Source organism: Harpia harpyja, chromosome 6 (assembly GCF_026419915.1).
Source record: "Harpia harpyja isolate bHarHar1 chromosome 6, bHarHar1 primary haplotype, whole genome shotgun sequence".
NCBI classification, from domain to species: domain Eukaryota; kingdom Metazoa; phylum Chordata; class Aves; order Accipitriformes; family Accipitridae; genus Harpia; species Harpia harpyja.
In genome coordinates this window covers 35,579,102-35,650,873 of record NC_068945.1, presented here as the reverse complement: position 1 = coordinate 35,650,873, position 71,772 = coordinate 35,579,102, and the positions used below count along the sequence as shown (strand labels likewise).

Genomic DNA, 71,772 nt, shown 5'->3' with positions numbered 1-71,772 from the left:
ATATTCCTTCTTGTGATTTGGCTGCCACTTGTCTTTGGATGCATGTGAATTTTTCTACTTGCTTTTACTGGAGTGTCTTCATGCCAGCCAGTACTAGTATATGGTGTATCAAGTCTGCATACCTTAGCAGAGATGATCTAACACTTCAGGGCAAGCAGTTAGCTCCATATGTACTGATTCCTGTGCATTGTCATAGGAAGACCTGGATTTTTATGAATATGCTTGTTATTTTGTTAGTTCTGGATGGTTTTAGTCAGATGCTGGATTTCTCACAAACTGTTTCACGTCACTTGTTTCAGCCCCAAGTGACCAGTAATTCACGCAATATATGGTGCATTGGCTGTCTCCATCTCATGGGATTGCGCCTGCTCTCTCATTGGCAAGCTGAAACTTTTCACACAGGCTCGAATGAGTCCCTCGGGGCTTGGACCTTTGTGCAAACATATATTAGTGTGAGTGTTGCTACAGCGATGTGTGTTTGTGTATTATTCATCACAGATTACATGTCTCCCCAAAGCAGCAGCAATCACTCTGGTGAATTCATTTGCACATTGGTGCTCCCGAGGTCACCTCCTTGCACAAGAAACGTCATGAGCGAAGTATTTTTGTGTTCAGGAATGAGGAGAGCAGAGCACAAGGCCAAGTGTCAGGTCCTGCACTTCGGTCACGGCAACCCCATGCAGCGCTACAGGCTTGGGGAAGAGTGGCTGGAAAGCTGCCCGGCAGAGAAAGACCTGGGGGTGCTGGTTGACAGCCGGCTGAATATGAGCCAGCAGTGTGCCCAGGTGGCCAAGAAGGCCAACAGCATCCTGGCCTGTATCAGGAACAGTGTGGCCAGCAGGAACAGGGAGGTGGTTGTTCCCCTGTACTTAGCACTGGTGAGGCCGCACCTCGAGTCCTGTGTTCAGTTTTGGGCCCCTCACTGCAGGAAAGACATTGAGGTGCTGGAGCGTGTCCAGAGAAGGGCAACCAAGTTGGTGAGGGGCCTGGAGCACAAGTCTTATGAGGAGCGGCTGAGGGATCTGGGGTTGTTCAGTCTAGAAAAGAGGAGGCTGAGGGGAGACCTTATCGCTCTCTACAACTACCTGAAAGGGGGTTGTAGTGAGGTGGGTGTTGGTCTCTTCTGTCAGGTGTCTGGAGATAGGACAAGAGGAAATGGCCTCAAGTTGAGGCAAGGGAGATTTAGGTTAGATATTAGGAAAAATTTTTTTACTGAGAGGGTTGTCAGACATTGGAATAGGCTGCCCAGGGAAGTGGTTGAGTCACCATCCCTGGAGGTATTCAAAAAGCGAGTGGACAGAGTACTTCAGGACATGGTTTAGTGGGCATGGTTAATGGTTGGACTCGATGATCCTGAAGGTCTTTTCCAACCGAAATGATTCTATGATTCTATATTTAAGCAGATATTGGAGAAAAGTTAGTATTTTCCTAGTTCCCCACTTTCTGCACTCCAGCTGAAAGAAAGAGGTTTTTGTATCTCCCATCCAAAGTGAGGGTCAGATGGTGGAACCTGTCATTCTGGTGAACGTTTGTCCCTTCTCTTCTGTTCGCCACCTTCAACATGGGTATATACCAACGTGAATGTGCTGGTAAATTTACCAGAGCGAATGAAAAAGTTTTTCTTTGTTGTTCCTTAAAGGGACAGATATAACTAGTGATTTTTTTAGTCCCTGGTGATTTTTACAAGAGATGGTAAAATACAATGTTTAGATAGCTGTAGCAACCAGCATAGACTTCCAGTGTGGACACTAGCAAATATCAAAGGATGAAGACAGACAGAATATAAGAATCAAAGATGATGGAGTAGTTTCTAGCACACAGGTGAAATCTCAGCACATGGGAGCGGGGAGCACAAACACCACAGGTGGTCTTCACACGTGCTGAATGTTGTCTTGCAGAGGCTAAAAGTGCCTGTCTTCCCTCTCCTCCCTAGTCACTCAGTGATAATGTTGAAAAACTCAGAAGTTCTCTCCATTTCACTGTCCTTTGCTGTTTTGCTCCCCAAGCAGGTTTGCAGGAAAGCGATTTTTAGGTTTTGGGAAGGGAATTGGGACTACGATGGGCAATTTTTAGTTGGAGCTCCCAGAGAGAGAAAGCTGATCCCGGGAGCTGCCGCAGGGGCTGGAGCGCGTGGCACAGGCAGGGTGGGCTTGGACATTCGGGGTGACCTGCTACTGTTTTCAAATGCTTGCTCGTTGGTTTTTGCGTCCAACAGGGCAAAAAACGGTGCCTGTCTCACTGGTTGCTGATTAAAGAAGAGAAAATGCTGTGTCTGGCTCCATGGTGCCAGAAGGCAATGCTCAGCATGCCCTGCAGGCCCACTTCTCCTGGGATTCACATTTTATTGCTAGTACCCACACACTGCTTAGTTTGTATTATTCACTGATTGTGGGGCATATAATGAATAGAAAAACCGAAAGCGAAACTGAAAAAAAATAAAAAAATCTCTGGCATGGAAACAATCCAGTTTGACTGTAGGACACTTTTCTTACTCTCATTCTACTAGTTTGCTTCCTGGTGTTTACCATGTAAACCAATCAAAATATTCTATCAGGCTGTACTAAGTATTGTAAAAAACTTCTTCACACGTGCACACAGCTGTGAGGTCTTTCTCTGATTTGGCATTCAATATGGAAGATGCTGGCTAAGGACTTTGGCACTTAGTTGACTCCAGTGTTTTAACAAAATGTCCCCTCTGCTGAATAAGTAACCTGGCCCTCATGGTAGCTGTTGGGCTTCAAAGCGGCTGCAGCACAGATTAAGCTGGTATTAATTGCACGCTCCCAACTTCTGAAGTTAAGGATGTGATCCCTTTGCCGCTGGTGGCACGGTGTCTATGGGAGGGAAATGGTTTTGGTCCCATCCAGAGGATGCTGGTGATGCCCTCTTTTTTTACAGAAATATTGAGCTTTTCCCTGTTTTCTTTTGTACCTGAAGCCAGGTAAAATATTCCCATTTAACCAAAATGTCTATTCATGGCTCTGGCAGTGTGTAGGAGTCCATAAGAAAATGAGTTATTCCTGACTAGGTTGCCTGACTCACTCCACAATGAATGCTGTTGGACTGAATGCAATTTGATGTATTTCACGTAGTACTATGAGATCTTGGGCATTGGAGACAATTTCAGGGAACTTGCTTTCTGGGTAATCGTGTTGATTTCCCAATAGCTTCTAGGAACATAGTTGCTTTAATTGCCTACTGTTGCTTTAGCTACAAGTTGTGCTGATGTTTGCACAGCTCACTACGGGTGAGGTTAGCAGCAATATTCGGTGTCTTGCAGACTCTTAATGAGCAATATAAGGAACCACATTCCCTGCAACAGCCTAGGGTTTGACATAAGATTTTCTGGAGAAAACAATGGGGAATATGATTTCCTATTCAGCTTGTACCTGCCCAGTTACTCACAGGTGTAAAAGCAGGGGTAATTAAAATGTTTGTTTTCTTTGAGGCTGGATTAAAAAAAGGTCTGAATGGCATTTTGCAGCAGGTTTATAAAATGAACTGTGGAGTGCAAAAGCATTGTTAAGAGCAAAGGGGTATATTAAGACAGCCCGGGCCCCATCGGAAGATTTATGTCAGTTCATTGCAGTTTTCAGATATATGTAACTTATATCACTCTGTAGCTGAAGGAGGGAAACAGGTGGCTCCTAACCCCTGCAACGAGGCTTTGAGGACATAAATAGGGCACCTATCTCTGTCCACTAGTGATATTTTAGGATGAAGTGCCTCTGAATGGTGAGGAGGTGTTGCAAGCCAAGGGGAGACCAGCAAGCAACCTGTAGGAAACAGTAAATAACGTGGGGTATGTGAGAAGCTGTCTGCCTCAGCAGCTGCTTCTTCCAGGGGAAGTTCAGAAATGTTTTGTGCTAAGCCCTCTACGTTTGCTCAGGATGGACCAAGTTAAAGGTGGGGATTCAAAGGAGAAATGTCAGTCTTAGCGTGAGCACTTGTATTAACTCATGCACGTGAAGCTGTTTGTCGGGTTAGTTTGACCGCGGCAATCTGGAAACTGGGTCAATGGCTTGAGCTGCTTGTGTAAAAGCTAAACCCAGCCATCTCAGAAAGAAACGGTGGGAAGGGTCGGATGCTCTGTGGTGGGAAAAGCAGACATTTCACCTCAGTCAGAGAGGGAAAAGGAGGCTGACGTTGATGGCACGCAGCCATTGCTTCATGCCATCAGCGAGCTTCCCCCGAGAGGAGGTACAGACCCTCCTTTTGGGAATAAACAGCTAGGTAATAATTTGTGGGTAGACAATCTGTTACTCAGGACAGGGTAACTTTCCCAAGCCTTAAGATAAACGTGCCAGGAGAGGCGCATGCTGTATGTAAAGATGAATAAATTCTGTGAACACTTTCCATTTGAGCATGTGGAACTTGAAACATCCACTTCAAAGTGTCCCAGAGAGCTGTGGCCAAGCGAGTGTCCTTTTATGTTTAATTTTGCTTCTGCTGGGTGATAAACACCTTCTGCTTCATTGTTAGTAATGGAACAAGGTCTCCATCTCATTTTATGTAGCAAAATTAGGACAGCGTATTGATTTCCAAAGCTATTTATCGTTATACGATGATGCATTGGGTTTAGAACTTGGCTCACCAGGCGGGCAGGGGGATTTAGGCTCCACCTGACATAACCCCTTTCAGCTTTGCTTTGCTGATGAAGGCGGCAGCTCTGCAGCACTGCGAATTGCCCCCCAGCACCTCCGTGTCCAGAGGGTATGGAGGTATCAGTGGTGTCTCCTGTGTAGCTGGAAAGAGCAGCTCTTCACAGGCTTTAGTGGTTGGGAGAGCAGTTAGCACAGCAATATTTTTTTTTTTACCCTGGATTTTACTAAATGTCTGAAATGAGCAGCTGGAGCCAATGTTGCTGCCTGCAAACACTAGCCTAAGACTGTTATCTAACCCAGGTGTGGAACAGGAGGTTACTTGAGATCGCTTCCAGCTTCGTATCTCCCACGCTCTCCTGAAAACCATCTTTATCACCCAGGTTCAGCACAAGCTTTCACGCGTTCGCAGTCAGTGATGATTTAATTAACTAAAACCATTCTCCAGGTGGTTTTTTGGGTGTTTTTTTCTTTTTTTCAGGATGCTACTGCACAGCACAATATACCATGGAAATATTGACAGGATTGCTACCAGAGCACTGAGACCAAACGCCATGGGAGGAAACCGCGACCCTGAGCTCACCCTGGAGGCCCAGCCAAAATACCTGGGCTGGGTGTCAGCGGGCTGGCCCTATAGCAGGTCCCCTTCCTGGGGGACCAAGCTGCTGGGGGGGTGTGTGGAAACCAGGAGCTGTAACCCCCGGGAGCCCTCAGCACCTTGCAGGCATGTTAATGGAAAACCAAGCAGGTTTCCACTCAGGTGTGCCTGGGCTCTGCCAGAATTTTGTTGCGATAGCACGTTTTCAGAAAAACTTTCATTGAAATTTAAAGTCAAATAAATGGAAATTTTCCACCTATAGCACCAACTAGACCTCTCAGTGAGTAATTGCTGACTAGCTCTAATTACTATTATGTCAGCCATTGAGAACTAGCCAAGCATGCCAGGGTTTACTGAAAATTAACACCAGAGCCAGCTGCTTTGTGGCTTATCTAGGCCTGCTGCCCTTCTTTCAGATGGATGTTGTTTAACATCATCTTTGATTATTTATGGACTAGAGAGAACTTTGCCCTCTAATGAGTGTCCCTTGTTCTGCCTCCTTCCAAATCCAGGCTGAAATATTTATTCATTACTTTTGTATTTTTCTATATCACTTCTGGCATTCTTGTCACATCCATTTAATGACACACCTCTGTGAGCGCTAAAACTTCTAACACATTTTCATTGCTTTCTTTTTTGTCCTTGAACACATACCTTTTCCTTTTCTTTAACTCCCCTCATTCACTTGCCACAATTTTAATTGTTTAATTAAAACAAGCTTCTGCCACAAAAAAGTTATAGCTCAAGAACCATCGAGACAGAGCAAAGGAGATGCTGCAGGGAATTAAGGATACCTAACCACAAGGGGAAGGAGAAAATCAGGGAGGATGTTCGTGTTGAGCAAGCGTGTGCATCTGCAGTGTCTCCCTAATTAGCGGGCAGGTGGCAAACGCTGGCTGGCCACGTGTGCGAGCGTGGTTCTCACATGAGCTCATCGGTGCTGGAGCGGTGCGAAGACCAGTATATTTTGGGCTACGATTATACACCAGACAAATATGTAACAGCAGGAAAACCTACAGCTGCAACGATAGGAAGTATTTATACAGAGCGGTACCATCTGGCGCGTGCTCCTAATAGTGACTATACTTAGCTGCTATACTGTGTATCCCAGCTAATCCCATGCTCCAAAGAACGACGCATTCAGTATCTCGCAGACAACCCCACTTTTAATGCCAGCCATTCTCTACCCAGTGATGTCTATGCAGCTCCATGCATAGATAGAAAACAGGATATGCAAAAGGGTTGTTATATGAAGGGGCTGCCATGTTGCTCATCTGCAGATACATGGATACACAAATTTCTCTCTTAAAAGGGAATGCAGTTTTAGTGATGCTTGCGCTAAGGCTACCAGTTTGACTCCCCTTGATTTTCAAAAAAATTCCTTCTCCTGCTAGCCTAAAACAGAAGAAAAAAAGATCTACGGTCTTTGAAAAATTCATTTATTATACATCCATGGATGGTTTTGTAATAAAAATCCTCACAAGGCCTATTGTCAACGTTACAAAACGAACAAGAAACTCCAACATCCACCATTCCCAGCAGTGCCAATAAGTTAGTGTGTAATACTACCCCTGCTCCCAGTATGCGCAGCAGCTGCATATCGCTGTGACCAACATATTTTAACTTGAAAAACTGACATTTTACAGACTCTCTACCTCTATTTGGACACCAACAGTTTTGTGCTGTGAAAAGGCAATGAGTTATGCCATTGTTCCATAGTTTTTCTGTTACTTCCCTTGAGGTCATCCATATTTTAGGTGGGCTACATGAATTCCTGAGTCTCTACAGGTAGCTGCAGTCTCTATATGTGCTTTTGCTCTGAAGCAAAGATGTGGTTACAGTTCAGTTCTTCCATACATGTAACTCTCCGTAACGGTAACAGGAAAAGAGGTGTGTGGGTATGTTACTATTAACTCTAGTCGACGTTAAAGGCCTCTTCAGTAATAATGCAACATTATTTGTATTAGTCTGCTTAAAATAGAGCAAAAGTTTATTCTCACCTTTTTCTTAAAAAACTGCAAAGCCAGAATTAGCATTTGCGAGGAAGCGTGGCCCAGTATATTAAGGATACAGTACTGAAGTGAGCATAAAAGACTGCTCAGGAAGATAGCAGTTGGCATGGAATATGTATTTGATATGCTTTTCCAGTTAACCTGTAAGTATACACACATTTATCCACACACACACACACACAGAATTTTGTGCGAAGCTGAGGAGTGAGCAGAGACAACTTTTGTGTGCTTTATGGCTTTCTGAGTTCACAGGTGCGTACTCAACAGATTTCTAAGTTGGAAAATGAAAACTCCAATTACATGAGCCTGGATTTGTGTAAGCATGTTAAAACCAACAGTTGCACCTTCCCACTCATTCCCTCTGCTTTGGAGTTAACATGACTTCTCTGACTGTTTTTTCTTGGTGTGTACAGAGAGCATATGTAGTGGGTACTCCACAGCAAAGCCAAAATCACAAGCTGGAGGGTACTGGGTGTTAATTAAGCATCCATATAACACGGAACTTAACCTTTTTTTTTTCTGTCTTGCACAGCTGCATAGCATGATACGCTTGAGATCATCAGTAATGTTTTTTCCTTTGCATACCTTAATTAGGTATGTTGTTGAATGCTAGCATTCGCATAGACAAGGTAAGGTACAGTAATTGAGCAAGTTCTACCCAAATTTGTGGTGTGCAATGGTAATACAGAACTTTGAGGCATGTATTAAAAATTCTCAAGAGGAAAACATCTTGCAATTTATTGTAACCTAAGTAGTAAACATCTGAATGTGTTTTTACACAGGTAACAGTTAGGGCTTGCTACAGGTATATTTCAAACACCGCTGAATAAAAATGAACCTTTTACAAACACACCGATCCAATATGTTTTCTTCAAAACAATATTAAGTGTGTGGCTATGAAAACAGAGTGACACATAAAAAAATTTTCAAAAATCATTTACCACAGGGTAACATTTTTGTAACTAGAGGAAAACAAAAAATTATGTACATAAATACATATATTTTTATATATAGCAAATTACAGTTTCCTGCACTGAACATTTATCAAATACACAAGTACTGAACAATACTGGACAGGGTGCTTTGCCACACCTTGTTGTCTCCTTAAATTCCCATGAGAATGGAAGACAAGTTTCTATGGAGGATATAACTTGTTCAGTGATGCAAGCTCACACAAGAATTAAAAAAGTAAAGAAAACCAAAAAAACCCACAGCAGAAGTGCCTGACGTTTCCAGCACAGGCATCTTTAACAACAAAGCGCGAATGCTCAACTGTTCTTCAAGCACACGCCCCAGCACAGGGTCTGGGCCAGAGAGCTTTATTCGGTATGACAGCCGTCACCTGCCAAGGGCTATGAATTTGGGCAACAAATCTGACGCTCAGCTTTGTCCACTGGCTTGTCAAAGCCATCATCTTTCTGATGATGGACAGGTTGGTAGGGAGCAGTCACCTTTCAGATCCCCTACAGAAACTGTACCTTTTCTCTTGGACCTGGGCAGCCACTCCCATGAGCTTCAGATAGAAAACAAGGTACTAGCTGGTTTTCTGGCCATTAGCTTCCCAGGGCTCTGGGAACTGTGGTTATTAGTATAGTGGGAGAGTCTGAAAAGGGTGACACCAAGCTATTTTTGAGGACTATGTACACAGTTGTTTTGGTTTTGAAAATAGAAAGCATCCACACCACACATTTCATTTCACCTGGCCAGAAATGCTAAGCTCAGGTTCCTAATGGATAGATAATGATCCTTAGTGAAAAGGATGACGTAGACTCCACTGAGTTCTAGTGACCTTACCAGAAACTGTCTTCAAAATACTGCAGTTACTAGCTAGGAATAACAGTCCCGTTTAGGTGTCCTTCAGAGCACAAAATGCAAATGTTTATGGTATAAAAAGCACTCGCTTGTCTCCACAGGTTAGTGATGTCTGGAACTTGGGGGATTGTAAATCCAGTCCATTACAATAAGAGTCATACTCACAATCATGAAGATTATGCCAAGTATGAGAAAAATTAGAGCCTGCAATTGGAAAATGAGATTTTGTTAATAAAGCAAGCGACTGAACAGACTGTAGTTCACAGACTGTCCCACTGGAACCACATTTATCTAACACCCAGGGCCTGAGTTTGAGTCATTCTCTGTGAGCTACGTGAATCAAAGTTAGTCCTGTGTGAATTTCAGTCAAAGCAAGCCACGCTTTACAAGACTAGAGCTGAAAAAACCCCAGTTTGTTACTATGAAAAATAATACAAAATATAGCAAAGGAACAGTTTTTTCCTTTAAAATCTGACCAATTTTCAGTGAACAATCATTTTCTCTGATATTGAGAACAGCTTCATTTAATCCTTTTCATCCTTATTAGACAAAGAGGTAAGCCCATCTCTCTTCTCTGAAGGCACTTCTGTATATATTCAAGTGATTCAGATGTTTATAGTCACCCTTTGCTTTAGCAGGGCTTTAGTTTACCGTAATCTGTCCACACTTAACAATATTCTGCCTTGCAACACAAAGATGAATATTGTATGTGATCTCAGTGCAGGGTGTGAAATTCTAGATGTGCCTAACACACAGCAACATGAAGAATGAACAAAGAGACACGAACAAATATTCACAGTCTCTCTATAATAACAGCTCCAAAGTAATCATCAGAAATCCTTTTATGATAACCTTTTTGTTTATTATACTTGCAGTATGTATCGGTTGAAGTTCCACTTCCATGGTTTTTGTGAACTTGTGTATAGATGTATATCTGTTTACATTATGTGCCTTCATCAGTAACTTTTCTGATTAAACTTGCAAAGGACATCTCCTTGGTGATATTGTTAAATGTACAGATAGCTATTGATGTTCAGGATGAAAGGTACTGCTGGGGCAGTCTGGCACGACGTATAAATTCACATTGTGTATAAATGATAGACCTTCATATAAGTCTCCTGCAGGTGTATGGATCTGTCTCAGTGGGGAACTCACTATGAGTTAATTATGTCTGCAATACAACTTCCTTCTCAACCTTGACCTCACGTCTTCCTGTTAATCCACAGCTGGCCTTCTAGCATGAACCAACGGCTCCTTATACACTTTCTCGGAATTATTTATGCAAGTGCAGGTGTTAACTAGAGCTTAGATTCGATTAAATAAATGCCTTTTTCTAGTGATTTAAGACACACTTTAACCTAAGACACCCGCTGCTGTGTATCAGTAGGGCGCTAAAGGCTTTGACTTGTGAAGCCTGGCTCTCCACGCTAAGGTGAATCACACCGCCCGACCTGTGTTTGGCGTGAGACGCTACCATTTATAAGCAACTGTTGGCTGTTGCAAGTCAAAGGCCTGAGTATTTGTGACCAGCGGAAAGCACACACCCTCCCGTCCTTCCTTCTGCAATTGCTGCCACCTCCCTTACCCCGATCTTCTGGGGAGACCTCAGGGGCTCCTTCTCAACGAGCCGCAGGTAGAAGGCAGCAGGGAGGATGAAAATCAGCATAGTAGCAGAAGAGGCACCTGGAAGAGAAAGCAGAGCTGAGTACCGTGCCGTCTGACACATCAGCAACGTGGTGCACCTACAAAAGAGAGCGTGTGGGGAGGCAGCTGCTCTTCCAAGCCCAGCTGCACAAAGGGCTCTCTCTGTCGACAGCATTCGTGCAGATGTCCAAACACTTCTTTGAGTGCTCGGGGCCCAACGAGGCGCTCGTTACCGAAAGCCCAACGTGGTGGCCCAGGTGTGAAAGGCAGGGAGGAGCAAACCAGCTGCCTGCGTGGAGTATGAAACCTGAAAAAGGCAGAACCCCCATGGAGGTGTCTTTCTTAAGGGTATCTGCATCCCTGAGTCCTCAGGCAGCTCAGAGCATGGAGGCTTTTCATGGTCCTCTTGGTCAGAGGGCAAAACTGACCAGAAGAAAGAGGTAGGGGGAGAGCAGTGAATGTCAAAAGAAATGCATCACTTTTCTCCATTTTCTAACAACATCATTGTTTGGAAGTCAATACATTTTGTCTAGGCTATAGGTGCTTGAAAACCAAAGGTGATTTCCCTCTCCTCCACATGCACTAAATGCCCTTGCTGTCAAAATGGGAATTCCTTACCAGATTTTATACTGGGATTATTCAGTTCCTTGTGCCTCATGCAAGGTAGCAACAAAGCTGGGTAACGTTTAGCTTTGTCTGTCAGCTCTTTGGGAATTTTTGTGTCCCTTTTCACTTTAATCTGTGTTTATATTACTCCACTGTAGGACCCAAACTGAGACTGTCATTCAGTCCATGAATGTAAATATGTTGTGGAAAGGATTAACAGAGTAAACAAAAAGTCTTTATGAAACCTACCAATAAATCCAAAGATGTCTTTAATAGTCGGGACAAAAATTACAAGCAGGTTATTAAAAGCAAGAATTACTGCTGCAATCAGGAAATGTCTTATCCAGCTGAACGGCCTTTTGGGAAACAGCAACGCACTGATAGATGAACGGATCTGTAAGGTGAGAACCAGCAGGGAAAGTAAAACAGCAATTAATTTATCTTTGCTTTTCACTTTTTTAAATGGACTATGCTAGTTACTTTTGCTGTGAGAAATTCTGACTGAAGAAATGTGTTTTCAGTCTTTGATTCCCTTAATGTAATCTCACTCTGATGTAGGTTTTTGAGAACTGGGTTCACAGTTTAATGCAGAAACTCAAATATTTGCAGTGTAGAAGAAAGTCAAGTAAATAGGGTGTAAAATCAGGGACATGAAATCTGTTCAACTGAGAGATGCTTATATCAGCAAAAAAAATCCCAAAGAAACCCCCACTACGAATACTAATCAACGGGCAAAAAATGCACTGGTGAAATATGAGTTGCTGTATTCCTGAACCTGATCCCTCCGAAAATCCCTCAGGAGTTCTGTCATTTACTTTTGTGAGAGAAAGAGCAAGCTGTTGTTTTACTTTCATTAAATATATATATATGTCAAAATAAAAGCGTATTTCTCAATGCCACTTGGAAATTATGATCCTAAAAGCTTTTGCAGAGGATCCTTTTTGGTCCGCTGACTTTCTCACACAACACAGAGAGAGTTTTTTTGCTTTTTCATCAGCAAAGATGGTAAGTAGGAAAAAGGTCAAGAGCAAATCCCTTTGGTGGCTGGAGACAGTGTTACTCCGAAGTACCGTGATTAACTTAAAAGATTTGAAAAGTACAAGTTGAACAAAAATGTTTTTACACTGTAAAAAGCTCAAACCCCACTTCTGTTTGGCTGTTTTAAAACAACAGACAACTGTTTCTGGATGAGTTTGGCAATTCAATAAATGTTTGGGGTTCTGTCAGACTTGGAGCCCATCATTTGAAAACACAGCATGAATTTTGCAATTTATGTTTTTCAGGTTGATGTGAACCAATATTAGGAAGAGGAGGCAGATTGCAAAAATTTTGTCCAGCCCCTGAGTTGATGTAAAACAGCTTTATTCCACCAAGGAACTGCTGCCTGCATTCTTGTTCACTTATTGTCAGCATCTTGTGCGTTATTCCTGCTGTGACATAGTCCTTAAAATGAAGCTATCAAACTGAAGTTTTACAGTGACTAATGGTACATAGATCTATATAATTTTTTTTTCAGCAATGCAATGATTTCTTTTTTTTTTAAAAAGTATAAAGTCTAACTACTTTAAGAAAATACATATGTGGTAGTTCATAAAAAAATAGTTGATACAACTATGCTGCTAATTTTGAGTAACTAGATCTGCTAAGCTGGCTGTCCTCATAGGCCATGTAAAATTGTTTGTTATGCTGGCTTACAAGGAAATGATATTTTCTCAGGAGTTCTTTTAACAGAGCAGTTAGTGCTGTGGTATGTAACTGCTAAGCCTTTGCACACTATTCAGATATAAAAATGATCATACAGAAAGTTAAAATGCAAAATGCTACATCTGACAGATAAGACCCTTTTGCAATGCCCTTAGCTTGTTTTCCCATGAAGAGTGACCAGTTCTTCAAGACTCACTTAAGCATTTAGTCACTGGTTTAAACATGACATTTAAGGCAGAGCACCGGAGAGCTCTAAGCTAGATGGACTGATCACTCTGGGTGCTTTATACCGGAACTTTTTATTTTTTTGTAGACAACCTTGAATGGTGATTGCTTCTCTTAGGTATTTGTCAGCAAGCCTGGAAACAGTACCTATGCAGAACTCGTGTTTGCGTCCAGGACAACGGAGCAACAGGACCCCAGGGTCACTGCTCTCATCAGATGGGAACACTACGGTGTGACGCGGATTTCTGGGAGCCCACCGGCAGCATGATGCTGGGCTTCCACGTGCCGTACAAATGGCACGCCGGCCTCCCCAAACTTAATGACCGGGATCAACTCTTTCCTGCCCTGCTGCGTAGCAGCTCAGGGAAGGCACGAGGGATGGTCCTGAGCATTCAGGAGCCTGGAGGTCTGCTCTTCAGGTGGGGATTGATCCCTGAGGAGGGTCAGTCCCTCTGCAGAGCGATTTGTTTAGCTGTGTCTTTCTGCCCCCGCTACTGTGGATATTGCGTTTTTTTTCCCTGTGAACAGCACCTAGAAGCTCCAAACTTTGCTCAGACATCTGACTACGTGGCTGAGTCCTGACTGCCTCTGTTTTCTGGTACTTAGCTTCCTGCTCTGTCCATAGAGTCGAGCATGTAAGATGTGCCTCTGCCCCTCTACCTTGGCAGCCAGGTCTGGCAGCCCTGCACCGCACGTGGCCTGAGCTGCACGTGTCTGTCCTGCGTTTGGATGCTATAGTAGGTGCCTATAGTAGGAAATCTCATAAGCGGTTTCAGTATATCCCCAAGTCTTTGATACTTACACTGCTGCTCTGGTAAATATAGTACAGAGAGAGACAGGGCAGTTGTTCCTGATTTATTTCTGATTTATTTATAAAGACTGATTTATTTCAGTCTTTCAAAGTTTGCAACCCTAACTGCCTAAGGTCCTTGCTCTGGTCAAACTGCATATGAGAAAACAGACCCTCCCAAATAAAAACTCAGGCTTACTTTTCTTCGATGTTAAAGTCTGTGTGTGCTGAGTACATCCAGTCAGTGTATATGGGCTAGCCCTGATTTCAGCTTCAGCAGCTGGGTTACTTACGGGGAAAAGGACAAGGGGCACAGTCAGGGTTACAGCCACCAGCACTGCCAGGCGAACTGACAGCAATAGGGTGTCGAAGGTGTACACTCTGGTGTATGTATGAAGTAGCTCATCTTCAACTTCTCCTATGAAAAGGAAACAGAAAGGAGTTAAGTCCTTCAGCAATATCTGCACATGCAAAAGGATCTTTATACTGCAGCCAGATAAGATTAGCTTTGGCCCAGCTGCTGTCATCAGATACATGTTATGGGCTAGGCACAAAAGAGGAGTTTCCCCAGCACAACCGGTACAAGTCCATCATTCAAAGATGATGAGGGTAATACAGCGCTGAGGTGATGCTTTGTATTCCAGTATCTCAAATGACTTTCTCAAAGTCATTAAGTGGATGCGGAACCTAAGGTAAAAGTAATTTCTGCCATACGAAATAGGAAACAACTCACTGAACTGGGAACAGCTCCCTTCGACCTCCACCCAGGTGTCCCAGCTCTCAGACAGAGCCCTCTTGCCCCAGCGATAGAGAGCAGATTGTGCTGTGTCATTCACTTCTCTGCTGTAACAGAGGAACTAACGAGGTAAAAAGAGGTGGCGTTTGCATAAAACGGTGTGCTAATACAGGGACTGCTCTGTTTACCTACGGGTTAGTCTAGCTCATCCATATTTTTTTTACACTAGAATGATTTGCACCTGTTTTTCAGCATAGGTGAAGCTGAATTAGTGGCATCAGAGCTAGAGTGGGTAGCACTTAATAGTGTCCTGTAAAACTGTTGAACACTAGAGTATTTTTAGCATGGTCACTCTTGGCCTTTGCCAAGAGCCAAGTTTACAGCAGCTTGTTGTCCGAGTTCACAAACCCAAGAGATACGCAACTGGCCCCCCTAGTAGGTGTCTCTGAGCCTCTCACGGGTGAGGAACTTGTGGCCTGACAGCTGGATAAGTCCCACCGCTTATTCAGGAGGTTACACATTGGGTATTATGTTTGAGTAATGCTTACATCTGGATTCGGACCCACAGAAAATTCATGAACACTTGTGCCTCAGTGTGATCGAACCACCTTCCCTGCTTTAAAATGAGAGGGAAAATTCTGCAGAGAACAGGGCTTTGACCTACCGTAGAAGGTAAGGTATCCAAAGAGGGCAGCCAGAAGATACATGATAAGCATGCCAGTGATGGAGATATTTGAGACATTCTGCATCCGCTTTCGGGAGCGACTGAAGTAGGAGAGAAAGATAGTAACAGTGCTATTCTTGTAAAGCCTCTATTTGTTCAAGAAGTACTCTGAAGAGTCATAACTCTACTGACATCCCCTCACTGGCTAGTAAGTGCAGAGCAACTATATCGGTCATACAGAGCTCTTCACTTGAAGCTTCGCAGCTCTGTGCAGACCAACACCACAGACTTATAAAAGAAGTGTGTCGAAACTCCATTTCTACTGCTTACTTAATGACAACATATAAATGTGCCATATTATTTTGTATATCATTATTTATATATTGTCAATCTCAAATGGTGTATTTTAACTAAAAAATAGAGTGGCTAAAATTACAGGGCAGGTAATAATAATAGACAAGAGCTTTCAGTCAGCTCTATAAGAACATACCCTTATATCTAAATAGGGCTGTTCTACAGGTTCAAGAACCTCCTGCATGTCAAATCCTTTCTTTAGAAATCCTTTGGTTAAAGATTTGGTGTAAGAAAATCTTCAGCTTATAAGACCTGGAAGCATGTTCCCAAATCATCTGAGAATTTTTATTTCTTCTGAGGTTAAACCTGCTGAAATAGGAGGTAATGGGTCTTGGCCTCCTTGAGTTTTGCAGCACAACCTCCTGTAATGTAATTCTTGCTGTTGAACAAATGCATTTTCTTAGCCCTTCCGAACTGTCCACTCTGTGCTGATTTAAGCAAATGTATTTGATTTTTGATATTTGATAAGCAAAATGGGCTGGGTGAAGAGCCTATGTAAGACACCCAAACCAATGGCATCCCAAGAAACCTTAAGAGTAAGCAGCAGCTGACCCAGACACAGAACTCATTAAGATATTATTAGAAACCAGAATTATCTGTTTCAGTGCAACCAAGTTCCCCAGTATATTTCACATCATTTGAAGGACTGTCCAGATTTCTCCTTTCCTAAGTAAATATGGATCAATACGGCTTTCTGAACAGTGGTTCTCTGTCACCAATACCTGACTATTAGGTCAAAGCAAAGCCAGTATCTGCTTACTATGAAAAGCAATAAATCATTAGCAGGTGGGTGCCTACACACCAGCAATCAAGGCAGAACATGTAGAAAGTGATCTCTAGCTATGGTTAACTGGAAGTATGGGACAAAATTTAAGAACCTTACTCTTTCAGTTCACTGTATATTGGTAGCACCTCAGGGTGGCATACGAATGCAAATGCCAGGATGGGTATTGCATAGGCAGTCTGTAAAATAAAGCTCCCATTAGTAAGAATGGTCACTGCTGTACCTCTGACTTTTGGCAGGCAGCAGTTTAGCTGTGGTACGAATGGCTAAAGACAAATTCTACAGAATCTCCCTTACCCGTGAGTTGAACACAAAGTATTTTGGTTGACACATGTCACTACTGTCACTGTGTGCTTCATATTCTACACCACTTTTGGGCGAGGCGTCTCTTGGATCCTCAAGGCCCGGCAAGTGCCCAGCTGTGTTGTCCATCATGAAATTCACACCAGAACCGAGAGACTCGTTTGGTAACATCACCAGGTGCATTGGCACTGTGTTGTTGGTGGCCGTCCAGTTTTCAACCCCATGGTCCATGACGGGGAGAGGACAGGGTACTTGGAATTTCTTGAAGATTACCTACAGAAGAGTAGACAATGTCATCAGAAGAGTACCACCATAGGAGATTACACTTACATCCAGGGTATGGCAACAGAAATATAAGCAGGCACACAGAAGAGAGAGGGGAAAGAGGGGGAGTAAGAAACCAAGTGCTACCACTTCTGCTTCTCCTGCAAATATTTCTTGTTACTCTGCCTCTGCTGTTGTCCTGCTCTATGTTTTATTCTTGAGTGTTGTTTTTTAAGGTGATCTTTTTTATTCTGGCTTCATTCGGCAATGGGCTTGTTGATTTGGTTCACTTGCAGGTGCTATTCTAGCATCCACATTAAATTGTCATGGTAAGAAATATAACAGTGTTGCGCAGTTTACAGGCTCTGTATTTGCTTAGAGACAATACCCAAACAGTCACCTACCACACTGACAAAGAAAACCATACAGGTCAGCGAAAAACCACTCGTATAACCAAGATAACCTGTGCAGCAAGAAAAAAAAAACAAGAGTTCAGCTACATATAAATTCACAATCCTAACAGAAAAAAGAAATGAGGCTAAAAGTGGGGCATTAAGCTTACCTAAGCTCTTTAGAAGGGAGAGGGGAAGAATAATCCCAACTGTTACGAGTATTACGAGGTAGTTCCCATTTACATACCACTCCCTAAAAAGGAGGAATAAAAAAATAACAATCATTATCATTGGCATCAAAGTGAAAAATTTTCATCTGAGGTTCAGGTTGGGCAAAGGTACCTACCCAGAACTCTCCTCAAGTTTCATAAATGCTCTGATCACTTCAGGAAGTTCATATTTAATAATAAAGAGGTAGCTTGACATTGCTGAAAAAACCAAACACACACCTTCAGAGAAAACAATGTAGTTCCAACAAATATAATTTGTTTTAAAAAACATTAATGCTTTATGAAAAACATATTGTTTTGGGAAACCAGTTTTTGCTAAAATAGAGAAATGAGTTTTGTTTGAATAACAGTGTGACTAAACAGATGGTATGTTCCCTTGATATTGTTATGAGCATGTCCTGAATGACATCTAGCATTCAGTGTTAGAATACAATACAGTTATTACTGAATTAACAACATGCTCAAATCACTCTTCTGATGAAATTTACACTCTTAACTTTTCCTTTTGCTTTTTGGTTGTAAATGTTGTTTTTCCAATAGATAGTGTCCATCGACATTCTGTAGTAGCTTTAGTTGTTACTGCCTCTAAATCTCTTCATCTACCTTATCCCGTCTATTTTCAGCTTCTTCCTTCCAATGCTCTAGTCCATATATAAAAAACCAAAACTAGTTGTCAAGATTCCTGATGGAAGAGTGGACTTCTATACCTCTCATTTAAATGTACTGCCAGAAGGCATGCTTTTTACAGTTATTTTACGCTGGCCACAGAGAGGTCTCTGGAGACCTATGGATCGACCTAGACAAGAGGATTAGAGGAACAGCTATTCTTCTCTAACAAGGAAGCATACTTCCTTCCTGAATTCAACCACTTTTGATATCCAGGCTTGAGGAAGGAATGGAAGACCATGGAAAAGGACCTTTTATGAACAAAATCAAAAAATCTCTTGCAGTAGAGAAGTGAAACACCTCTGTCTGGGTAGCAAAGTTGCTGTAAAAGGACAGTAATGATCTGTCGATGGAGATTTACAAAACACACCAAGTTCCAAGAGAGAGATCACAAAAAAATCTACATACATTTAATTGACCAGTGATGCATTTAATTTTTATTTCAACTACTTCTCCTTAAGAAAGCTGGAAAAAATTACAAACTCCCCTGAGCTTTCAGATATGGCGTTCTCCAGTCTCCTAAAAGTCTTCTTCCAGGGTAGTAAAAGGAAATAAGCTTCACTGCGTGAATGCACAGTCCTACCCTTACTACTTACATCGGTAAGTAAACAGTGTCCTGTTCCAAGGAGATGGAGGTTACTCGATAGATATTTCACAGGAAGTATCTTTGTGGATGAATACTTTCAACAATCACTCTGCAACACTCAACATCTTAGAGAGATCACAGCCCAGCTGTCATTTCAAGGAGAGGATTCAGCTGGAAAATGAACTCCTGAAGAGCCATTCTTTTATGGAGAAATCAGAACTACGTGCTGTTCCTTTTAGGTCAGATTAATCTTTTCTAAGTTGAAGCAGATGGTATCTAGTCTGAGCTGTACTCAGTGAAGAGAAATGGCCAACTCCTTGAGGACAGTCAGCCAAGCCATTTTAGCCATCACTGAAGGCTCTGCACTGGTCATGGAGAGATCCCAGGCAACTAGCTTTCACCAAACACTGAAGTGTCAGGTAGCTGAAACTAGGCAAGATGAATTCCTCCTGTCCTTCCTTATTACAATATAGTGTATACTGTACCTGGATCATCTCTGATGCCATTTAGCCAGACAGAGGAGAGAAAGCATTTGTGTTCTGTAGAAAAGCATCAGAAGTTGGAAAACTTTTGCTCCTTACCTCCAATATTCTGCATTGTAACTGAAATGAAAACACCACACTTCCCAGGCCAGCCAAATGCCTTTTCTCCCAGCTTTTCATATATTAGTGATCCTGAAAAAAAACCAAACCAAAAGAGAAACATGGGCCACTACATTGGACACTCTTGATGAATTGCATGCCAGGGTAAAATACATGCAAGCATGCAGTAGGGAATATTAGTCAGTCACAGCCTGATCCTCATACCTCCTTCTTTTGATATCTTCAGTAAGAGGTGGACCGAGTAGAGCGACAGTATTGCTACGCTGAGCAGCAAAACTCTGCAAGACAAAGCAGAAATCAGAATCCTAAGCAGGACATGAGAGACACTCAGTTGATTTAAACGCACACTTCCTCACTCTCATGAAGTTAAATGTGTAAATAGTTTTCAGCAAGTTTGTGCTTTGGATTCCCAGTGCTAAATGCAGACATAAGTGTCAACTGTAGCTTACTTGTGAGTGCAGTTGCACCTTATACACTCCAAAAGCCCCTCAAGGCTTGTTTAAATCTGCGTAAATGCCAGTTCTGTGTTATTCCACAAGGACAGAATCTTACATCTTAACAAGACCCTAATAAAGTAAATGGATTTCTGTGCAAGAGTCAGGTCTTTGCTCTCTTAGCTGCTCGCTGACCTCTCGTTTTAACCTCTCTCCTTCCTCAGAGCTATCAAAAAACCCCAAACCCCAAACTATGATTGCGACAACTTCACTGCCAGCTCTGGGCTAGTCACTACTTTCGAATTCTGCCATGCTATTGTGAAGTCGTGGAGTTTACCTTGAGATATACGCTTTGCAAAGTACATTAGAAATTTTGCATGGTGCTAATGCGTGGCATGACACTGGAAAAACCTGCTCTTGGTGCACTTGCAGCATACTCTTCTAGCCTAGTCTGCTTGAAGGTACCGGTGCCTGAATTCATTAATTCTGATTACTGCCATGTCACTTCCATGTGACATTTGCATCCTATGTGATTTCAGTTATCTGCCTCTTGTGAACTGCTGGTGAAAAATGTAGCTTTGTATGACGTTTTCAGGGCACAACACTGTGGGCAGCATATCTTATTACCATAACTGTCTTGTCATCAGCCTGCAAAAGTGTTGGTGCCAAAGGGGATGCGATGATAACATGACAGAGCTAGGAAACAGGGATGTGCCTTACTCCGTGGCTGAACAGGAGGTTGTGCCCACACCTTCCACTCCACTGAACACACGGTTTGGTACAGATACCGGAGACGCTGACAGGCAAGTTCGTAAATGAGTTAGTCTAAGAGGAGACACAGGTCCTGGGGCCAGGTGATGGCCACCAGGCCGTCACAATTTTCTCTGATGTTTCTTTCTCCAAGAGAGACAGACAGCGCTGCAGACTTCGTGTGAGCAGGGTCGTCTCTCATGCTGTGGGCTCATGCAGTATGGTAAGGGGGGATCGCTTCTGAGGTCGCAGTGTATCCTGCCAAGATGCCGTCCTTCTTGAGCAGGGGCACCTATGCAGCTGCTTTTCAGAGACGTGGTCTCTGTGTCCTCACACATGAGGTACGGTAAACCAAAGCCATCCTGGCTGCACTTGCTATATCACGCCAGGCAGCAGAAGTGATGCTCCCATGCCATTGCAAACATCCCCTGTGGGAGAGGAGGATGTAATGGGAACTTCAGAACCCTCCTTTTGCCTTCACCCTGTGGAACATCTTCCAGCATGAGAGCACTTGGGCAACATGAGAACAGTAAATTACAAAAATTTAGACAATGCTGCCAGCATCGTCTAAATTAGAATTAATGTCCAGCAGTTTCCATTTAGTAGATGGGATTCTTCTGTCCCGCTAACACTAACGTCATGATCTGTGAAAACAGAGGAATCTCCAGCAAGTGGATGCATGCCATGGGGGTAACAATATCCCCACACAGTTTTATACTTTTAAATAAAACTCCTTCCTCTACCAGAAGGGAGAATGTTCTCATGCAGAAAGTATGGAAGTAGGACAGAAAAGAAAATGAGCTGTGGGTGGAGACAACCTTTGTTTTTGCTGCTTAAGACTCCATAGGGTTGCTTTAGCATTATGCCCTGCTTTAGCACTGCCAACAGAGCTAATGTCATTAGGCTTATATCAGATTTTTTTAGCCACCTGTGTGAATGAACTTTAAAAATAAAGATATTACAAAGGTTGGTTTTTTTTCCCCCAAGTGAGGCTTGATGTATCACAGTTTTCTTTCCAGTGATAATTTATGGCCATACTAGTTAGTGCAAGTGCTCAGAGAAAGTTGGAGAAAAAAGAATCCTACATTTTTCAGACTCTAATGTAGTCAATTTTAGAACCAGCTTCCATTTCTGTTTCTGCAAATACTATGTCTAAACCATTTGAGTGCAGGTGCTGGGAAGTACTTATCCAGGACAGCATTTGCATCTACAATTAATTTTCAGTTAAAAATTCTACTGGCAAAACAGGAGGTGTTTCTTAGCAACTAGAAGCTACATGTAGCATTTCAAATGCTGTTGCTGTCGTAGTTACACAATCTCCAGAAGAAAGAAGCCATATAAAGATAGCCATGCAACGCGATTTAAAGGCTTGTTAGATTTCGGTAATGTAAAAAACCAGCCTATTGTCATACAGTACTGTTGTGTTTTATACCAGTGTCACGGGGGATTAAAATTAAGGCTTCAGTTAAAATTAAAAATTAAAAAAAGAAAACCAACCTTTTTTTTTTTGGTACAGTCTGTCTTATTTTACAAGGTTAGCTATAGATTAAAAACCCTCACATGGCTATCTGTTACTGCCTATCAAAACCCATTTTGTATACTTACTGTATGTCAGCCACATACCATTGCTGTCATCTGTGCACATTGAGTACAAATAGACTTGAGGGAGCAACATTAAATCTGAATAAATCTGTGAATGCCTTTGCATTCAAAGCATGCTGCTATTTCAGACTTATAGCGAATATTGTTCTTCCATTTCTACACAGTGATTAGATAGTTGGGATGACGTAAATATATACTTTAAGGGTGATTTATTTCCCTTGTTGAACTCCCATACTGAACCACCAAGATTGCTGTTGTTATTTTAGGACCCGTATACTGTTCTTCCCCTCTGGTTTTTGACTGCACAGTATCAATTCACAGTTGTGTTCCTGATACAAAATAGGGCTAAAATAAAAAAAAAAAGGTTTTGTCAGCAGCGGAAGGTTCCTTGCGGTGCAGCTAAAATATTTTCATTACAGATGATCTTACAAAACTTTTCAGCTAACAAAACAAGCTTAACGTACCTCTCTAACCACAAAAAACTTTGGCTCCAGCTCACTGCTTATATTCTATTTGCTTTTGTTTCTATGTACTTACACGAAAAGGATAATTCCTGTGTTGGCCATGGCATAGGAGAGCCCTAAGATGCCGCTGCCCATAATGGCATTGCTGAGGTTGAACGATGACATTCCAAAGGAAGCTCTGCCCCGGTGCTGTTGGGAGCAAGCACAGACAATGGCAATTAATTTGCCTTTTACTGAGCAGAACAGACTAATTATCCTAATTGCTGGTTTTCCCTGTATTGCTCCCTTGATCCTTAAGAGGTGGAGCTTCATCAAGGATCCTGAGCCCACAGGCGCTTGCCACCATAAGGAGTGTTTTTTCCTCCCAAAGCCAGCTGTGCTGGTAGGGGTTTGCCTCTTCCCACTCGCTCCGCGTCTCGGCGGGGAGGAGGGCTACGGGCGACTGAGGTGACATAGCCACAACTGGCTGGGCTGGCTAGCCTCTATAGAAATACATGCTGCTATCTGACAGATTTCCCACTTATTGTTTTAAAAAAAATTCAGGTGATTTTTAAAAATTAATCTAACCAATTACTGAATTTTTCTCCAGGCAGGACGTGCTTCTTTCCTTGGAGAATTAAAAGTGTGACTGGGGGAGAAGACGGAAGCGCTGTGCGGCTTGGGCTGGAGGCAGGAGAGTGGAAGAGGACAAAAAACTGGGAAAGGGGGGGATGGTGTGTGAGGGAGTCACATCTGCCACCAAGTGGAAAAGAAAGGGGGGGGGAATATGGCTCTTAATTTTAGCTTGCAACCACAAATAATATTTTTTTGTTTGTATTGGATCAAGCCTAATAAAACCTGTAACATGAGCAATAAAATAATGCCTTTCTTTGCACCAAGTTCATGAAAACTTTGAATAAAGTGAAATCCTGAGCAGAGGTACCAACACGCACACCCCAGGAACCGGTGCTGTGCTTCCGTTTGCACATGGAGTTGTCTAAAGAGTTGGAGGCGTGCTGAGCGTGTAATGTTCAGCATTGTAAAGCCGAACATGAATGTCCTTTCTTGAAAGCAATGCGGCTGGATGTGGATTCATTGACGCCGATGCTGGAAACAATACAAGCACGCATGCACTAAGGCCCAGCTCTACCTTGATATAGGAGCAACAAAGTTCCCCTGGACCAAATCTGCTGTCAGAAAAATGGGTGCAGACCCACCCCGGCTGAACATCTCGGGTGAGATGACATGGGTGCTACTGACGTCCAACTATGATCTGAGGAATTTTTCTGATGGCTTGTGAAGGAAAGACCCAGTTTTACTTGCAAGGCAACAGAAAGGGTTTGCTGTGCTAACTATTAGAAAAAATGTGTTTACTCTTCCAAAGCCAAGATTATGCTGATCAAGCTCCAGAGGAACTTTGTTTACTGAGACTTTTGGAAAAAGATTTGGGTCAATAAGATTTGCTTTGTAATTACTCTTAAAAATGAATAAAACTTACATATTCTTCATTAAATTCTTCCAATTTCTTTTTACCCAGATATCCATTTGTAAGGAACTTCTGACTTTCTGCATCATCACTAGCAAATGGACTGAACACAAAGAAAAATAAGAAAATATTAGGTAAGGCTTATGACACACATCATGTTCAGGTAGTGCCTTTTGTTGTCAGTGGGAAACTTTCCTTTGACATTGCAATGAATATTTAAGCATCCTTCAGAAAAAAACCCTCTTTTATCCTGTAAGATTCTCACGTCCAATGGCATGCTTAACAGATCTTTGCTTGGCCTTGGAATTTAGTTTTAAACCCAGCAATCTTCGAATTGTATCTGATTGCAGATGTTGGAAAGCAACAATTCCTTACTGCCAGCAGCGTGCTAAAGCCGAGTGCGTTCTTCACATCCGAGGAACAAAGCGCTTTGCGACTGCCCTGTTGGAGATACGTGCTGGGGGCGTTCAGCAAGCTGAGAGCTGGAGGCAGATGGCTGGTTTTGAGATGTCTTTCTCAGGCTACCCAGGTGCTGGGGCTACGGTGGGTCCTGCTGGAGATGCCGGAGGGTGGGCTGTCCCCGTGGGAGCACCGAGCTGCTGCCCTCCGTACCTCACCCTGGAACGTGTTCCCCCGCTCGGCATGCTCAGGTTGCGCTGCCCTGAGAACGTATTAATTTACACATGTACTATCTGACCGGAGTGGTTAGAAATTGCCAAGTGGGGGCTGGGATCCTGCAGAGGTGACTCCAGGGGGTGGCCGGCAAGTTGGGGGGGGGTCTTGGGCTGGACCTGCTGAACTGGGCACACCATTCTCCAGGGCACAGAGCAGGGAGGGTTGGTGCTGTGGGAAAACGCTAGCTAAACAACCACACTAATTTCATTGTATTACCTAGGAAATGTTTTGAGTCCCAGATGCCATTAGTGAAGCTTGTTTTTTGATTACTGCTTTCTAGCCTTAACGGAACAGCCTTCCCATTTAAATGCTTACCTCCTAATTGCAGCCTTTTCTGAATCAACCAGCTCCGTGTAGTTGTCTTCGAGGCTTTCCCCACTGTTGCTCTGATCATCAAGTTCGATGTTGACTTTTTGCAGCTCCATGCGATCCATTAGAGTGGTCAGCGCTTTCCAGCACACACGCTCGTTTCTTCAGGGTAAACAGCACCGCGCCGTCTGCTTGTGGGTCCTCTCTACCATGCGGGGACTGCCAGAACACTCTGTTCTGCAAACAAACCACAACAGAACTCATTAGAGTTTTCCTCAAATTAGAGAAACCAGTGTGAATCATTGGGTTTGTGTTTGTTCTTTGTAATAGCATTAAGAGGGGAAACTGTTGCAGACTGGGAAAATTCTGGGCAAGCATAATGTCCCTTTATATGCCAGCACTTGGCCCTGCTGTCTCTCGTCAAATGGTAAAGAGCGCAGGGGCCAACAGATGCACAGTGGATGTCCAGCATCTGGCAAAATTACAAAGCTGGCAGAAAAGAATTTCTTGAACTGCTGCTTTTGAATTTCTAGGGGATGGTGATGCAGAAGTGCTTGCTGTTAGAAATGGAGTGTATCAGGGTTTTCCTACTACTGCTTCAAAACATGCATACTCTTAAGGGAAATGCTCAGTGTTTCGAATCATTTGTTGTAAGATTAATGTTGTCACAGATTTAAATGTTTTGAAGATTTGTCCCTTTCACTGGGGTCTGACAGAGGTAAGCATCTCTGTATGATCACTTCTTTGATAATTAGGATGTGCAATTCTGATACAGCAGTTTGTGGTTTTCAGTATATCTGTGTTTCATTCTTACTTGTCCCATGACTAGAAGCTCTGTCTCACGCGGGATTATTACATGGATGTAAGACTGACTATCTTTACCCTTGTTAGAAAAATTCCTGCCTTTTAAAAATCATATGAATAAATGCTCAACTCTCTATATGGACCAAAGGAAACTATACAAACCAAAAAGTTACAAAGACGACTTCACCTCCAGGATTTCAGCAGCTTTATGTTACAGTCTCATCTGCTGATACACATTTACATTCATTTGCTCATTCCCACATTCAAGAGGAAAACACTGTGCAAGAAATGTTACAGTTTTACAATACTTTTCACTTCCCAAAGATATTCCTTGATGCATTTTATATTTCCATTTCACAGCTGAGGAGATAAAGGGGCACACGGGTGAAGGGAGCGAGCACAGACCAGATAGCACACTGCTGGCACACCTGGGGCCAGAATTGCAGTCTCCTGGCACTCTGCCTCCTACCTTGCAATCAGGCAGACTGGCTGGATCCACTACATTTTTCATAAATATCACACGCTAAATGCAGCCCAGCACTGCATAATAACAATATCAGAAAACACCACAACAAATAATTTCTATGTCTGGCTCTTTGTAACACTAAACCTGCAATTATTTAAGAGCCTTTTTCCTGGTTTTGCATTTATGGATGTGTAGGTCCTCGCTCGATGACCAGACCTTCACTATCCTCTGCTAGTGATCACATGCAGTTCTTAAGAACGCCTACAAATGTATTTGTAGTGGCAAAATGTTAGAGCGCATGTGTTAAAAACGTAAATGCAAACTTTAAATACCAATCCTGGAGGCTAAAACTGACTCCGGGCCAGAAATCAAAGTCAGCCTCCTTGCTTCTTACTAAAATCATTCACCCAGACCAGACAACTGAAAAGGAAAAACAATATCAGAGTGCATTAGGAGATTTCCTACCAGAGAAAGCAGCTGGGTTTACTCCTTTCTGCTGCCATGCGGGGAGCGTGCGTGAGGGGACGAGTGATTCGGGCATCAGAGCAGAGCTGCCGGCACACACATTCCAGTGGCCGGGGGGTTCTGCCCGCTCGGGTTATGAATAACTCCGGGAGACAAAAAAAAAAAAATAATAATAAAAAAACCCAACGGAGCCCTCCCAACTGTGGTTTCATTCACAGAACCGTCTTCAAACGCAGATGCTGCCCTGCCTGAGAAACAAAGTCCTTCCAATTCCTATTGCTTATTTTTAATCTGTGGTGTAAAAGTCAGGCAGACAAATCTGACTGCGCTTAGCCCTGTTCTGGTAGAGGGTAAAATCTCCCCCGTGCGCACTGCCTAACTGCTTGTCGGAGAAACATCTTTTCCAGAAGTGGCCGTCCAAAAAATACAGATCTTCAAAGAGTTGGGAAACAGAGGAAAAGTAAGCAAAAAAGTTGCCAGGAGTTAAGTTACACAGAGATTAGGTTGAGGAGGAAAGTCTGTGCAGCACAGCAAACACACTTTGGAAAGGGGAGCAAAAATTGGCTGGAAATACATGTTACAGCATAAGAATCATCTGGGCATTGTCCTGTCAAACATTTACACAAGTAATCTGATTTATGGGCGTCATCTCAAGAGGCTGTGGAATTCCTGCATAGAGCAGTGATTTTTGATTTTTTTTTTTTTTTTTTTTTTCAATCTGTGAATTCCTAAAAGTCTTCTGGTGAAGGTGCAAAGCCTCGGGTGGCAAAATTAAATCTGTTGCGAACCCGGTTTCTTGCAGTTGTCACTTTTTGGGGAGCGGTTGGTAGAGCTCAAGGGGTCTGCAAACCACGAGCTGAAAGCCATTGGTATAAATGCGGGCAGGACGAGACCCACGAAACAGGCTTGGTGTTAGATTTGAATCCCGCAAACACTAATGACTGTAATGACAACCAACAGTGCCTTTGAACTTCAGTAGGACTTGGCAGAGCTGGTCCTTGGTGGCAAATCCATATCTTCAGGTTCCTAACACCGCCGGTACTGACGGGTTTGGAAGGACGTTGAGGTACCGGTTGCGCCCACTCCCCACCAGTACCGCAGAAGGGGCAGAGCTGCCGTCCCTTCACCTGGGGAGGAAACGGTGTAGCCTCGCGCCTCTCGGGTCGCTGCTCCACCTGCGAGATATTATTTAGCAAAAGGGGGGATGCGCTGGCTGGCTCTGTTTAAAACAAAACGGTGGCTACGGCTGCACGCCGTGCCGTGGCCAAGCCCGGTGCCAGGGCTGGTAGACGGCTGCTGGGTTGCAGCCCTGTTCGTGCTGGCTGGACCGCTGCTCCTGGGTGATGGCCAGGCACCAGGGCAGCGGTGGCGTGACAGAGGACGGCCACCAAGGTCGGGCAGGCCTGGGCCCTGCCAGAAGCCCAGCACGTGATATGGGAGGAGAAAAACCAAAGTTCATCTGCTTCAGCTTCCCTGGGATTTAGTGCTTTCTGCTTCAGAGTTCTGAATTTTGTGCCTAAACCCTGTTTTCGGCACCCAAACCCATCGTGACTTGCCCAGCTTCCTTTCCCTAGAGAGGAATTTTGTAAGTTTGGAAGTAACCAAAAAGCTCTCCACTTCTTTTTCTTTCCCTTTATTTAAAATCAATAATTTTCCCCCTTATGTTTACATACAAGAAAAATCTCTTAGCTCTACAGAGTTCCTTAAACTTGGCTTCAATACGGCGATAGTTTTGCTGTCTCCTGTGGCATTTGGCTGAACAGAAGATTTTTCTTGAAGTATGGCATTAAAATGGAAATGCTGGTTGAAAAGAGATTCACCTCTTATTAGCGGGAAGGTATTTATCCCTCTAAAACTGTTTTTCTCTTCAAGTATGGGGTACTGCTCTGTCTCATTTATTAAGTAATGGTTTTCAGCAACTATTCAGAAAACAATGAAATTTTTGGCATCTGATCTCACAACGTTATTGAACTCTGTCCAGTCTGCAGTTAGGACATTAAGAGAATGGACAACCATCGGGCAAATAATGCCAGGTCACAGATATGACTAACATTTTCATGGCTTTTGCAGTATCAAAATTTGTAAGCTCCACCATGGTATCTGGTTTAGCAGATTTTGCCAGATTCTTCATCTGCATGACAGTGAGTTTATAATATTACTGTCTGCGCAGCTATTTCAAAATGAAATAAGTGTTGTCACTGTGAAATGAACAATTAAAATGCAAAGCCTGCTTTCACAAATTCATTTATTTACAGAAGTGTTAGCCAAGTAAATCAAGATCCTTGAAAAAAATTCTCAGAAGTTAGCCAAGGGCTGCAAAGGAAAGCAGGCATTCATTTCTTAATCGCCTGGTCAGTTTTAAACACCTTTTGCTCTTTCTTTTGTTGCTTAAGGTTTGATTTGCTGTACAAATAAAAAAAAAAAAAAAAGACTAAATTTCATTCCTGAAGAAATACCAAAGACATTTGCCAACATAAATTACCATGTCAGTAAATCTTAAGGAGCCCATCCTTCACATTGCACTTATATTTACAGATTAATTACATTTCTAATTCTCAATTTTAAAAGATGTGGCCAGTGTCTAAAATACATTGATCAAACATTGTAAAGAAAAAAAGATTTAGGTTTACCTCTGAGTCAAGCAGGTTCTCTTGCTTGCTTGCTAAGCAGGTTATATCTTTTAGGAATTGCACCTGTAATGAAAAGTTTGCTCATGTGCAACCTAGAGCAGTTGGACAGTGATTTAAAGACAAATGGGAGTGTATCAGATGAACCAATCAACAGCTGCTACACCCCAACAACTCCCTTTGACAAACTTGCGTCAGCTCTTTTTAAAAAAAAGGGCAAAAAAAAAGAAGAAAGGTAAATCAGTTTATTGGAGCACACTGAGGGCAAACATCTCAGTTACCAGAGCTATTTGCTCTCTGAGCTTAGCACTATTACAAAATGCATATCCGCAGAACGCTTCACCCAGGCTCGATCATGCTTTCATTTGATAGTCTTGATTTGTGAACAATGCGTGTGCATTGAACTTGCAGTAGCACAGTAGTAATAAGCCTGGAAAATAGGATCTGGGAGAAATAACTAAGGGCTCCCACACTGCTCTTATCTGAGCGACTACAGAGCTACACCTTGCAACTGCAGTAGAGGTGTGCATGGCAGGACTTCGTCGGAAGCATGTGCTTTCAAATAGGCTGGTTGACCTGTGCCTTAGTTTCCCAGTTGAAATATTTACTGTAATTGCAATTGTGGAGCTATATGTCAAATGACAAATGTTTTTCATTTAACAGTAATATAGGCCTGGGGAGAAGTGTTTCATTACCTGTGATGTGCCTGTAATACTGTAGAATTTACAACCTTTTATCCAATGACATAATGACCATAATTAAAAAAAACCAGACAACCCTCCAGCCCTCCCTCCCGTGTAGGCTTTTTGATTAAAGCCCTCAGACAGGCCTGACTGCGAAGGCAGGAAGGCAAGCGATGGGATGTAATTTTTAATTCTTGGAGTTTCCTGTGGAGCACTTCAGACTTCTTTAGCTCAGGCTGGGTGAAAACTTGTGGGAACCCAACCCCTCTCCGCCGCGAGCAGGGCTTCTGCCCGCTTGCTGCCGGCACTGGCTGTGGTGTGCCGTTTCACGGTTCCCTCCCTCCAAAAAAATCCCAGTTCCGATATAGACTCAGACAAATAGTTCAACAAAAATAAGCTCTGTCTCCCTCAGTTCTGCATTCCCGTGAAAATGCGACTGATCGTAAGGCCCGTCATGCCATACGATGCCAAAAGTAGTACAGTCCAAAGATGAAGGAGTGCAAGGTTGGGAGCTAGAGGTCCTATCTTGCTTTAAACCTATCACGTGGTTGGAAAACTGAACAAATTTTTGGGCTTAGACTGGTTGAAGGGACTTTGAGTCTGAAAGCTGCCTCTCTTTTCCACCACATCAGCTGGTTTAGTGAGGGAGACAGGCTCTCCCTCTAAAGCATACGACAAAGAATAGGTGACCTTAATGAATTAAAGCAGTTCTCGGCTGCGGTTCGGCACCAAACTCTTCTATGTCATTGCTAGGGTGAGAGGACTAGAGCTGCAGGAGGGGCTGGGGAAGGCAGTCCTGCTCCGCTTGTGCCTGTTTGCTTTGCACACTTGACAGGGCTGTGGGTATAGGCAGTGTCCTCGTTGTGCTGTTGTTCATGTGGATGTCTCATGTAACGACAGGGGAGAGAAAAACATTTCTTTAAACAAATGAAAATAAGGTTGTAAACCATAAAGCAAACAGCAGGGAGATTCTGGGACAGATGTACTAACAAAACAGCAACAGCTGTGAAAATTACTTCTGATACATTTTTTGAACCTGATTAAAAAAATAACAATCAAGATTAGAGTTCATTTACTTTTCAAATGCCGCAGATATCGACGCCTATGTCTGATACCCATCGAGCCTAAGCAGCGTGGCACAGATCTCTCCGTAGCCGCATCAGGGTACTTGGGTGGGTCTTTCCTTAGTGCCTGGAGGGATGGAGTCGTCAGGACCGATGGTGCTCAGCAATGCTCCTGACCCAGCACCTGACGCCCCAAAGATGCCAGGCAGAGTAAAGTATGCGGGCAGGTGGAGCTGGCAGAAACTGTCCACATGCTTGTAGGAAATTTTGTCTGCAGAGGAGGAGCCAGCTGTATTAACATGGGTTTTCTTGACACTGCCAGTCCTTTCTGCCTATCCCTAACTAGAAAAGCACTGCTTAATTTTCACCAGGAAAGACTTCTCTCAGCAGAGCAGATGTCGGTGTCCAATCTTCAGACTGAAGGGAGACACATCGTAGCCCTAGGACTGCAGAGCCCTTTCTGTCTTGTCCACAGCATGGCTGTGTTTGATTTCACCATTTCTAAAGAAAACTTTGTATTTGCTAGGATTACTTGAGATTGTGCAAGAGTTTAAAGAAAAGAATATAGTTACTTGTTTTCTGGCAAAGAATAGGATTAAACTCTTGATTATAATGTTGGAAACAGTGAACAAAAGAAAGCACAACCTTGTGATATTCATTACACCGGTGCCTGTTTGTAGCTGACACTATCTTCCCGTGAGACACGTCTCTGCCACAGATACTCTGCAGCCAGAGTAACTTCTCTTATATTCAAAGAAGGGCCAAGTGTACTACTTTTGACCAACCAACCACTGCAAAATCTGCTAAATAAATCTCTTCTCTCTCTCTTAATTTGTGGGATCATACTACAAGCTCCGATAGTCACTTCAGTGCCTATGGAGCACCCTGCAGCTCACCGGGGAGTGTTTCCCCTGCACCCCTGTGTTTACTCTTTCTCTGAGGATGCCAGGTCAACTGCAGCTAGAACTATGATGTTTGGTAGATGTTATATTATACTTCCCTCTTCTGCTGCCTTTTGGCTATGTACTATCTCACAGAGACAACATGTGATGCAGTAATACCCGCCATCGTTTAAAGGAGAAATTTCCAGATGTGGCAGGACTGAGGGCACGTTTCCCGCACAGAGAAGACCTCCCCTAAAGAATCTTCTATAGCTAGCAGGGTGTTTCCAGAGCAGAGGTTTTCATCAGGGACTGGAGCTAGCGGTGGTGGCAGTGCCATTAGTAAGGACTCAGCAGTCCCTGCGCTCCAGGCACAATCTACCACATTCACCACGTCAGCAGGACCCGTTTTTGGAACACTGTTAAGTGCTCTTTAGGGAGTAAAACCTACCAGCTCTTGCTCAAAGCCCTTGTCTGAGGCAAAGAGCAATCAAGAGCTGCTCTGGCTGTGTGAACTGGAGGTGCTGGCCCAGAGCTTGGTACTTCAGGTCCCCCAAATGTGAGGAGCGCTGGGGGAGCGATGGGGGAAGTCCAGCATGTTCTGCTGCCTGCTTCTGTCCCACACGCTTGGGCTGCAGTGGTCAGCTTTGAGAATTTGGGTTTAGGCAAAGCAGGTCAGGGCTGCGCTGCTGCCCCTGTAGCTGCTTACTTTGCTGTGCCTGGAACCTAGGCTGGTGAAAAGGCTTTATAGGGTGAAATAAGGTTGGTACTGAAGGTGCAGGAGATGCTTTTACCAAAATACTAAGCACATTTTTTTTCTGCATTTTGGCCTTCCTTTTTAGAATGCGAGGTTGTGTTAAATGTTTCATTAACGTTTTCCTGTTTTCCACAAACAGGAAATCCCGCTCTCACCTACGAACTAAAAAAAATAATGGCAATACGCCTGTTTTGAAGTAACTGCTGCTCTCTGACTCATACTACCTTCCTCTTGGGACCAGAGCCTTATGTCTGTGTGTTTGCTTCTTGCTCAGATAGTATCTTCTGAAATTGCAGGAGATTTTGTTGGAGCTCTGAGTTTAGTTTTCACTCTGTACTCGTCATTGTCATTGAGGCAGCCAGTCTGTAGAGGAAAGCAAAGTGTATTTTGCTATTTTGTTGTGGCTGTCAGCTCTTTACCAGTACACAAGAAGTCAAAGTAATCCTGGTGATGATAAACCAGCTGCATTCAAAGCACCTGACCCTACACACACATCTACACACAGGTCCAAATCCACACTTCAAAAGGGTTAGGATGCTTTTGCAGGGATCATTTCAGTATTAGCTGACTCTTACTATGCTTCCTCCTTGGAAATACATATAAAAAAAAATTAGGTTTTATTTCACAGTTTTTTAAAGTTTAAGGCCAAGGGGGGTAATGTCATCTCCTGCATCTCAAACACCCTGAATTCTCACCCGGAACCTGCAAATCCAAGGAACCACATGACTTCAGCTGGATTAAAACATTTGGGTTTTTCAGAATAGAAAAGGTTGGGAAAGCGGGGCTTGTTTAAGCTGTCAGAGGGGAAGCTAAGGGGTGGCATGCAGGCAAGCTATAGCTACTTGAAGGGTAGTTGCAAAGACAACAGAGCCAGACTCTTCTCAGTACTGCCAGACAGCCCAGGCACGGGGCAGAAGCCACGTACCAGCGCGTGGGACATTCAGGTTGGACATTAGGAGAACCGTAGTGCAGCTCAGGAACACGTTGCTCAGGGAGCAGAGGCTGCAGAGTCACTGTCCTTGGAGGTTTTTGAGACTTTGCAAAGCAAAGCCATGTCTGAGCTGACCCGGTGTTTGTGGCAGCCCCACTTTGGACCAGCTGTCCTCCACATGTCCCTTCCAACCAGTGTTCTGATGAGTCTGTGAAAGTGCTTAGTGCCACAAGCATGAACACAAAGATATTAAAGATGCCCTCAAAACTACTGAGGGCAGGAATGCCATTAGGTGAGACATGGCCAGACGTTAGGCAAACAACACTCCATGTGTCAGAGGCAAGTTAAAAAAAAGGCTTAGTGAGGAATTCAATAGTCCGTTGATTTCTTGAGGAGATTTGCTGGAGAAAAAGCGGCAGGTTTTGGCTTAAGAAATCTTTTTGTCTTCACACATAAACTGTAAATACATAACTACCCACAAAAGAGCTCAAAGTGCTCTTTTAAAATATTCATATTCACAAATTTTGCAAAACAAAACTGAAGATACTTGGTAAATGTATTAAATTCTTTGTAGCAGAATAACTGCTATGTTCTGAAAAAAGGCTGCAATATCCTGTTTTTCCTTTCCAAAACCATAATTTCTTCTTATCCCCAAGTTTATTCCACTCTCCCTGGCAATAATGAGCTTCACAGGGCAAGTATGAAAAGCTGCATTTACAATTGGCTACAGTGAACTGAGGAAGAGCTAAAATAGACTATTAAATAAAACTCAGGTGATTATTTTTAAGAACTAAGATTCCTTATAATAAACACAAGTTTCAGAATCAGGGCTATAATTTACAATATATTAATTGCTTAACTACTGTGCTTTTTGACTTAGTGTGCTTATAACATTAAGTATGACCACAGATGGCACAGGATGTTTTCTTGGCGACACTACCACATCTCCCTGTTGTAATGATTCCTGCCAGCATAGAGTGTAAGTATTTCTTATTGCCCAATATTTTTAAGAAGAAGGGAAAGACAGACAGGTTCAGGTTCATAACACCTAACAAAAGGCACTTCACTGCAATGACTAAGAAAGGAGACAATTTGCCTTAGGGTCTGTATAATCTCAATGGAGGGAGACAGGAACATCTCAGAAGGTGATTCAGCCCACCTAGAAGGGGCTTATGGTCACCAGCCAGCTTCTCTAATACACTTCGATCAGGTGCTTAAAGCTTGATGGTGTGAGTCTGGGCATTGGGAAGGGTCTAGGTGTTATTTATACTATTTAGAAGAAGGACTGCTAATACAAAATTTGTTTTGCCTTCTTTCTATTTGAATGATGTCAGGAACGGACAAAAACATCCTCTCTAGATTTTTACCCCAGGCTTTCTGTTGTTCCACACCCTCACATCAAAAAGATTACTTCAGTGGTGCCAATCCCCCCTCCATTATTTTCAGAACACATTTAGGAACATCTTGCACTGTCAGGATAATTATTCCTGGCTTCAAGCCTTGCCCGAGTGAAGGCAGGGGCTACCTGGAGTTTTTCAGTGCAAGCCTGTGTCTATTGTTTGCTCTGAAAGTGCTCATGTGTGCTAGAAAGAACATACCGTCCATGCTCTACATGGAACGAGACTGAGAAAACAAAGCTGCAGGGCAGAGGAATGATGAATTCACTAGGTAGTGAATAGCCACTGCTGGATAACTTGCAATATAATACCATGGTTTTATATGTTTTTAAATATAATAACTCACTGAGGAATATTGCTGTGTTAGATCACTTTAGCTTAGCCCCCTTCTGTACCGACATATATAAGAAGTTTTAACATCCCTGATTGTTTGGAGCTATATGTTGCAATTTATCCAATCTCTTTACAATGTGCCACTTGCTAAATGTAGAGAACTGCCCTTTCAGGTGACTAGCAGAGTGCCTCTGATTTCTCATAGCTGCTGCCATGTTCTGCCCAAATGTGAGTGAGTGATTTCAGGCTTTTAAATGTGCTACTGGTTTGACACCTGTGACTTGGGCAGGGAATGGTGCTGAGTCTCAGGGGCCCTGGGAGCAGCCAGAGTTGCACATCAGGCATGTCTTTGGGACCTCTGCTTCTTTTAAGATCTGGAAAACTCACAGGTCCAGATTGCTGGGTGAAAGGGAGTTAAACCTAGTTTAATATTTTGGTCTCCATCCTCATTTGAGGAGGCTAATTTCTACAGCAGCAGGAAAGGTTGCCAGGAGTATTACTCACTACGCTAGCCTGCTTGAGCCTCCCTCTTCCCTGGGGCCCAATGCCTGTCCCATTGCATGACCAGTCGTGTGTCCACCATGGCATATGTCCACGGTTGTCTACCATGAGATAAATACACTTCCAGTCACACAGGCTGGGAAGAGCTCACCATTCATCATTTAATAGGGAACACATACATACATATTTGTTCATGTCAGAGAAGCCTATGTTTGTTTAGTAGTGTACAGCTCTCAAATGCCTCCAGATGTGCTGGCATGACGTGCTGGGACGGACAAGCTGGCCATGACTACCCCTCACCTCAGGGTCACAGAGTGAAGGCCTGGAAAAGCTGTCATGAAACTATCTATCTGGATTGCATTAGTTAGAGTACAGCCAGCAGGTCAAAGGCAGGGAAGAGATTATTCCCCTCCATCAGGCACTTTTGAGTTTTGCTCCCCCCACCCCAAGAAGGAGTACAGCAAGATGGTGGTGGGGTGCAAGGCATACAAAGAGACATTGAGGGAGCTGGGCTTGGCCAGCCTGCAGAAAAGAAGGCTAAGGAGAGATATTATTGCTGTCTACAACCACCTAATGGGGTATGGAGAAGAGAGAGCCAGGCTCTCCTTGGAGGCAGAGAGGCACTGAACACAGTTGACCCACAGTAGGGTTAGCAACACCTGGATCCTTCCTGACTGAGACCACAAACATAGCTGTAGCTCCCATGGTGGGCTAAGGAGAAGAGGCAGGCAAGGGGATAGGGCACCACTTTTATCGGACCACTGATCTAGCTGGAAAAAGTGGGGAAGCTCTTCCTAACAGGCGTTTGTCTAGTCTGTCCTTGGCCGTGTTTATGTTAACCATGATTTGGCCATTTGAATTTCAGTCATTGTTACATTAGGAGTCAATAAGTCTTTATAAAACATGTGAAAAAAGCCACTGATAACTTAGTTCCACCAGTAATCTTCAGCGTTCCATGACTACACTTCTGTTTGTAAAAATAATAACGTGTTCATATAAACTAGATGCGATTAAAATCAGCCTGTGAAAACAATCAGATTCCCCTTTCATTAGCAGACTCTGCAGGAGAGCAATACTGTTATTTGTGCTGTCTGAGCAGTGTATAATACTTTGCAGCACTTAGCAACATTACTTAGACCCCGAGAGCAGAGTCAGCTCTTTAGAAGGAATCAGGATGAGGCACCACTCAAGCTTCGGTTCTCCTCTGCTGCGCTCCTAAGGGTTCCATGGGTTGGACTGACTTTAAGCATGGGCATTGTCAGTGCATGTCTGCCCAAAACACACCCTGTAGACAAACTCACAGCAGCTCAGAAGATGTCTCAATGTCCTTAATGGATCTAAACCACTCTCTGCTCCCCAGTCCTCCATCTGCAAAACTGGGAATGTAGTACCTCCCTATTTCACTTGGACATCACAGGGATAAGTACATTCAAGGCGAAGCAACAAAGGAGCATGCAGGTCCTCAAGGAAAACTGGCTGCCATTTGTCGGCTATTTGATGAATGAACAATATAGAAAAGCCACGCAAAAAAAGACAAGATGCAAAAAGGGTTAAAAAGATCAAAAAGATACTCTACGTGAAACATTCTTGTTCTTATTTCTTTTCTGTTGAATCTTCATATCTAGAAAAGCTTTGTCTCTGTCAGTTCCACATACTTCTCTTGATAGTGTTCTTTACCCCATGGTAGTGACTTTTTGTAATGCTTTGTTAGTTTCTAAAAAAAATAAAAAAATCACCAGATGACTTATAACAATGATTCATGTTATTTTTGTTGCTCATTATTATCTTTTGTCATATGAGACAATGCCTGGTTGTTCATTTTTCCTCTTTTAAAAAAGAAATCTGGCTCAGGTCTGAAGGCTCCAAATTCTGTTTATTATACTAGCTGAAACATGTTTATTACACTGTCATGTTTTTATATCCCTCCTGCTACCTTGTGCAAAACATACTTTTGCTCTGAACAAACTGTGAAAATTCTGCAAGGTTTTGCCCTCTCTGATCAAGCCATTGATCCACCGAGTTTAACAGCCTCATGTGATGGTAGCCAGTATCTGACCCAGCAGATTGTCCTCCACGTCTCAGCACCACAGCTAATCCTGAGAGGAACTCCGTGGGGAAGATGCCTTCATGAATTCCAGTCCTAATTCGTGAGATTTCCTGAGTTTTAAGCTCTATTCTTTCCTAAAAAATGTTAGTTAGAAATGGTCATGTACTGCCTGCCTGTATGGTTGTTAGTATAACGGCATTTGATCAAGAGGAGAAGCCACATGAGACATATGTAATAGTTAAAAATAACAGTGATAAAGCAACGCTAATGACAACCCTATTTTCATGTTGCAGCTGCAATGAATTAGAGCAGAACCTTGGCCAAAAGGCTTTCCAGGCGCTTCACCGAGCCTTTTGGACCCCTGAGCCACACTGACTCCACAGCTTGATGGCAAGAAGTCTGCCAAGCAACTTTCTGAACACAAATAGCGATCAAAGAAAGTCACCTTATGGGAACTCAGTCAGCGTTGATGTCTCCTTGATTGTGGACCGTATCTGAAAGACTAATGAGCTCTACCTTTTGGACCTGGTGTCTGGAAATGTGAATGTTCCCTCCTGAATTCTACCGTTGGATCTAATGAATTACATTACCTTCCCCTACAAATCTTGCACCGTCAGGTTTGTCTGTGATTCGATAACCAATGGGATGTTGCTAGAAACATATTAAAGGTTCATTGTGGCATGAAAGCCTCCCAAACAGTTTGCTTGGCTTTGCAGCGATGTCAATATTTATTGTCACTGTCACAGACCCAGAAAGATTACACAGACGTGGCCAGGACGCTGTGCTTGCGGTTCATATAGGGTTACATACAGCACTCTCCCTCCGCTTTTGAATGTCAGAGATATTGTGTCAGTACTGGTGCCAATGAGACAGGTCTTTCAATCAGCCCAAATACTGTTGGGAAAGGAAGGGAACCAGTGACCGACGTATCTGGGCTCCTGCTTCTTGCTCCACAGACCCCGGCTGAGTTTGAACCCCGGAGGAGCGATGCTAACACTATAGTCCCACAACTCCCTTAAGTCAACATAAGCAAATGCTGATGCTGAAAGAGGCAGTGCCAACTTCCCACTGACCCAATCACTGTTTTCACTCTCCTTGCTTCCCCAGTGACTGCAAATAGCCATAAATACATATGGGAGGAAAAAAAAAAAAAAAGAGGCTAGTTTTAACCCAGAGCATTGCCCTGTTCCCACTCACCATGTGGCTGCACAAACATCTGGCAGAAGGGAGAGAGATGCAAATGGCAATAATCAGGCAGAGGACTGGAAGGTAAGCCAGGACTGCTTATTCCAGTTTAAACTGATTGTGGAGCTAGTGAGTAACCTGCAGCACTTGTACAGCGTTCCCTCAGGGCTAAAGAGGAATGGAGGGTGGGTGTGCAAAAGCGGAGGCAGACTTCCCATTATATCCAGATTAGGCAGATAAGATGAAACCAATTTTCTGACTCCGAGAAAATACCATCAGAAATGTTTAAGCTAGTCTAAGCATAGCTAAAGTACCCTTCACTTACAAAGTGCTTCACGTTATCCATGATGACATCCAAAATCAAGTACTGATAATTTCTAACGAAACATAACCTAGTCAAGTTGCTCTTTTAAATCAAAACTGTTGTCTCATCTTTTTTTGAAATGAAAATCACTTGCCTCATAAAAAGTTTTTGTTTCAGAAAATTATATTGAGAATAATGTTTCTTAATAGACTCTTAAAACAGCATTACTTAAAACAATTAAATCAATTAGTTCAATAAAATTCTTCAACTGAACTGCAATATTTTGGCACTGTGACTGATTGAGTTTACTGCCTTTCCAATTAATGAAAGATTGGTTCCTTTAGCAATTACACTCTGATTAGTCCGCAGCAAGAACATTTTCCATTACTCATCCCCCACTGCTATCAAAGGGCCTTTATTTCTGCCTTTTCATTCTCTCTTTAATCCTAAATTAACAGAGTTTATCACAATCCTTGCTCAGTAGAACTCTTGGAGAAAAATTGATTTTGAATTTTATCCATGCAAAAACTTCATCGACATAGGCAAATCCAAGAAGTAACATTACTAGACACTGAAGCGTCATGCCAGCCGCAACCACCTAATGTTTTTGGCTTAATTTTAAAAATTGTAGCTGTGGCTGTTCAGGAACAAGTAAGAGTCAATGTCAAAAACTAGGATAAAAAAGTAACTGTTTATTACAAAATAGCATAAAGAATCTTTTCATAGCCCAAGTAATCAAGCTTCTGTCAAGGTGAGATAATTGTCAATCAAGCTCTCAATTCAAACACAGCTGCTAAAAATCAGAGACAAATGAAGCCAGACACTTCACTGCAGTTTGAGCACCTAACTCAGAAGTGAGTACAGTCTTGGCAGTAGCTGAGACCCTGTTGTAACTCTGTACAGTTGTAAAAGCACTTAGAAAAGAAGTCCAAGTTGGAGAGTTTTGTCTTTCTGAAGCTGAAAACAAATGTATTTACCATGCCGGTTAAAATGGTGCATAATGCGAAAAATCTGTTAGATTTTTTAAGTATTAAAGAAAAAGTGGCTCTTGACTTCCAATAGGCAATTAGTATTTCTTTTAATCAAATCCTATTAGGAAAAGCTTTTTCCTGGCTCAGCAGACTGAAAGAACATGCCAGAGAAGACTGTGAGCACACTGCAATGAGCAGTCACCATTCCTGCAAAGGCTCATGCTTCTTTACTTTGCTCTTGCCTGTTGAAAGTCATCAGGAATTACATATACAAGCATTGCTAAAACAGAGGTGTATTCGTATTTATATTTTGTCACCATTAGTTTCCATGTCTTTTTTTTTTCTCTTCTCAAATGTTAAAAATTATTTAACATGTTACCAGTTTTGTCACATACTTACTCTACTTGACTCTGCTAAGTACAGTTTGAAGTAAAATCTGGAAATCAACAGTTCTCACAGGAAATTAATGTTTTACTTTTATGTGCTGCACATTCATACACCACTATTGTTTATTATACTATTGTGTAATTTTGCACAAATATCGATTAGTAATTTTGTAAATCTGAAAACCACAATTCCCAGGTGATGACCATGACCCTAGAAAAAGTCTAGAGAAAACAACCTCATTACGAGACATACCTTGCAATAGATGTTTGTTTAACTGGAAATCCGCAAGAGCAGCTGCCCAGTGCAACAGTACATATTTGCTTCTGAATCCTTTCTCAAAGGCACTATTTAAACATGTTGATGAACTGAGCTGGATTTCTCCCCACCTCCATTCCAGCAAAACAAGGAGACTCAGAAGATAAAATTTGTGTTGTTATTGCAAGTAGTGCTATGTGGTAAGTGAGAAATTTACTTTCTATAGTCCTATTTAAATGTGAGTGTAGGAAACTTCCATATTCCTGTACAGATGCAATGTCTGTGTGTACTGCTCTGACACAGTGACATTTCTATTTGAAAATGAATATACTTCTATTTCTAGAAGTGTTGTGTATAGAGCTCCTTCTTGTCCATATTTGGTTTGATATTAAAGATCTGGCTACTCTAGCTTCACCACTTTGGCAAGAGGGAAACAAGAATTACTGTATAGAGAATATCAGTCCAATTCAAGATGTATGACTTGTTTTAGATCTGGTTCTGATTTATGTTAAACAGTAAACAACTGAGAATGATAACAAGAGTTTTATGATGTGTGCAGCTGGACTAGCTATCACTAAATTTCACACAGCATCCTGAAGAGCAACAGTGATAACAGAGATTTTTCAATCACCCTTGTTCCGGGCTAAGTTCGATGCTTTGACCTAGAGGGGAAAGTTTGCGTCTCCTGAGCCAGTCACACGTTACACTTCCTTTCTGGGCTCTCTTTTAGCCTTTCTTCTGCCAATGTCTGGATGGGAATCCCTTCAGCCTGTCAACACCTAACTTTAATTAGCTGAAGAAATTTCTCAAAGTGCTCCTTCTCTCGTTGAGCTGTTTCTGCAACCATTTTAGTGCCAAAAACCCCATGGAATCAGGAGTGACAAAAGGCAGGTCATCAATGGACCATGGCTGAGGTGGTGTCACGTGTCTTCTCCACCACCATTGGCCAACGAGGTAAATGGTCAGAAAGGACTTGATCCAATGTCCCTTCTACTCCTGTGGGCAGCATTTATGCATGTGACCAACTTCACTCTCGGATGGAGGAAGATCTGAGCTAATTTAGCAGTATGCTAAGTGCCACAAAACCAAACTTTCTCAGAGCAGAAATGGTGTTTTCCATAGTAAAATAGAAACAAAAAAGTACAAGATGAGTCACACTTTTAAGATGTGTGAGAGTTCTGTGACACCTATTTCAAACAAAACTCAAAATGTCCATCAGCCACTTACTTACTTACTCTTTTGTTCATTTTGTGTCTTCACTTGCATTGGTGTCTGTAGGCAATAAACCATAAAGTAGAAACATGGACTGTATCCTGAGACACTTATTCAAGCTAAACTCTTATTACTGGCAAAGGAAGATCTGTCTGAGGAATCTTATCATCCCCTAATTTTTTCACTGTAAAAAGGAAAAATACTAAAAAAATCATATTCCTGCAGCATCCAGCAATTTTGTTCCTCTCAGTTTCAATAATCAGAATATTACCCACTAATCTGGTTTAAAAGCAGGAGGGTAAAACCATGCTTCCTAATAACACTTGTGGAGGGCTTGGGGAGCAAAGGTTCGTTCCTTAAATTTCAGTCTTTGGTTCATAGTGGAATTTTCTGATTCTTGTTAACTTGCTTTGTCTTTTCTCTTTCTCTGCAATGTCTTTAACAATAATTTCTGAAATATGACTTTTAAATTTTCAGATCTAATTGCTGGATAAATTAAAGAAAAGAGGAGAAATATTAGGAATTAAAAGTGTTCTGTAATTAAGGTCATGAATTTCTAGAAAAACAGGAACTTGTTATACTTTTTGTTGCAATGTTATGAAATTTTCTTTTTACTTTGAAGCAAACTTTACCTTTAAGCAAAATGGGCTAACTCTACAATTTTTAATAGTGTATAGAGAAACTGTCCATGGTGGTTATGAAATCCAAATCATAAATGAATCATCAAGACCAGATGGTAATCTTGACTACTACTACTTGCAAAACTCATCGGTGGTAGTGACATATGAGACATTTTTCAAGTCCTAATATTCAGTTCTGATGAGAGGAAAAATGTGATAATTTCCTCCCTATTTCACAATGATTTTATGAAAATCAGTTAGTGCTTGTAGAATGTTTTGATTGCCTAAAATGCTGCATGAGTGCTCACCTTCTAATTGGACTTTTGGCCTTAGTGTAGTATTCTTAAACATTCTTAATGTATTTCATAGAATCACAGAATCATCGGGTGGTTTGGGTTGGAAGGGACCTTAAAGATCATCTGGTTCGAAACCCCCTGCCATGGGCAGGGACACCTTCTGCTAGACCAGGTTGCTCAAAGCCCCATCCAACCTGGCCTTGAACACTTCCAGGGATGGGGCAGACACAGCCTCTCTGGGCAACCTCTTCCAGTACCTCAGCACCCTCACAGTGAAGAACTTCTTCCTTACATCTAATCTAAATCTATCCTCTTTCAGTTTAAAGTGTTACCCCTTGTCCTTTTACTACATGCCCTTTTAAAAAGTCCCTCTCCATCTTTCCTGTAGGCCCCCTTTAGGTACTAGAAGGCTGCTGTAAGGTCTCCCCGGAGCCTTCTCTTCTCCAGGCTGAACAACCCCAACTGTCTCAGCCTGTCCTCATAGGAGAGGTGCTCCAGCCCTCTGATCATCTTTGTGGCCCTCTTCTGGACTCGCTCCAACAGGTCGATGTCCTTCTTATGTTGGGGGCCCCAGATCTGGATGCAGTACTGGGGTCTCACCAGAGCAGAGTAGAGGGGGAGAATCACCTCCCTCGACCTGTTGGTCATACTTCTTTTGATGCTTCTCATCAACCAGCAGCCCCAAGTCCTTCTCCTCCGGGCTGCTTTCAATCCATTCTCCACCCAGCCTGTATTTGTGCTTGGGATTGCCCCAACCCATGTGCAGGACTAGGCTTTGTTTAACTTCTTGAGGTTTGCACAGGCCCACCTCCCAAGCCTGTCACGGTCCCTCTGGATGGCATCTCTTCCCTCCAGCGTGTCAACCACACCACACAGCTGAGGGTGCACTCAATCCCACTGTCCACGTGGCCAACAAAGTTGTTAAACAGCACAGGTCCCAATACCGATCCCTGCGAAATGTCACTCGTCCTTGGTCTCCACTTGGACATCAAGCCATTGACCACAACTCTTTGAGTACGACCATCCAGCCAATTCCTTATCCACCGAATGGTCCATCTGTCAAATCCATGTCTCTCCAATTTAGAGACAAGGGTGTTGTGCACAAGTCCAGGTAGGTGACCGTTGCTCTTCCCTTATCCACCAATGCTGTAACCCCATCGTGAAAGGCCACCAAATTTGTCAGGCATGACTTGCCCTTAGTGAAGACATGTTGGCTGTCACCAATCACCTCCTTATTTTCCAAGTGCCTTAGCATAGTTTCCAGGATGGTCCGCTCCATGATCTTGCCAGATACAGAGGTGAGATTGACTGGCCTGTAGTTCCCCAGGTCTTCCTTTTTTCCCTTTTTAGAAATGGGGGTTATGTTTCCCCTTTTCCAGTCAGTGGGAACTTCACCGGACTGCCACAACTTCTCAAATATGATGGATAGTGGCTTAGCCACTTCATCTGCCAGTTCCCTCAGGATCTGTGAATGCATTTCATCAGGTCCTATGGACTTCTGCACCTTCAGCTTCTTTAGATGGTCTTGAACCTGATCTTCTCCTACAGTGGGTGGTTCTTCATTCTCCCAGTCCCTGCCTTTGCCTTCTGCAAGTTGGGCAGTGTGGCTGGAGCACTTGCCAGTGAAGACTGAGGCAAAAAAGTTGTTAAGTACCTCAGCCTTCTCCATATCCTGGGTAACAAGGTCTCCCGTTTCCTTCTGGAGAGGGCCCATATTTTCCCTGGTCTTCCTTTTATCACCAATGTAACTATAGAAGCTTTTCTTGTTGCCCTTGACATCCCTGGCCAGATTTAATTCTATCAGGGCTTTGGCTTTCCTAATCTGATTTCTGTCTGCTCTGTATTCCTCCCAGGCTACCTGTCCTTGCTTCACCCTCTGTAGGCTTCCTTTTTTGTGTTTGAGTTTGTCCAGGAGCTCCTTGTTCATCCACAGAGGTCTCCTGGCGTTTTTGCCTGACTTCTTTGTTGGCATGCATTGCTCCTGAGCTTGGAGGAGGTGACCCTTGAATATGAACCAGCTTTCTTGGGCCCCTCTTCCCTCCAGGGCTGTATCCCATGGTACTCTACCAAGCAGATCCCCAAAGAGGCCAAATTCTGCTCTCCTGAAGTCCAGGGTAGCGAGCTTGCTGTGTGCCCTCCTCGCTGCCCTAAGGCTCTTGAACTCTGCATTTCATGGTGACTGCAGCCAAGGCTGCCTTTGAGCTTCACATTCCCCACCAGCCCCTCCTTGTTGGTGAGAATGTAACTTCTTAATAACATAATTCTTTAATGTTTTATTACTTCCTTTATACTCTGAACTCTTTAGCTATGATATGATCTAGCATCTGACATTTTACACAAGGCTGTGCCTTCTATGATTTGAAAGTGAGATTCAAAATATTGACAAGATGATGAATCTTCCCCTTCTCTGAACTTTACACACTTGGATAATACTATCGGGTTTTTGTAGTGATGAAAATTATCATACTGTGGTTCTGAATTTTTGCTTTCTGGTGCTAATAGGTTACAGCCACAGACTAAAATCATGTCAAATTATGTACCAAGGGTGTCTGTTGCATAACTTTCAAGATCTGGAATCTGTGGCTCACTGGTGGTCCATAAGACTTTTGGTAAAGATGTAACATACAAGATTGTATTTCCAGATTTACCTGATAAATTTTCTATCATAAGAATAAAGTAGGTAACAACAAGAAGTCTTAGCCACCAGTGAGTTTCACTAAGAATTGCTAGATTTATCACAAAACTAAAGCAATGAAAACGTATAGCTTCAAAACAATCCACTTTGCCTCACAAAAGTGGTACATAGAGTAAATGGTATCACACTGGTACAACATTTTAAGCATGGACCAAGATTTTTTCCATCTCTTGTAGGTCTTTTGATCTATACATTTGTCATCTCAAGGTTATACTTTGAATGCATTCTGGTTTGTGCTGTCCATAAGGAAACCAGAGAAGTGTCAACTATTTCAACGTGTAGACACTGACGCCCTAAGGGATGGTGGGAGGTTGCTCTTAGCATATTGCCCTGGTGTATCACAGTATTTTCTGCTGCTCTTTTCGAGGTAGCTCAGATGTTACTTTCTGGGATCCACTTATTTGAAAAACTCATTTGTGTCTTATCATGAATGAGACTGACAGACCTGCCATGCTTTACCCTGCTGATATTACATGGGTATTCACCCTTGGGGTCTGAAAACTGTTTTCCAATGAAGACCCTTAAATGCAGAACTTAGCCCTCTCCTTCCAGTCCTCCTTGCTCCAGTTTTTTATGCACAAGTGAAGGAAAGAGATAGAAAGAGAAAGAAAGAATACACTGACTCCTTGTCTTAGAAGGATTTCTTTGCACATTGATGAATACCATACAATGATGGTATGGAAAATATGAATATAGGATCTTAATGGGAAAAAAAAGATGAATTACTAGTGCTTCATGGTGATAATTCTTTTGAAAAGTGGATAGGCTGGTGCTTTAGTCATATTCTACTCATAGGTATGTGCCACAAGACATGTAGAATTCATTATGTTTTATTATTCCTTTGTTTATATTACTGAACAGCATTTTTTAAAATTTTTGGTGTTGCAGCTTTTGACCCTAATACTGCAATGCCAGATACTGGCTTGTATTTGGAAGGAAGGCCTTACAGCAGAAGGTTGAAAGTGCACGATCTATTTCTCATCTTCTAGTGCTAGAATACTTGATTTTGTGGAGCTTGAGGCCTATTCTATCATATGGTGCTGCAGAGCAACAAGTTAGGCAGTAACATCCAAATACTGTAGCACTTAAAAATTGGAGTCACACCCCCGCCCCCTGCCAAAACACCATCAAAATTATTTCAAGGATCTCTATGACTCCTTTTAACATGAAGTGTAAATGTGTAAAAACCCAGCTTCTACAGTTTATGTCAGGGCAACATCTGAAACACATCGCATCTCTCTTCTTCTGACTATGGGAGTAAATTCTCAAAAAATAGCCTTCCCTTCTCATTACCAGCTAATGATGTACATTTATGATCTGTTTGAATTTCTCCATCCAACCGTATTCTTCCTGACTTACGGGAAAGATGTGTTTGTTCAGCCGCACTGTTCAGCCAATTCAGTAATGAGTATCCACTCTTACTGGCTGACATGAAGCACAGAAGAAGCTGTTCCACTTAAAAGTATAGTCTTCACAAGGTCAACATGCAAGCACATATGCAAGTCCCAGTATAATAATCAGACCTTATGGACAAGTTGAAAAAAGTTGTTTATTTTTTTACTATAAATTTTGACTTCTCCACCCAGGTCCTTAAAACCCACAATTTTGAGTAAAAATATATGTATTTAGAAATACTTTTGTAGCATTTTTATTTCAAAAATATTATTAGCTGTTATAAGGGATTTTGCCAAATACAGACATTTCCTACAAAAGTTATTTTAGTTAAAAAAAAACCCCTCACGAAATGAAAATATTTAATCAGGTCAACCTACAAATTTATACAAATGCATAATGCAAGAGTTATCCTGACATACACAGGGGAGCTCATAGAGAAAAATAGTCTTAGAAAGTTACTTACTCTTTTTCAAAGTAAATGATTAGAAAAATAAATAGGTGCCAAAAAGATAAACGAATTCGATTACTTCCAGCAATGCACTCCTTTCTTATGTGTTATCCTGGAAAGTGACTCAAATAATTGCTCAAAAAGAATGCACTGGAGTCTACAAGTTAAATTTCTGATGCCATTTAGTTAAATGGAGTCATTAAATACAAGAACTAAGGACCTGGTTCTCCTGTACACAAAAGTGTCTTTATGCCAGTCTGGCAGTACAGAAGGGCTGTAAAACAAGTAACGCAATTAATGCCTGACTGAATGCCCACTGGCACTGACTGGAACAGTGAAATGAAAACTAACCCCCAAATTTTTCTAAAGATTTTTCTAGATGAAAAGTCTCATAACTGTCGTCGAAATCACCATCTACTAAAGAATAGAAACAAATCCACTGATTTTTTATTTGATTTTTGATGACAGAAGACTTCAGAAAGTGATTGAAGCTGTGAAAAAAATACACTAGAAGAGCACAAAGACTTCTGTGGATTTGGTCTAGGAATAGTTTTCTTTGTCTTTTGGCCAAGTTGCAACAGGAAAACAAGTATTTTTGATAGAAATGCTGACATAACTTTACTAATAGCACCTCTAACAGAGATTGTTACAATGTGTATTTACTCAGGTACAGCATTAAATAAGAGATGTGAACTCACCATAGCAACCCCTGCATCACATTGCAGATATGCTGCTTCTAAGATACGGCAAACGTTTCTGAAGAAATACACATGAATATTAGGTAAACATCTATCAATTCCAAATTGTGTTTCAAATATTCTTTGCCATACAGTATAACAAAAAGCAGCATAACTTGATGCTATGTAAATTATTAATTTATTGCTGGACTTTATTTTCATTGTCTCATGATTATTGCCTCAAAATGTATGTTCAGATAACTCCCCAACTCACTATGGCAAAAAGAGTGACAAACACATTATTGAGCTCCTCCAAAATGTCACTCTGAATCCTTACGCTCCCTACTAGTCCAGGAGACTCACCTGTCCTTTTTGGGCCTCCTCCTGCTGATGGCCTGAGATCTTGCAAAAATACTACTGTTCACCATAAGATATTCAGTAGAATTATGTGAATACAGTCAAGGTTGGACGTAGGTTTTCTTCTGAACAGTCTTGTAGCCCACTTTTAGGCGTATGACTGTTTCCTCTTCATTATCCCTCTGCTCTTAGTTTTCATCTTGAATTTTATCAGCTAATATCTGTCCCTTCAATTTATCTTTATTCAGGCTGGCTTTCCTCCTTTTGCATGAACAAAATGTCATTTTATTTACAAAGTTACTGCTTGTTTTTTTACTTAAGTGTTTTCATCCTTTCAGTCCTTCTCCTGTGATTCATATAAGCATTTTCTGTGCTGAATTTAATTTTAGCATTTCTCCTTTGGAGGCTTAATCCTTACTATATCCAGTATTACTTATATCTGAATAAAAAGCTTTTGGGTTGATGTAGCATTGACTCCAACTTGACCAAAATCCTTGGCAGGTTGCCTGTTCATATGCATCAACTTTAATCACTTACGCAGTGCCTAAAGCAAGTTCCTGATGATATCCAGTGGGTTGCTATGCCTCCTGCAATCAAGCTTTTGCTGCCGGATCTTTCTTATAATTTACCCAACAACTCGTGGCAGAATTTATTCCTGGAAGGAGAAGTAAGTCATCACATCTGCTTTGGTCTTTTCTTGATATTAAGCGACTGTATTGCCTCTTCCCACATCTCACTTGTAGAGGGGCAACACTTTTTCTCACATGACCTAAGACCGATAAAGAAGAGAACCAGCATTCTGTTTTGCCACATAAAGTTGTCTCCATAGATTCTTTCATCACTGCTGACCAACTTTCTTGGGATATGCATGCGAAAGTCTTTAATCTGTTGGTTGTGTGCTGTAGCTTGAGCACAGGAGCATCACCTGAGCAACTCGGGAACTGTGCACAGCTCCAGGGCTACAAGCTTCCCTCCTCTCCATATCTACTCCATTGGGACCATCTGGAGGAGGAAGAGATGGAGACAAGGCTGCTGGTTCTACTGAATTACTAATATGCAATATGGTTGTCTTTTCTTGCTCCTTCTCCCAAGTCTACTTTAGCCTACTTGGACTGAGCAACTACCTGATTTGTCAGTGAACTGGATATTTTAAGATCTCCACTATTTTTTGAAGAAAGGAAGAGATTATACCAGCTGTTGTTCAAAATAGTGGCTCACCTGGATGCAAACTGTTACATACATATGTGACTAATTGTCTACAGCTGGTATACTAAGATGAACCGTAGTGCACCTGGATGCTCACTGTCTATGGAAACAGTGGGGCTTTACAACTACGGATTTCTTACACAGAATATCACAAAAATTACAAAACTTAATATCATTATGTGATCACCACAGAATCAGCTGCCTGCTAAACCTCTGAAGTGTTACCCAGTTTAATCATCAATAGCCATTACTTTCTACACTTCACAGCAGAAAGCTCTGCACTTCGCGGAAAAGATGGGTGACACTCGGTAGTTCTTTTATATCTCAGCCGCACCTCTCCCGCAATGTCAGCGTCAGGTCAATAGAGAGGTGCTTCCCTTAAGAAGACTTTGCCATCCTCGACCACCCATCTGTTTCTATGAGAGAATAGACACTGAATCTTGGCCTAGCCCAATAGTCCTATGTCCACAACTATGTTAAAATAACATAATTTAATATTGCTTTTTTCCTAAAATAATGACAAGCATTATTTTTAATCTCAGAGGAACTGTAGGAGTTCACCTACCACTCTAATTTGCATTCTAATCATATTTCAGGCCTTCAAAACTTCAGCAGAATAAATCGCATGAAGAATGCAGCCACCTGAACAAAACAATAAATGAATGAAATCCATGTTCTTGTGACTAATAAGGAGACAAAAGAAGATGTTACTGCAAAATATTCGGGTATCTTCAATATATGAGATTTTTCTGAAAAGCTGAAATCCAGCAGAGCAGGAGAATTTATAAGATCCAACAGTTATTGTTCTGATGTATTCTAGATTGATATCCTTCCATTCAGTATTCTGAATTATTGTTGGAAATATTATACATCTCAGGTATGAAGAGTGAAAAATCCTGAGCTATATGAAAACAAATTAATATGCTGAAATGTCAACTGAGAATTATGAAAGTGCCTGTGTTTTTGCCAGAAAAAGAATGTAAAATCAAGCAACTATTGTAGTGCTCAGAAACACCTCCAATAGCATACACCCAAATAAAGAAACATCAGAAAAATTAATACAGTCATTAAAATGCAAAAATTCTATCTTCTATAATAATTATTAGAATGAGTCCTAGAAAGCAGTATAACCCACTTTTTGTAGTATCTTCAAAATATATGGATGTGCTTTAAAGAAATCAGGATCTTCCTAAGCAGAGAAGACATGAAAAGATTCTGCCACACTGTTTCAGGCCACACGTGACACATCTACTGCCTTCCCTGCCTTTAAATGTTAGAGCGGCTCCAGTCAACTGACAGGATTTGGGTATAGACCTTTCAAAGGGTATTCTTACACTATAAACACAATATACTTCGCCAAACATATGATCACATGAATGTATTCAGTGTTGTTCAGCACATTCATTCACTAAAGCTCTAAACTTGCTGAATTAATGACATACCTTACAGGTCTTCTTCAGCCTTAAACTGGTCAATCTGGGGGTCTGTTGTATTGTTCTTGTAGGTTTTCATAGCAATTTTGCTGAATGAACCGATTTAAAAATGTGTATATAGACCCTAAAGACTTGTCCAAAATACAGAAGTTTATGTTTAGAATGATTGTGGAAATCTAAGGTAGTGGGATGCTGAGTACAAAAGGTCAATTAGCGCAGACCAGAGCAATATCTTGTGCACCATTTTTGCATTCATCATTCAGGACAAGTGAGGTTTTGCATATTTTGTAGCAGAAATAATCAGCAACTTTTAGAACAAAAATAAATATGTGTTGACCATCCCTACTACTGTTGTAATCTTTATGATGTTATGCTTTGATTTTACTTGTCTTAAATGGCACTATTTCTTCTAGAGGTTACATTAATGACTTTTTTATTTCTTCTGCTTTACCTGATTTGGTCACATTTATTACTGGTTTATTATACCAACAGCTTTCAACTATTTTATATTTACAGACTTCTAATGAATTTTGAATAAGTAAGGATTCTCTGCACTGAATTTGATCCTACTGACAAAAGCTTTTTGTTTTTCTTGGGTACCTCTCACGGGCTCTCAGAAATTGCCAACTCCAGTCAAGTTAAAAGGTTAAAACTCCTGCTGTATTCTATAAAGTCTCTGCTGCCATGCTGGCGTCCCCAAATTCTTCCTCTTCACTAAGCAGTGAACTATTTATTACTTGGCATGCTCCCTGCATCGGTCCTGAGAATTCATGCTATTCCAAAATTAGATGGTTCAAGGAGGTCTTCTCTCTGTGGTACAGAAATGCAAAACCCTCAAATATATTGTGAGTATTTTTGGTAGCAGAGGCAAAGATTCAGTTAAAGCCTCGAGGTATTTTAATAAGCTGAAAAACTTCATCGTCAATCAGCATGTCTCCATTTCATCAGAAAGAAGTATTTTTTCCTTACAAACTAATGTGTTTCTTCACTGAAGATGTTTAAAAATCTGATGTAGAAATCTACTGATGAAGTGCATCTACCTCAGATGCAATTTATTTTTATTACAGCACCGTTTCCCCACTTGTTTTCTATTTCCTTGCTTTCATGGAGGGTTATTTATATTTGGGGTAAGGGATGATGCACGGCGACAGAAGGGATGTGACGCTGTGGCAGTACAGTTTGTTGTAGGCTAGGTGAGATGTGCCGTGGCTTCCTGACAACCCTAGCCCTCCTTCCCAAGCAAAGATATCTCTGTAGTTCTGTTTTTTTGTGGAGAGGGTGGCCTTTGTTTTCTTTTCGGTTTCGGTACCAGTCGGACTTGGTTTTTGCCTGGCTGATTGATCCAACGTACACCCACCACAAGTCTGTCAGCTCCCAAGACAAGGAATTGCTGCTTGTGGTCCTCAGATGACTGAAATAATAATATGGACAAAACTTATTATAAAACAATAGCAATCTAGATTACTTTTCAAGACCTAGGTTTATACATTTACTTTAGCTTAAGCGATGGAAGTAGCCTAGCCACCTGGGCTTAGGTTTTCTTATATTAGCTTGAGAACCTTGTGATTAACTATCACAGGGCTGTATCTGTAACATCGCTTGTCCCTGATAATGCAAATCCAGGTCACTAAACCCTCCACAGCCTGTATCGAAATGAGTCAAAGGTCTGCCTGTGTGGCTCTCCAAACAAGCATGACTGAAGCATACCATTTTCTGTAACTAGTGACAGCCAGGGGTGTGATGTGGCCAGCATCACATTCAGCTGCCTTTCAGTCCCTGGCTTCAACAGACGAGTTTCTATTTATAACTGGATTTATTGAAAATGGCCTTTGGCACCAGTACAGACCAGAGCTTGGACTTTGGACCCTGGATCCGAGGGGGACAGCCCTATCAGTCTCCCACCCCCTGTGTCTTCCCCGCACAAAACAGCAGCCTCATTAGGGAGCCATGGAAATAGCTCATGACATCCTGCTATACGTGTTGCTGTAGATATTCACTGGGTGGATCCCTTCATTAAAAAGCAAATCACGTCCCCTTGCCTCATTAACCTTGCCTCACAAGAATGTATTTCTTTACTTTTCCTCCACCTGCCTTACTCCTGATGGAAACGATCTGTTCCGCGTATGGCAACCTGATGTTCTAAATTATTGTTTTATAGTTTTTTCTTAAAACCTCATTTCTTATTTTCTTTCTGGGAAAAAAAAAATAGTTCACATCAGCTTTGTAAAATTTAAATATCAACATTTATGTGGCTCAGAGAACTACCACAAATCTTCCACTGTTGCCGTCTCAGATTTCTGGACAGCATGACATATTTTTTGCTATATCTGTGTTTTTGCGCGGTGTTTTCATTTACAATATTTGAAAAAGAATGTTTCATTCTCTTTTGCAGTGAACATTTCTGTTTGACATCACATAGTAATTCCTCATCAATGGTGCTTGAAATAAGTGAGCATTAAAGATTGATATAATATTGTATGGCTTACTGCTGAGTGTGCACCACACACTAGCCAAGGGAATGGGACCCCTGAGTGCTGAACAGATTTCAAAAATGACGAAGCCTCTCTCCCAGACTTATTGGTACAAATGGTTCCTTTTTAACATTGCCCTCCAAAGTCAAATCTGTCAATTCACATTTCTTCCATCAATTCTTTTTCTTTAAAATTTGGGGTTTTTTCAGCTATTTGATTTAAAGGAACAAAGAGATCTGATAATACTCAGATTTTTTTCTTACTGGAGATACTTTGCATAAGTTCTTTTACCATCCTTTTCCCTGCCACTGCAATAACTTTTCCATAGATTATCATTACAGATATATTTTACAGTAAAGTAATGAGTAACACAACACAAACACATCCATTCTCTTAATTAAATGAGCTACAGCTTTTTGGCTGAAACAAACAATAATATTATTTATAACTGAAATTACATTACATAAACTGTGCTCTCATCTATAAAGAGACTATAAATGGCATGGTAGGGTTCCATATTTGTTTTTTTCTTTTTTTTTTCCCCAATGACTTTCCTGTTGACCTCGCTTTTAATTTACAAATAAAACCATGACTTCCTTGACTGCCAGCACTGAAAATTCACCCAGGGATCTGAGATCAAGCTGTGTTCTTTCTGCTTTATGCCAAAATAGACTCCGGTTCACCTCCCCAGTGCTGAGGTGGCTCTGCAGGGTTGGCAGGAATGAAAAGCAATAACAGTACTTTTGCCAGTAAAAAGATGAAGTGAACAAATTGTCTCAGAAGTAGGAAGATACCAATTTTCAAGTCAGCTTTACAGAAAACAGCTGTTGTTTGAAACAAATGCTCATAGCAGAGCTGGGGTGGGACATCTCATCGTTTGATGTTCCTCCGCAACCTTCCTTCACTTCTCCCTTGGTCTTTCCAACTCAGCTTGTAAATCAATCAAGGTGAGGTGCTTGTGGCTGTGGTTGCACGGCCTTTTTCCCCAGCGGCAGTGCTGGGCTCGGGTGTTTCTGCCCTCTTCTAATTGTTTGCACCCCTGCGCTTGTGTTGGTACTGGGGCTGCTCTGTGCTTTGGGTGGAGTGGATTTTTGTGGAGGACCCCAGGCTCATCTGTTCAAAGCCAGGTCCCAACACAGCGCTGCAAACAGTTGGGCTGTCAGGTATATATGCTCACCCTTCTGCTTCTGTATTTGTGGGGCATCAGATGAAATCTAGGGAAGGCAGTTCCTAATTATTTTTTCCTAGTCCTGGTCAAAGGTGAACGCTTAGCCAGTTCTTTGCACTTAGCTCTAAAACCTTCCAAAATCTGTGTTTTTGAAAGTCAGTCTTCCACATCATAGTTGGCAAGTATATCTTTGCAGTGAGAATCTGATGGACATACAGTCCTTTTTGGGACAAAGCATGAAGACTTAACTGTGGGGTGCCCAGCTTCCTTTGGGAGCTGGGGGTCTCTGTGGGGCTCAGGCACGCACGTGCACTGAAACACGGGGATCTAGTGCTCTCCTGCCGTGGGAGAAGGGCTGCCTCCTCGCAAGGACAGGAGTTTACACAGAGCAGAGAAATGTGGGCAGAGCAGAGAGAGCGCAGTGCCTGACAGCAGTTCAAAAAAGATGCAAACAGGGGCTGCTTTAGCGGTTTGCAGAAGCTGCAATTATTCCTGCTGCCAACCAGCAGGACTGGGGCACTCGGTAGGTGAGAGATACTCTCTTCAGAAAATGGTAACAGACAAGGCCAGGCAAAGACAGGATTGTATCCAAAGGCACATGTGAAAGCCCCTTCCCGGGCTGCAGTGGGTCTCAGCACTCTTGGCAGAACCCATATTCGGCTGCTTAATCCTGTAATTCACTGTGTTTTATTTCTCATTTATTAAAGAGGATAGAGAAAAGGTAATGATGCATAACAAAACCTGCTGCCCCTGGAGCTCTTTCAGGCTGTGGACCACAAAATCCCAAATTCAAACTCAGCGAAATATTTGGCTACGGTTCTGTCGGTTCTTAGGGAAATGCGTCGAGGGCAGGAAAATGATGATGTGAAGTTCACGGCGAGCTGCTGATGCCTGGATTGTCACTGCCCTCCTCTCCCAGTGGCTGTCCCCTGTGAGCCCACGTGCCACTGGCCCCTCTGAGAGCACTGAGCTCATCGTCCAGTGCTGCAGCAATCCTTCTGGAGAGCTTGATGAGCATCGAGAAGCAAAGCTGAACAATTATTTGCACTTTCTAGCAGGACAGATTTAACAGGAGAAGATACACTGAGCCACGGGCGATGTGCGCTGGCATTTACAGTTCCTTCTGCTGACACATCCCCTGTGAAATGTGATTCTCTGCACTGTCTCCTTGGGCTTAAGGAAACAGAAACTTAGTGGAACTCGATTTTTGGTCTTATATGTAATTCGGCCCACTGGATATGCACTGACATGTAGACTAAGAGAAAAGGAAGATAATTACAAAAGCAGATTAAAATAGCTTCCAAACAAACCAGAGTTTTATGCAGAATTTCTTCTAGAAGAAGGAAGTCTTGTGCTTGCTTTGGCTGGTATGATGCACTTTTTTTTTTTTTTTTAAATGCAATTTTGTAGGCTACTTCTGCAAATATGTGGTTGAGACTTCATTTTAATAATCACAGCTCTTTGAATATGCACTTATTTCTACCTGAGGGGTAAACATCTGCACATGGTAGAAGATGTATCTGTGACACTGAACTCCTGTAAAGCTCTGCTTTCCCACCAGCCACCACCAAAAAGGTAATTCTTTTTTAGGAGTAAAGGAAGTAAAGACTTTGACAGTGAAGACATCAACTCTTTTTTTCCTCTTAGCTCAATACAATTTGTTTATGTATTACAGCATCTGCTGCAGGTTATGTAAGATCTGTTGCAAGAACTTGTGATATCAGATGGATAAAGGACAAAGTCTCAGTTTAGTTTTGAATTTTCAGGGTTTAGTGAATTCTGCTGTAACCCTGCCCCAGGTCTTAGTGCTCCAGTTGGTTCAATTGCAAATTATCTCTTTCTATGAATAATGGCAAAACTACTGCCACTGAGCTCCTTGAGGTTGCAACCCTGTGTGTTAGGTGCTGTACCAGTGTAATCAAAGGACATTCCTTGGGTCAAAGTGCCAAAATTCACATACTAGTTAACAGACAAATGTCTTTTTGAATTGGATGAACTGTTAGATTACATTATCAGAAGCAACCTTTGCGTTTTATGAGTTGTCAGTCATTTAAATTAGAAGAATGATCCTCAGAATCAAAATTCTGTCCTTAGCTCAATTTTTAATATTCAGACTACGTGGACATCCATTTTGACATCACACAAACTGGTTAGTAATCAGAAAGCTTAATCCTGTTCATTTGATTCAGATGAGTAGTCTCACTGGGGTTAACTGAAGTGCTCATAAGAATAATATGAACATGGTTACTTAATTCTTGCTTAGATAATGCTAAATCATTTGATCAAATCCCTTTTTTCTCCTCAAGGCCACCGACAAGACAAATTAACTTGAGACTCAAAAATATCCAGTTATGGTCTAGTACAAACCACATACAATGCCAAGGAGAAAAATAAAAATAAGAAGTTTCTTTTAACATGAGGAGCTCGTTGCTTTTAATATCAGAGTGAAGACAGAGTAGTACTACAGGATTACCATAATTAACTAGGCCAACTTTAAAAAAAGCAACCGTGCAGACAAATTGCATTCAGAAATTAATTGGATTATGCATAAGAATTACATATTTTCCATTCATTACTTGCAAATGTAAATGTACTTTTCCTGAGGACAAATGAGTGTGTGCTCATTTAATTAAATAATGCATACTATTACATACCTGAGAATATGCAGAACAGATTAAAGGACACTTGGACAAACCGATTACAGCACTTCCGGACTTTTTAGCTCTTGAGTTGGCAACTAAAACACTACGTCTGTCACACAGGTGAAATGCACTTTGGAAAGACAGGCAATACACACTCAATTACTGCTTTTTATTTCATGGCTATAATCTAGAGGAGATAAGTGTTTTTAATCAGTATGAATACATATTGCATACAGAAAACTACATCAAACAAATGCTGAGATTTGTGGAGCGATGTCTCCACACTGAAGAACGTTTTTAGCAAGGATTGCACCTGCACATGTGAATGTTGTGATGATCCCTAATAATCACATTGTAATGGTTGACAGTTAACAAAGAGTGGGTAAGTCAGTCCTATATTCTATATTCAATTCTAAATTTTTTATATATATATATATATATATATAAAATCCATAAAGTTCTATATTCTGTTGCTTCTGCAAGAGACTGGCATGTTAGTACATAAAATGTTAACCTGTCCCATGGACAAAGCTGGGCTATTGCTCCGGGCAGTGCAGTGAGAGGGGACCGTCTCTGAACAGTCGTCCCATGTGGCTTCTGCTTGAGCTGCGCAGTTAGCTCAGTAAACTTGAGGTAGGGAACAGCATCGTTTATTTTGACCAAATAACCAATAACTATGGCTGGAATAAAGATTCATTGAATTAAGGTTATGCTTGCAACCTTTGGCATTTTCTGCCTCTTGATTTCTTAATTGGGTAAATATCTACTACACTTTGCTCAGTTGATTAAGTAGTATTTCCAGGTTTGCTTTTGTGCTTATTTCTATCTTTAAAACACAAAATCACAGAGAAATAAGTCATCAGGAAGAGTTTAAGTCTTTTGGCACTTTAAAATTAATTTATTTTGGGGAAAGCATAGCTTCTTTACACTCAGTGCGCATAAAAAGCTACCACTTTCTTTTGCTCAAACCTCCCAGGACATTTCACCTTCTGTCAGAGACCAAACGGAAATTTTTAGCAAGAGGAAAAATTTTTGAGGTTGCTGATGTGTGGTAATGCAGCAGAATTGAATGAGAAATCATTGCAGTGTTGTAAGCCAATGTGTTCCAGCACCTACATCATCACCCCTGCACTTGGAACATCAGTGTGCCTTTTTTTTTCAGGAGTCTCTTAGCTCCCTCTTCTTTCTTTCCTCAGTCCTTCCTTTCAGCCCACTTGTGTTTTCTCTGTAAAAATATATGTTAGCTACAGGACAAGTAAGAGGGTAGCATGACTTAGTGGACAAAGGAAGAGAGATGGGTAGACACAATAAGAAAAAACATGCAGTAAGAAAATGGTGGAACAGATTGTGGAAGGCGGTCACGCTGTATGTAAGTTCAGGCTGATACTGGGATGAGACAAAAATAGAGTATTTAATGTATGCCTGTGGCAATTATCGATATTAATATGACTATACAATGGCTGTTAGAAGCATAAAACTAGGAGAATAAAAATTGATCATAGAATTTATACAAACCATTATGATAATTTAAATTCTTATGATCAGTGTTTACTTATGTCTTAGGGTAGAATAATGAACATTTAATTGCAGGCAAGCAATTTTATGTCAGAATAAATCGCAACTTGGGCGCAGTGATACCATTTATCCAACAATGCAGTTGATTTTGGCACTCATTCAGGATTCTTTATATCAAGTTTTAATGCAAAGAATCTGAAGCATGCTGTTAATAAAGCTGTTAGATACATCCCATATATGATGAAATGTTCCCCATCCTCTCCCCTTTTCTTCCTTTTGACACACACAGGGCTTATTTTTACAGTACGGATTCACTTTTTGATCTCTAAACTAAGGGAAACAATGAGCCAAACCAAATAAAACACACATGCAACAAGCACAGTTGATTTCTGAGGCTGGGAGGGTGAAATGCGGAATGACTTCTTGTTCCAGGAATGTTTTGTTAAGCATTCAGAAATATTGTTTTCTGAAGGAACTATACAGATTAAATGGTCTGGAACAATATCATATCAAAAGACTGATGACTGTATTTTAAAAGCAGGAGATCTTAATCTTAGTCTAGAACAGAGTAAGAAGTATCTGTGTTAATTTATTCTAGTTTCAGTGTGTATTAAACAAGATGTGACCTGTCCTGAACTTGAGACTCATTTGAGAAGTGATATAAAATGCTATTAAAGCACAGACATGCTAATAGGATAGCAAAAAACCCCACCCTGTGTCAACACTCAGACTCCTGAATGTCTCAGGCAGCCCTCGCCAAAGGTCCATAGCCAGCAAACTCCCCTTCATGTATTACCAGAAGACTGGGTCAAGCACCTAAAGTGGTCTGAGCTGGAGGTTTGAGAAGGTTTTTTACCATTTAAAGGCAAGTTTTGTGGCCTTTGCAATACACTAGCATCTTCACGGGAGATGTGCTAGCCAGTGAGCAAGCTGCTGCTGGTGTGGGGAGGGCAGGTTTACTCCACCTCTGTTAAAATCTCTATCACTAATACTTGATTGAACTAGAAGGTGGAAAACCATAAGACAAATGACAAGGTTATTGGTGTAACAAATCAAGGGAGGGCAATGATAGTGATCTTCCAGAAAATATTAATCTAAAGAGAACGAAGTAGTTCTAACTTTCTGTATGAATATGGGAAATAAATTAGAGGAAAATTAGGCAATGTTATCTAAAAAAAAATCTCAGATTCTGGTGGCCAATATTTTATAATGGCTAAACCCCCAAACTCAACCAGCTAGCCATCACCCCAGCCCCCTAAAATTTATGCAGACTTTTCAAATAAATTGCAAATGCTCTGGCAAGAATTGAGTACCAAAGACATAACCAGGATATGTCTACTTTTCTCATCTGCCTCAGCTACTTATCCTGCCATCTACAATGCCTTGTTACATATATATATATTCTAATTAGACTTTGAAAACAGGTAGAAACTCAGAAAGAAATCGCAAAGTAAAATCTAGACTGTAGCATTCCTATTTCAGGTTAAACAAAGATTCGCTGTATATCACCAGCATACTGGCACTGGCAGAAACTGGAGGTGATTAGAGACAGAATCAGAATGAACTACAGGAAGTTCAGAATATTACCAGAGCATTATCCTTTTTCATTTGTATATACACACACACACATATATATATACATATATAAAAATGTTATTCTAAAATTTCAAATGCCAATAGTAATATTGCTCTACTTCATATTTTAACTGTTAATAAGCTAGCTCTATTTTGAACAGAGTATTACAAAATCCAAGCAAGAACTAAATTTGAGTTGAGTTACATTTAGGGTAAATGCAGTACTAAACACTTCAAGTTAAAAGCATTTCTTCATGAAGTAAAATGGAGTCTCTGCAGGACTTCATGATTAAAAATGAAATTATTTGTCATGCTTTGCATATTATTGGGCTAATTAATGGCTGTACTCAACATAAGTTGCTCTTTTCCCAGGCAAGGACTTGATGTACCATATTTTACTAAGCTATTTTATTTTGTATATGTTTAATACTAATTTCTACTGAAAAAGTTGCAAAATGAAGAGAGAATCTTATTTTGCACAATCCATTTCACAATTAAGCCTCTCTGAAACTAAGGTGGTTAAATGAGCAGAACCACCTTGCTTGTTTTTCTCATATCACTTTTATATAACCCACTTATTGTTGGTATTTTGTGAGTTCATGTTGCAGCCTTATATTCTTGATCTCTCTTTAAAGCTGATTTTCTAATTAATACTGAAATACACGTGCCAAATTACACACACAGGCCTCCCGTAACAGAAGTTCAAGGCTGTGAGTTCAAGCTCTCAAAGAATATAGAAATGCAAGAATCAAGACTGCCAGCGAATTCTCAGGTCATGTCCCTTTTACAAGTATGCATAATCTTTAATGACCTTTCCCTGTTCTTTGTTGCTGTAGCCACTAGGATTTTTTCAGAGGTTTTTGTCTAGCCAGCTCTGGAAGGTTGTTCCTCCACCTCAAGACAGCCACTTCCAAAGCTTAAGATTTTATTTTGAAACCTAAGGAGATTTACCAGAAGTCATATTTTTGCTTAATATTGATCACTCACTAACAGTTGAAGCACGAAAATTATATATAGGCATATAAAGTGTTTGCCTTAGGTTGTTATCCATCATGGAAAAATCCAGCCCAAATTAAAACTGGATGAAGTTTTAAGGCACTTACATCATGGGTCAATAGTGGGAAGAATTGGAAGGCCTGATGCTAGTTGGGGCTGAGACTGACCAGTTTTGCCTGAAACGCAATCTATAAAGAATATAAGAAAATGGAGAGCCCGAATTCTTTATTCATTTGGTAGGCTTTTCATTGTTTTCTTTTCAAAACTCAGTTTTAAACAGCGTGGTATGTCCGTGTTCTTCCCTGTCATGGACAGCTCTGGAAATATGACACAAGGGATAAAGCGCAGGGGAAGGAAAGGTGAGGTGTAACCAGTGGAGTGGCTTTTTAGCCATTTTCACTTCTGGGAAGCAGCCTATAGCTCTTAAGGAGCTTGTAGTCCTTCTCTGAGCCCACAGACAAATCAGTATTTGATCCAGCAAGATTAGAAAAAAACATATGAGATGCACTGAAGCTAATCGTAAGTTGAGGTTCAGTTTGGCAAACATTTTGAGCCTAAAAACACCCTAAGAATTTGTAAAATATTGCAGTATTTATTTAGAAAATTTCAAAAGCAAAATATTGCAACTTTTTATTTTGAAACAATTAATTTGTTTCAAAATTGACCTAAGTGTTACAGCAGTGTCAAGGAAGGGTTAAATAACCTCAGAATGAAACGATATAACACAATTCCGACATCTAGTCTGGCTGAATAGCCACAGACTACACTGGGCCAATATGCAGAAAGTACTAACAAGCCAGAGTCTCACATCTCCAAGGGAGGGAAAAAAGGAACCTATTTAATGATAATTTAACACTGTTTCTAGTTATGTTTTCTCTGAGTTCAGCCTGGTATAACACTTCATTGCAGTCAAGCTGCCTTGGCTTGCTAAAGAACAAAATGCAAACAGGTTCAGAAGTAAAGGACATGACCTCATGAACTTGAATACCTGCCCTACCTTGTGGTTGTCATTAACTCAGAGTTGTTGACCAAAGGGATCATAAAAGTTTTGTTGCAATTAATGACTGATACTGAATTTCAAAATCCAGAGACACATCTGTTAAATTAAGCAGCAACAGTTACCTTGACTATGGTTATTCAGGCTTTATTTTACCATGAAACATGAGATGACCTATTTTACTTGGTGTTTAAATAATGATATTCAGAGTGGGAAGAAATTAGAATACTTAAAACATAGTTAAATTATAATTATTCTTAACTACTGCAGTTAAAGGAACCTTCAGGATTTTGGAGCTGAAAAAGCCCATTCAGCTACTGAGTCTGAAAAAAAATTAAACATTCAATTTATATGTGGAGTTCAGATTTTTGTTTGCATTTCAAAAATACCTCTCTGTTTGGGAAAGCATGTAAACACATACTTGATCACCACTATCTTGAATCAGGGACAGGATTCAGTACAAATAATATCAACTTTAGAAATATATTAAAACAGCATTAAGAATATGCTCTGTTTGTAAAAGAAATTGCAAGCTGACATCAAAGGAACTGAGGATATTTCAAGGAGGTTCCAATTTCTCGTTATACTAAGGTGTTACATTATAAGTTGCCTAAGAAAAAGAAAAGTTACCTAAAACCTGACATTACATGTGCAAACTTTTACCCAAGGTAGATTTATTTCTTTGTAGAGCTATTCAAACTCTTTATTGTTTGCAATGTATTTGGTGAAATCAGTTTATTTGCAGTTTATGAGCTTTCTATAAGTTACTATATTTGTTGTTTAAAAATTATTTTCTCACCACTGTTTTTAAGATCCCATTTTATCAGTGATTATTTGAAAAACTGCATTTTGTTGACATCTGAAATTGCAAAGAAAAAAACCAGTTGCAATCACCTCAGAGAGATTTCAACTAGGTATAAGCAGATTTCTAATACTGATTAAAGAGTGGAAACTTATAAAGTGTTTCCACATAAAACAATTTTTTTATTTCATTAGAAACAAAATTATTTCTTTATTCCTTACCATAAAACATGTCCAAAATTTTTTTCATGTGCCCGTTGCTATAAATAAATCATAGAATCATAGGACGGTTGGAAAGCACCTTTAAAGGACCTTAAACTTTAGCCATCTGATCTTGTTGCAAAAGGAAAGAAAACTGAGAGAGAAAAATGCAAGCTATCAACTTCACAGCAGATAAGGCAGCATAGACAGCATTTCAAGACCCAATATTGTGAAGTGCCAGAAAAATTCAAATATGAAGGCCTCCTGAAAATCAAGATAGAGACATGGTAACCTAGTTCCTCAGGGAACTAATGGCTGTGACTTAACTGCTGCAAAACATTGGTGTGTGTTATAAAGCCACTTTTTCAAGATTATATAAAAGAGGAATTTACTTCTTACAGTACCTGTATAATAGATTCATACTTTCAGGTTCGAAAGTGCCAGGTACCAAACATTTTCTGTTGAGGAAATGTTAAGTGTGGTGGTGGTTTAAAATCTCCCCCTGTGTTCACCAGCATATACATTGATGAGCATTAGTTTCCTTTTCTTTTATCTTTAGGACTCCTGTGCCTTGATGTAAGGAGTGTGGGCATTGGGATGCCCACAAGAAGAGGAAGAAGGAGCTTTAGCAAATGGAGAGAAATATTGCCATTGAGGGGTTATGTATGTTGTTTGCATCTTAAGTACTTGAAATTACTTAACCTTTCATCTAAATCCTGCTTTGTAACCACAGCTAAGTATGTTTTTAATCATCAGTTAGAACCCATCATTCATCCTTAATTTCTATTCAATTTAAGGTTAATCAAAATTTCTTGATGTGTCAAGGAACAAAACAGGCCTGACTTGCTTCTTAGAAGAATTGAGGATCTTAGAGGATAAAATAGAAAAGCAAATGCCCAGCAATTCTTTCATTCAAATTCCATTCTCATGGATCACCTCTCTTTCTGTCTCTGTATGTATCTGTGTATATATGTATAAAAGCAGACAGCAAGTGAAAATGCCTGTTATTACTTTGGCTGCCATCTCCTTATTCAATTTGGCAGCACCTTGGAGTCATGAGGTAGAAGGAGTAAAATATGATTTTAAAGCTTCATGTCCCATCTGTTTTTAAATTATATCACCTATTTCAAATTTTCTGTTTGTATTCCTTAAAAAGTGACTTGCTCTTTGGCAAAGCTGTCTTTCATTATGCTTCTTATATCTTTAGCTAGTTAAATCCACGACCTTTTGTGGCTCAAATAAATAAATTCCTAAACTTCCAGAATTTGCAATGGACCTATTTTTAGAAAAGCCATATAACCTGATGGAGAAGATAGTAATTCAGTAAGTACGTTTAGCCCTCTGGCCAGATGAGCTTATAGAACTTCCTTTGTTCATATACAGGATACATTTTTCAAATTTCTATTAATGTAAGTTATGAAGCCAATGACTTCTTCACAGTCAGAGCAATAAATGTGAGTATATGTCTAAATGGTCTTCTGCAGGCAGATGTTCCCCTGCTCTGCTCATGCCATAAGTCCAGCAGGAGCTGCGTGGGCCCAGCTAATAAACTCTCAAGCTTGAGCAATGTCCATTAAATGCACCCACGCAGCTTTCCTTTTACTCAAAACACACAAAGAGCAAACTGAGGTATGCCTCCAGAAGACCTTGTAAATATTGCTGAGGACATTATCTTGAGTCTATCTCTGTGTTAAGTAATTAAGTGAACAAATAGTACAGTACTGTGTTGCCCTGTACAGACAGTCTTGAAATACTGTAGTCTCTATATATAGATGCTGAGAGGGAGGGAGTTACACCTGGATTGTCCTGAAAGGTGTTTGCTTTGCCTTGAAGTCTACTTAGAAATGTTTAAAGCAAATGATAGTTTTTGGAAAAACTCAGCTATCCGTAACTTTGCAAAAGAAATCAAGCGTAGAGGCTGTGTGTGTCACCATATTTGGCCTTTAGGTACCATCAGCTGAGTGTTGACAGCTATTCCTTTTCTTGGTCTCTCACTTGTCTCTTTGAGGGGAACCATGTCCCTGGTTCGGCTCATAGGCTTCCCAGAAAGCAGAGGGGAGAGCAAAGACACACAGGAGAGTTTCCCTGCCCTGGGGTCAGAGGACCTGCCTTGACGCAAGCTTCCCTTCCTATGATTTGTTTATTTTAATTGAGGACGGTTTAATGCAGAATGCGGAAATGGTGCTGGGAGTCAGAACAGGAATTCAAAGTCTGTTCCCGTCATACCAAGTGCTGAGCTACACAGTCATGTGTCCTTTTTGCCCCCTGTTTGCTGTGGTAAATCATAGGTTTAGAGGCAGGCATCAGCTCCTCACATGTCTCTAGCGCTTGGCTAAATATCACCTTGCTCCTACGTCAAGCAGTGCTGTATCACCAAGATGTTGAAGCATGCATCTCTCTTATGCACACATTTAAGAGGGTAATTTAAAGTAATTTTGCAAACAAACACTACACCAAGAAAAGCTCTTCAGTCCTGGGAGATCAGACAGAAAATTAATTTCAGATGTGTCTGGTTTATTCCAATGGCTTGTTTCCTTGATCTAGGAAGAAACCGAACATGGACTTCTGCGCCCTGTCGTCCGCAGTCTCATCTAGCTTGCTTATGCAGGAATAGTTATGATTCCAGAGGTGCTAAAAAGACATGTAGTGAACTCAGATAATTTAATGAGAGCCTCCTGGGTAAACCATATAAAAAGTCAAAAGTCAGTTTGGTGTAAATGGTGTAGGTCAACACAGATGTCCAGTGTTCCGACCATGTTTTTATACCAAAGAAGCTCTAACACTTCCTAGTTTAAACTATCAGATAATATTCAGCACTCAATATTTTTCCTCCAAAATGTTATCCCACTCCAACAGTGGGGTAACAAGCGTTAGTTTAAACACCTCGAAGGCAGCAAGAAAGAGGACAGATTCATATTCAGGAACAGTTACCGCAGTGGGAAGGCGGCCCCTCGCTGCAGACAGCAGTCCCCCCAGGAACGCTGCCCAGCGCAGCTCTGGGGCTCTGGCTCACTCTGAGGGGATGCAGTGTCTCTCTGTAGGTTCCCCATCGCTCCGACTGGTGATCCTACTCTCACTTTTAATTCCTGCAAGACGCATCTTTTAAAGACTTTTGTAATTCTTCTGTAACACCAGTGATGTTTTCAGAGACAATAGGTTCCCTTCCCTTTATAGACATGCTTACATCCCATTTTTTAAAAAATACTAAAACTATTGGGATGGTAAGACAATTAGAAAATAAGCTATTGTTTTAGATAAAGGAAATCTCATATGCAGTCAGCAGGGCAGCTAGCAGGAAATTTGGAGCCTGACAGTAAATTTTAAAGTTAAGAAACAGTTGCTAGGTGGAGACACTGTTTATCAGTTTTTGGGTCTACAGGACAAGGATAACCTTTTACAAAATAGGAAAATCTCATGTGTGTTAAGATGGCAGAGACATCTCCTCCCTTGCCCAAAGGTGGGGGAAGAGATGGAAGCTTTTAAGTGGAATAGAAGCTCTTGTAAACAGCAGGCAGGTGCTGCTGGTGAACATACTGAAGAGGGAGTATGGCAGTCAGAGGTGTCACAAAACAATGGAAAAGGAGCCAGGAGTTTCACATCAGAAATAGTCTTCATTTAGCACAAAGACAGCTTTGCATCTGACCAAAACACACATTGCATGTTCGATGCAGAAATAGATATTTTTACATCGCTTAATCAAACATAGGTTTTGGCATATTTATCATGCAAACTGCAGTTTTCATTGCTAAAAATCTGTGGAATTTGGTACAACTCTGCCAAATGTTTCCATACATTCAAGTCATCTTTCTTAAAGGCAAAACCATTCCCAGTATTTCTTTGCCACTGGTTTTAATTCATGACCATGTTGAAGAGGTTATGCACATGACACATACAAGAACTGGTGGTGCCTGGCTAAACTAGCTTGGCACAGGCAGGTGTGATCTGGCAGAGAACAGATATTTCTTTTGCTAATGAATCAGCTTGAGCAGTTCAGTTTGGACAGAAACAAACTGTAAAATGCCAGCTCAGCAGGAGCACTTCCTCGAATACATCAAAGCTGTTCCTTTCTACATGGCACAGCTGAGCTCTTTCCAAGAATTTCTAGGCCAGTATTCTTGCTTTTCAAAGTGTTTTTAGATGGGTACAAATCCCCCTTCTTGAATGCCCCCAAACAAACAGAAAGGGATATAAAAATTAGAAGCATCAAAATATTAAAATCATCAGTCATGCAAAGCATGAGCACAGCTGGAAACAATGTCCCCTTGAAATTTTGCTTATATCCCGATTATATTTAAAAGATATATGTTGCCGTTATTTCTGCGAAGCAGATACGTTAAACATTCTTGTTTTCTCTATCTGAGTATTTACAATAATTTTTTCTTTTCATAATGTTTCATTTCCTCTATAACTAAGCACTAAAGTGCTGGCTGCATTATTGGCATGGGATAGATTGCTGCTGCAGCAGTAACTGGAGGGTAGTTTTGCCTATTGCAGCAGAATGTGATAGAAGAATCAGAAGTAATATCAGAAGTAACACGATAGCCAAGTTATAACATCTAACAGCATTTCTGAGGCTATGGACCAATTCTGTGGCCATGACATCTAAAAGAATAGGAAAACAGTAAGTTAATGTGTTGTTAATTACAAAAGAGCAGTTGTGGTGGTGTGGCTGCCCCCCACGTCCCAAGGCAGGGAAACGGCAGTGAGTTGAGAGCTGTGAGCCCATCTCCCCCCCTGTGAGGGATAGCCCCAGCACACGCTCAGGGACACGGGGACAGTGAGCGTGTAAATCAGCCTCAGCTGGCTGCAGGGCAGTGTCGTGGCTTAACCCCTGTCGGCAGCTCAGCCCTATGCAGCCGCTCGCTCACCCAACCCCAGTGGGACGGGGGAGAGGATCGGAAGAATAAAAGTGGAAAAACTCGTGGGTTGAGATAAAGACAGTTTAATAGGGAAAGCAAAAGCCGTGCACTCAAGCAAAGCAAACCAAGGAATCCATTCCCCACTCCCCATGGGCAGGCAGGAGTTCAGCCATCCCCAGGACAGCAGGGCTCCATCACACCGAACGGGGACTTGGGAGGACAAACGCCATCGCTCCCAACATCCCCCCCTCCTTCTTCTTCCCCCAGCTCTATATGCTGAGCATGACGTCCTATGGTCTGGGATCTCCCTTGGGTCAGTTGGGGTCAGCTGTCCCGGCTGTGTCCCCTCCCAACCCCTTGTGCCCCCCCAGCCTCCTCACTGGTGGGGTGGGGGGAGAAGCAGAAAAGCCCTTGGCTCTGGGTGAGCACTGCTCAGCAGTGACGGACGGAAACATCCCGGTGTTACCAACACTGCTTTCAGCGCAAACCCAAAATGTAGCCGCATAGTGGCTACCATGAAGAAAATTAACTCTATCCCAGCCAAAACCAGCACATTTGTTCTCACTGTCAGAGGTCAAGACAATGAGCATAATAGTTTCTTCTGATCACAAAACTTTTGACTTGTGTGGAGTTCACTGATGCTCATAATTAGAAATGTCTATAAATTTTTTTGTCAAAATGATTCCTTAGCAAAACACGTGTCCTTTTCCCACTGATTTTTTTTCCTCACTGAAGAGAAAAGTAACCTAAAGAGTTTCCACTGAACCCGAGACGTAATATTTCTACTTGTTGTGCTGGGAGGTTTTTTTGACAGTTTTTAATGGTGTGTGGCAGCTACAGCTCAAACTCCTGCAGCTCAAACTCCTGATCTGAAGCTCAGCTCCTTTTCAAAAGGAGCAGGAGATGCTCTGCTCTGACCAAGCTGCACAGAGCATTGCAGGAATCACATGGCTGTAGGAGAACCGCAAAACATATGGACTGGCCAGGAAAGGAGAACATGAGGTTTTCATACTAAAATTTCCAAGATTGTTGGGGTTTTTTGCTTTATTATTAATTTCTGAGTCAATTCAACAAAACTTTTTCTGTTTCTGTACTGAATCAATGTTCATTTTTAATACTTTAACAGCTCATTTTCATTTGGAACAAAAATAATTCTGGAATTTCCCATGAGACAGATTCTGTAGTTTCCATTCATGTGACACTTGCATTGAAGATGTTATTAAAGTTCAAGGTATTGCTTAATAAAAGCATGACAAGAAAGGTATCTTTAAATGCTTTCAAATATCTTAAATAAACAAATAACATTTCCAAATTTAGGGGAAACAGAATTAAAAGCACCATGAATATGCCTCATGCTGTATGATTAAGTCGAATCAAGGATGTAAGAGAGGAAAGTGGGACTCTGTCTACATGCAGAACATGGTTCAGGTTCTTCACCCAACCTTAGGGCTACTCAACTTCAGTAGGAGTCTCCTGTGTGGTTTGGATCTCTGGGTGTCCATAGTCTTCTTTCTGGGCATGCCCATAATTTTCTCTGCTGAGTAATTTAGCACCTACCCCTTTTCTGAGAGCATTTGGGCTCCAGAAATGCAGTGAGCCTCTGTTAAGCAACTTGTCAAACTTACCCTGCCTGACAAAACCAAGCTTCTTTCAAAATTAAGTAAGTGCAAGTATTGACAGACATGATGATTGCTTTTTTTTGGTATAATGACTTTACAAGGACTGAGAAGTTTGTGTTCAGATCCCTGCTTAGCTGGCTGTCTACTGAGATGTGATCAGTACAAAACCCAATCCACTACTGCTCAAAGGCTACTCTGATGACTGGGTATAAATCATTGCAAAAGGAGTTGAAGGGCAGAGGGGATCTGAACAAGATCTTTGAGATCTTTAAGATCATCGATCTTAAAGGTCTTTTCCAACCTAAACGACTCTATCATTCCATGATTCTATAAGATTTGCTGAAGCAGTGACATCTGGCAGCAAATGATGGCTTTTCACTGGCCCAGGAGGAGAGGAATAAATAGAGGTGACACAGGAGGGACCTGGAATCTGTATCCCAAGTGCTTGACTTGGGATTATTGCAAAAGCAGTGCTTAGAGCAAGAGCTGTAATGTTCACACCTTCATTTTCTTAAAATAGGCACCTAAATAGGCATTTAGAGTAAATCTGATTTCAGTCCTTCAATGCCTTAATTCTCCAAGTACGAAGATAGGGACAATAATAGCTGCCTTCTCACAGCGAGGATGTGAAAATAAATTCTTGAATGAGAATGGAGCTCTCAGGTACTATTCTGAATTTTTCCATAGCGGTAGTTGGGAGGAAATGAATCAATCTGTCTTTAGATAAGGCACCGAATAAGTGCGCAGCTAGAAAGGATAAAACAAAACATTAAAGAACTGCTCATGGCTTTGCAGACAAAGAGTGTGATATGATAAAAGTCTTTACCAGACAGAAAAGACTATTCTCTTTAGCACTTCATATCTCTGAATGGATGAATGAGCTAAATTCTGCTTTTCTGAAAGGGCTGCTTAAGGACTCCTCTGTTAGAATATGTTCCACTATTGATATTTAAAACCAGACAAATGTCCTGAAAATTCAAAAATACATCCACGTTCATATCCAAAAAGGCTGGCTGGCACAATCCTGTCAATGTGTTTTTCTGATAAACTGCTCATGTAAAGTGACAAGCAGGAAATTATAGTATCCCCACAAACGGATGGAGGTTGCATCTTTTTCAGTATGAAGTCATGTCTTTATGTGACTGCACATGCCTGCATTCTCATATTCACTCTCACTCTGCCATGTGGCATATATTTATGTGACACATAAATATTTTATCTGCTTTTAGACTAGAGTGGTCAGATAAGAGGTTATATTT

At 41.4% G+C, this 71,772-nt stretch overlaps 1 protein-coding gene and 3 long non-coding RNA genes across 7 annotated transcripts in view; 3 read left to right on the top strand and 1 right to left on the bottom strand.

Annotated features, from left to right (window-relative positions):
* Positions 1-3,284: 3,284 nt before the first annotated feature.
* On the top strand, positions 3,285-5,467 carry LOC128143334 (uncharacterized). Its single transcript, XR_008235730.1, has 2 exons — positions 3,285-3,906; positions 5,083-5,467. It is a non-coding gene; the product is annotated as an uncharacterized LOC128143334 (long non-coding RNA).
* A 2,448-nt stretch (positions 5,468-7,915) lies between these two features.
* SLC38A4 (solute carrier family 38 member 4) lies at positions 7,916-29,760 on the bottom strand. Of its 2 annotated transcripts, none has more exons than XM_052790427.1 (16): positions 29,638-29,760; positions 25,279-25,509; positions 24,301-24,391; positions 22,897-23,012; positions 19,778-19,851; positions 19,553-19,645; positions 17,836-17,917; positions 17,660-17,742; positions 17,502-17,560; positions 16,828-17,106; positions 16,630-16,709; positions 15,393-15,493; positions 14,286-14,410; positions 11,523-11,667; positions 10,609-10,706; positions 7,916-9,227 (listed from the first exon to the last, which is right to left on the bottom strand). In XM_052790427.1, the coding sequence occupies exons 2-16, from the start codon at positions 25,395-25,397 to the stop codon at positions 9,126-9,128; spliced, it is 1,647 nt and encodes a 548-aa protein (XP_052646387.1). In that variant the 5' UTR covers positions 25,398-25,509; positions 29,638-29,760; the 3' UTR covers positions 7,916-9,125. The 2 variants fall into 2 exon arrangements, with proteins under 2 accessions (XP_052646387.1, XP_052646388.1); XM_052790428.1 differs by lacking the exon at positions 29,638-29,760 and adding an exon at positions 27,008-27,027.
* Positions 29,761-39,374: 9,614 nt separating this feature from the next.
* LOC128143331 (uncharacterized) lies at positions 39,375-52,014 on the top strand. 3 transcript variants are annotated; one of them, XR_008235726.1, is made up of 4 exons: positions 39,375-39,497; positions 41,417-41,530; positions 42,061-42,284; positions 50,833-52,014. It is a non-coding gene; the product is annotated as an uncharacterized LOC128143331 (long non-coding RNA). The 3 variants fall into 3 exon arrangements; XR_008235725.1 differs by lacking the exon at positions 42,061-42,284; XR_008235727.1 differs by lacking the exon at positions 42,061-42,284 and having other exon boundaries at positions 41,271-41,530.
* Positions 52,015-71,125: 19,111 nt separating this feature from the next.
* Positions 71,126-71,772, top strand: part of LOC128143381 (uncharacterized) — a 21,742-nt gene continuing 21,095 nt past the window's right edge. The window contains exon 1 of the long non-coding RNA XR_008235740.1: positions 71,126-71,176. This is a non-coding gene — a long non-coding RNA (uncharacterized LOC128143381). The remainder of the gene's footprint in view (positions 71,177-71,772) is intronic.

Coding starts and splice junctions, on each gene's coding strand:
- SLC38A4 (XM_052790427.1), bottom strand. CDS start 25,397: ATGGATCGCATGGAGCTGCAAAAAGTCAACATCGAACTTGATGATCAG. Junction 17,743..17,835: donor AAACTTGAGGAGAGTTCTGG/GTAGGTACCTTT, acceptor CCTCCTTTTTAG/GGAGTGGTATGTAAATGGGA. Junction 17,561..17,659: donor CTCCCTTCTAAAGAGCTTAG/GTAAGCTTAATG, acceptor CTTGCTGCACAG/GTTATCTTGGTTATACGAGT.